This window comes from Chlorocebus sabaeus, chromosome 4 (assembly GCF_047675955.1).
Source record: "Chlorocebus sabaeus isolate Y175 chromosome 4, mChlSab1.0.hap1, whole genome shotgun sequence".
Classification (NCBI taxonomy): Eukaryota; Metazoa; Chordata; class Mammalia; order Primates; family Cercopithecidae; genus Chlorocebus; species Chlorocebus sabaeus.
Genome location: NC_132907.1, coordinates 69,514,698 through 69,586,786, shown reverse-complemented (window position 1 = coordinate 69,586,786; position 72,089 = coordinate 69,514,698).

Sequence of the window (72,089 nt, the reverse complement as noted above, 5' to 3'; positions counted from 1 at the left end):
AGATCAGATGGTGGTAGATGTGTGGCATTATTTCTGAGGTCTCTGTTCTGTTCCATTGGTCTATATATCTGTTTTGGTACCAGTATCATGCTATTTTAGTTACTGTAGCCTTTTAGTATAGTTTGAAGTCAGGTAGCGTGATGCCTCCGGCATTGTTCTTTTGGCTTAGGATCATCTTGGATATACAGGCTCTTTTTTGGTTCCATATGAAATTTAAAGTATTTTTTCTTTAATTTTGTGAAGAAAGTCAATGGTAGCTTGATGGGGGATAGCACTGCATCTACAAATTACTTTGCACACTATGGCCATTTTCACAATATTGATTCTTCCTGTCCGTGAGTATGGAATTTCCATTTATTTGTGTCCTCTCTTATTTCCTTGAGCAGTGGTTTGTAGTTCTCCTTGAAGAGGTCCTTCACATCCCTTGTAAGTTGGATTCCTAGATTCTTTATTCTCTTTGTAGCAATTGTGAATGGGAGTTCACTCATGATTTAGCTCTCTGGTTTTCTGTTATTGGTGTATGGGAATGCTTGTGATTTTTGCACATTGATTTTGAATCCTAAGACTTTGCTGAAGTTGCTTATCACCTTAAGGAGATTTGGAGCTGAGATTATGGGGTTTTCTAAATATACAATCGTGTCATCTGAAAACAGAGACAATTTGACTTCCTCTCTTCCTAGTTGAAAACTTTTATTTCTTTCTCTTGCCTAATTGCCCTGGCCAGAACTTTCAATACTATATTGAATAGGAGTAGTTAGAGAGGACATCCTTTTCTCGTGCCAATTTTCAAAGGGAATGATTCTAGCTTTTTCCCATTCAGTATGAGTTAATTTTTATATAGGTTGTCTGACTTTAGATTCTGGGTGGTTTTTTTTGTTTTTGTTTTTTTTTCTTTTTCTTTTTCTTTTTTTTTTTTTTGCTTGTGGGTATCTCACTGTTTTGGGCAAATTTGTTGAAAATGCTATCATCCTCAGTTGAATTGCTTTTGCACCTTTGTTAAAACACTGTTTAACATAGTACAAAACTATTTCTGGCATTTTTATTTTGTGCTATTGATTTAGGTGTCTATCCCTTTTTCACTACTATATTCTTTTATTTACTAGAGTTGGCCTTAATATTGGGTAGAGTGATCCCTCATACTTTTTTTCTTATTTTTCAATGTCATTATAATTATACAGATCTAGACCTTATATATAAAATTTAGAATAAACTTGCTCTTAAGAAAGAAACATTGCTTGAATTTTGATAAGAATTTTATTTATTGGCCGGGTGCAGTAGCTCACGCCTGTAATCCCAGCACTTTGGGAGGCCAAGGCGGGCAGATCACGAGTCAGGAGTTTGAGACCAGCCTGACCAACATGGCGAAACCCCGTCTCTACTAAAAATACAAAGCAAACAAACAAAAAAATTAGCCAGGCTTGGTGGCGGGCCTGTAATCTCAGCTACTCGGGAGGCTGAGGCAACAGAATTGCTTGAACCCTGGAGGCAGAGGTTGCAGTGAGCTGAGATCGTGCCACTGCACTCCAGCCTGGGCAACAGCATGAGACTCTCTCTCAAAAAAAAAAAAAAAAAAAAATTATTAAACATCAACATCTGCACCATATTCCGTCCTCCAATACATAAATGCACTATGTCTCTTCATTTATTTAACACTTCTTTAAATTGTTAGCAGCAATTTATATAATTTGCAGTATATAGATTATATTCATGTGTGGTTAAGTTTATACGTAACCTATGTATTTGATTTTATTTGGAACAATTATAAATGCTATTGAGTTTTAAATTTTGGCTTTCATATGCTCATTTTTAGTATGTAGAAATGTAATTGATTTTTGCGTATTGACCTTCACACCTGCAACCCTGTTGAACTCACTCATTGGTTCAATGAGGGATTTTAGTTGTTTTTCTTTTTAACATAGGAAATCATGACATCCTGAAATACTGAGGTTTTTTTTTTTTCCATCTTAATGCATGAAAGTTTTTTTTGTTGTTCTTCTTCTTCCTCTTTTTATAGACAATCATGACAACTTCAAAAAATGAGAGTTTTATTCCTTTTTTTTAGTTACAACATCTTTAGTTTTCATTTATTTTTCTTTCTTATTACAGTTGGTAGGACTTCCAACATTGTGCTGAATGGGAGAGTACATATTTGTCTTGTTCCAAATATTACAAGGAAAGCATTAAGTCTTTTATGCTTAAGTATGATGCTAGTTGTTGATGTTTTGTATGTCTTCTTTATCAAGTAAAGAAAGAACCCCTCTGTCCTGGTTTGCTAAGAGTGTTATAAATGAGTGTTGATTGTCAGTGCTTTTTCAGATGCATTTATATGATCATATAATATTTTTTCTTTAGTCTGTTGATGTGGTAGATTCCATTGATTGTCTTTCAAAGGAGGGACCAGATTAGTATAAATGGAATAAATATAGTAGGTCATGAAATGCAGTTCTTTTTAAACATTGCTGTATCTGATTTACTAATATTTTATTGAGGATATTTGCACACATTTTGAGTTTGCCTACTTTCACTTAGCATGATACATTTGAGATTCTTTTTTGTTATACGTGTCTGTAGTTCATTTCTTTTTGTTATTTTTATTTCCTGGGTAGATAGAATTTGTCTATTTTCTGATTTAGGGACATTTGGTTTAATTTTTGTAGCTATGAATTAATGTGTCATTTGCATAAGGTTTTGTGGAAACCTTTTTCTTCATTAAACACCAAGCAGTGGGATCCGTAGTTCATATGTTAAAAGTATAATTAAATTTTTAAGGAACTACAGAGTATTTTCCAGAGTTGATGTGCAATTTTGCTTTCTTTCGAACAATATGTGAAATTCTCAGTTGCCTTTTCATCCAGGCCAGCTTTTGATACTGTGAATTTTGTTTGTTGGTTTGCATCAATTTGATCTATTCTTGTAGGAATGTCATAAGAGATTCTATTTTGGTATTAATTTGCATTTCCCTAATTCCTAAAGTTGTTGAACATCTTTTCATGTGTTTGTCTTTTCACTGCAATTTTTTAATTGTTGTAGTATAAATCATATATTTTGGTCCCCCTTTTATTAGCTTTGTTGCTTTTTTATTACTAAATTTTGATGTTTCTTTCTATATTTTAAATACAATTATTTTAACAATGTTTTCTCCCAATCTATGACTTGCGTCTTCATTTTCTTAATTTTTTGAGCAGCAGAGGTTATTATTTCTTATGAAATCTAATTCACTGATTTGTTTTTATATAGATTATTCTTTGTTTTTTCTAAGAAGTCTTTGCTTTCCTCGAGGTTAGAAGCATTTTCTCACATACATTGTTCTAGAAGTTTTATAGTTTTATTCTTTATATTTAGGTATCTGATCCATTTTACATTAATATTTATATATATCATGTGAAATGAATTGGGGTTATTTGTGTGTGTGTCAAATTTATATTTACTTCATTCCCAAATGCATAATAAATAATGTATGTAAACATTATATATTATGTGAAAAATATAGTAAATAATAAAATTACTTATGATTTAGCCTCTCAAAAATCGCCAGCTCTTGACAGAACTGATCTGAAAGTATCCTGACAGAACCTAATACAAGGACTTTCAATCAATGTTATCTTCCATGTTGAGCGCTTCCGGGCTGTTCTTTGCTGCAACTTGACCACAATGTTTTAAAGATCTCAGGGCTCTGGCCACAAGACTTCTATTTTTTAATTATTGTTTCATAATGATCTAAGGTTGACTGTTATGTTATTAAATTTTTAAGCATTGGTTATAAACTTGATATATCTACACATTTATGTACTGTATTAAAAATTGATTAAGAGTTAAGGAAGCATGCATTTTTGTGTCCATTTTATTTTAAATTTCAAATAATTAGTATATTCAAGATGTCTCAGCCTAAGGCTTTCTCCCACCCCTAGTGGCTTGATTATGTATTCAATAATTTAAAAGACAAATCTCTTTAGAATTCTGGGGAGTGTAATACCAAGATTAAAAAAATATAATAATAAGCTTTTCTATGCAATTTAGAGATACAGGTATGGGTATGTGTGTGTAATACAACTATTTAAAATATTTAATACTCAAGTGTAAAACGAAAAGTAAAGAAAGCTTAGCACCAACAAGGCACATGTATACATATGTAACAAACCTGTACGTTGTGCACATGTACCCTAGAACTTAAAGTATAATTAAAAATAAAAAAGAAAAGAAAAGGAGAAATTCCCCATTCCTCATGTTTGGGTATGTGTTTTCAAATTTCCCATTTCTCATGATTTGTTATGTGTTTTCTTTGGAATATAAATTCACCTTTGGGGGAATTAAGTTTCGGGCCACCAATGACATATTTAAATTGTTTTTAAAGAATGTTATTTATAAAAGAATAAAAAATAAAGCCCTGAAAAAAATAAAAATAAAATAAAACATAGTTAAAGAGACAAAAGAGGCTGCTAAAAGTATCTATCTATTACAATATTCAAGTTGGACCAAAGGCTGACAACGATCAAACAAAAAAATGCTAATGAAAACTGTGTTTACACTATCATTTGCATAGGAAGGCTTCTAGGGAATAGACTTCCAATGTAACAGAAAAGAATGTAGGCATTAAGAATAAGAGCATATCGTTATTCCAAAGAAAAGCTGACAGAGGAGAAATACCAATTGTGTTATTAGCCTTTGTAAATTATGACATTCACTGAAAAGTTAATATTTTCCTCTAATTCGAAGTCCCAGTTTTACCTAATACATTTTTTCTAATACACTTTTTCTTTAATTAATAACTTGTCTTCTGCTCATTGATGTGCATATCTGTTGCTGAGCCAACATCAAAATGATTTAATTAATGAAGATTTGTAAAACTTTGATATTATTTAGGCAAATTTTACACAAAATATTTTCTACATTTTATTTTTCATCTGAATTTTAAATTTAAATTTAAGGCTTATGAGGAAATACAATATTCAATAAAATACTATATGACTAGGGAAAATAGGGAAATCTAATATTTTACCACTTATTGTTTCATTTGCAAATTATTCATTAGTCTCCATTAATGGAAATAAAATTTTAGTTTATACCTTAGATTTTTTTTTATCAATAAACCATGTTTATTTTTGTTAATTATGTGTTTATTATATAATTTTGAATGCTACTGTTAAAACTATCTTTAACTTTCTGTCTTATTATTCTGAACTTATTATTAATATTAATCCACACTATTAATTCTAAATAGTAACCTCATAGATGGACAAATGACTGTGCACTGCTATTTGTTTTCAATTGCTGATAATAAAAAAATAAAAACATCGATTTCTGTGAAAACAGTTAAAACATACAAATTTTTATATTAGTTTCTAAATAATCTATAAAAAGTGAATACTTATCCATTCAACCAAATGGATATATTTTAAGGTTGACTTAATGTACAAGTGGTCATGTATTTTTAAATATTTTATTGTTATTTTAAAATTTCATTTTTATCATGGTAATGCCAACTTTATTAATGATAGATGAGAAATTATTTTTCAACATGATGTGTAAACCACTTTATTTTATCAAAATAATTGATGAAATGTTTGTTTGCTCATTTGTTTATTTTCAATTCTCATGCTCACTTTAAGTTTTGAAAGTCTTTCTGAAATATATCTTATAATACAGGCACAATGGAGGATCCCTTTATCTCTCCACTGAGAAATAAAATCGTGAATAGGGCTCTTTTAGCTGTTCTCTGGTGTCTTATAAAAATACAAGTGCTTTACTCATTGTTTTTCACTGTTACATTTCAAATTAAACTCCTTATTATTCAAAAAGCGGATTCACCTGTGTGTTCCCATTGACAGACACATCTTCTCATGCTCCTCTTTCAGGCCACCTTTTAGGAAGTCAATGGACTAACCAAGTGGTCTTCTTCTGTCTTACTTCAACTATCACAACTATATCCACTTTCTTTCTTCATGCCCAAAATGAACATTTGCCCTAAATAATTTCTTGAATTTAAATAAAAGTACAAGTGAATTTCCTATGAAATCATTACTTTTTTCCACTATTCTAATTCTGCAAAACATTTAATAAAGGTTCAATGTAATTATAAAATGCAGTGTTCTGTCTGTGTAAACCAATTAGCAAAATCATAGAATTAAAGAAAATGTGCACTGATTTCAAAATAAATTGTCTGCATTAATTTTCCTTGAGCAATTAACTCTATGTGCCTTGAATATAGGAGAAAATAATTAACAAAATGAGTAGTAAATATATGTGTATGTATTTCTGTTTGTATACCTATTTTATACATTAATAAATCTAAATGTAACGCTAATAACAACATTTTGATGTTGTTTAGGCATTAGTGGTTGAGCTGTATCCTAAGCTGAATTTTGTTCTTTCTATATACTTGTAGATTATTTTACAATGAAAATGTTATTCACACTTATCCCATAGATCCTGATAACAAGTCAAAGATAGCAACTTACTTAATATCAAAAGAATGTTAAAACTGAAATTTTGTCATGATATGGTGCAAAGAGTTAGGAGAACGGCTAAAAAATGGTTATACGGAATGAATTAAAATAAGTTAAAAGTCATAGAGGTATCTTTATATTTTGTTTAATTTTAACAAAAATATGAAACTGTTACGGAAAGATTCTGCTCTGATGAGTACCATCTGGTCTTATTTTGTTATATAACAATTTGCATAAAATCTATTAAGTTTTCTGTATTGCATGCTTCAGGAATTTAATAACCCAGAATTATGGATGATATACTGTACTTGGCAACAAACGTTAATAAACAAATATTGTATTTCTAGCTAGAAATGCATATAGAAACTAATATGTAATTTTAGGTAAAATGAAGCTATGGCAAATTGTTTTTATTATTTTTAGTAATTAATTTGCTCCAATTAAGAAGGTGTGATTTGTATTTCTGTGATTCTAATTCTTTAGAGTACTAAAGAAAATGAAGTTTCATCATTAACTTGGTAACTTTTAATGTGTATCATATAATTCTTCTTAATCTCTCTTATTCTCTCATTCATTTTCTCTTCTTTAAAACATAATGAATCCACATGAAATTCTCTATTAAATGTAAAATAAAAGCAAGTGCTAAAAAATAAATTATACATACAAAGTATCTGCAGTGCCTTGTGTATAACAAAGTTGCTACTCCTTTTCATTCTGTTAGAAAGTTATTATTCTCTCTCTCTGAAATCTGAATAATTCCTAGATTTGGCTTCTTCTCAAGTAAAGAATACTGAAAACATATTTTCAGTGATTTTTTTTTTCTTTTTTGACAGTGTCTACCTCTGTCGCCCAGGCTGGAATGCAGTAGTATAATCTTGACTTACTGCAACTTCTGCCTTCCTGATTCAAATGATTCTCCTGCTTCAGCCTCCTGAGTAGCTGGGACTACAGGCACATGCCACCCTGCCTGGCTAATTTTTGTATTTTCAGTAGAGACAGGGTTGCACCATAGTCACCAGGCTGGTCTCGAACTCCTGACCTCAACGATCCACCCATCTCAGTCTCCCAAAATGCTGGGATTACAGGCGTGAGCCACCACGCCCGCTTATCACAGTGAACTTTTAACATAATACCTACACATCAGATACATGTATGCTGTTTTCATATCCTACTAAAGGCAAGGTTATTAAACAATGCCAATGTATTCAGCCTTTTTTATGAGATCCTCTACCTACACATTGCAAAGTTCTCTAAAATCTATGTGTGTCTACTATCAAGATGATAGTACAGTACTTAAAAACATAGGCTTTGGATTCATAGATCCCTATACCCAAGTCTGCATTTCACCTCAAGTTACCTGAGGGAACTGAGACAGTTTCTTTCTAATTGTATTTTTTTTTTTTTTTACAATATGAAAACCTAATACAAATGTGTAGATTAAGTAGAATGGAAAATATGTTGCTATGCTTGGTCCAGAGAAATAACACAAACAATACTAGCATTTTTAAAGCCATTCATTTTTGTGTCTGTTCAAAACCATGAAGTATTCTGTCTTTATAAACTATAACTTGTGGAACCAAACAAATAGAAATATTTGTAATATTCCTAAGACATATAACAAGTTTATACATTAGAATACTTTATTTGATCAAACAATGGTACAGTGAGAGGGTGTGTATGTATGAATGTGTGTGTGTTTGTACATATGCTCTCCTTTGCATCTGTCATACCCATTAGCAATAAATAAAGATACGTTACGGAACAACAATAAAGTACTTTTCATAAATTTTTGGTTTTGAATCAAGCAAATCTCATTATTTCAATCCATTTATCTTAGCTAGAATTGTTAATTTTGGAAAGTCTAAAATAATTTCGCTTTTGTTTTTAAAGTTTTCTCTTAATTCTTCATGTTTTATTCACTTTTGAACAGAAATTGAGAAAAATAGCCTCAACCAGCTAGTCAGTCAGCCAATCAACAACTCTATATTGAGTATCTGTTATGTGTCAGACACAGATGAGAACTCTTCAAGAAACAATAATGAAACACTCATGGTTTCTACCTTCAAGAACATCTAAATTTAACCAAATATGGCAAAGTAAAGAAATACGTACGGTGCAATAATATGACGTTCATATAAAAACTATGTAAAAGACATCAAGAGAACAGAGAATAAGTGACTTTAATTACTGATTTAACAGAGATGTGATAGTCAATATAGTCTTTGAAGTATGAACAGGAATTCACATGGTGGAGAAAAATATGTTGTCTTTTTGAAATAACAACAACAAAAAAATAGAATGACAAGATTAGAAACATGATGATTTCCAAATGGTAAGAAGTTCTAATATATCTATACATTTGGTATTTTTTTCAAAATAGTAATTTATTACTCCAATATTAGTATAATATTCTTTAGAATGTTTACTTTTAGAAAAAATAAATTGAGAATAGTAAACTGTATGCAATAAATATTTTATAATATTATAAAAAACTACTAAATATTGAGTATCCTCACAGGATATTTGATAAGTGTTACTACTGGTTCCCTAATTTACATGTGAACATTCTATAGTATATGAGAGTATTTTATCTGTGATTATATAACTGATAAATGGATACAGGTGTATTCAAATTAACATGTGGCTTACTAAAACAAATGCATTTTCCCTTTACAATATACATTTCCAGATCTTCTTATTTAAAATTCTTTCATTTTATTTTCAGAGAGTAACTAACTTGATGGATTGGACAGGACTATTTATCTATATGACGTTCAATTCACTCACAGCAAATGTAGTGGCTGTCTATTGTCAGTGCCATTCCCTGGTTGTGAGCGATATTGCAGAAAACTAAGCCACTCCTTCCTTTGTAAGATAGGTTAGTACACAGGTAATTACAATGTGTAACCTGTACAAATGACCGTATCCTGCCTGTAACATAATTAGACATATTTCTCCTATATCTCTAAATTAAGCTTCAAGTGTTGAAACCCATTGTCAAATCAAACATTCCACTGAACAAAGTGAAACATGCATGAGAGACTTTATTCAAGAATGTTGCAATGGGGAAAGGGAACATAACTCACTTTGAAATTAATCCACTGAAGTGTAAGGCATGAGGACTTTTAAGTGCTAGTGTGAGTTATGGAAAACATATCTCGGAACTTTAGGGAGAGGTAGATCAATGGGATATGTTAGACCTATTCATTTTTTTTGGTTTGCAAATATTTTTCTCTGTGATTAGACTTTCTGTATTTGCCAATAGGTACCCATTAAAGTTACACTTGTACCCTCCTGCAGACAGGGGAACTATTTTTTTGATGACTATATTTCTAAAGGATGACTTCCAGCTTCTTTAAAAATTATTCTTGAGTAGTAAAACTGGCAAGAGGTTTTTAAAAAGATTTACATCTCCAAAGGGCAGAGAAAAAAATGTACATATTTTCTAAAGTAAATGCTCTAAGGAAAGGGAGGTCAGGGCCGAGAGTCAGGGAGAAGCCTGTCTAAATTTTAGTCAAGCTGAGAAAATATTAAGCCCTTCTTGGTCTCAGAACATGTTAAATTGTCGGTAGGTACATTTCCAACGTGCTGTTTCTTTCACCCTATCTCCCTTGTATGACTTAAGACCCTTGGATACCTAAACCAAGCTCTGAACACTCATGTGTAGAAAAGTTTTTTTAATGCATTGTATTTAGACTATAAATTGTTGACCCATATGCTATATAAAATAAATATAGGGCACTTTTTCAATTTGAGAAATTCCATATATATTAATATTTCTGGGTGTTTTTGTTTGCTGCCCTTGAAAATTGGGAAATCTGGTTATAGTAGGCATTTGTATTTGTAACTCCTGTCTTACATAATCTTATGAAAAGTCGTTCAACAACTCCATAAGCAAGTTGTGGAAAGCCCTGGTGACTAATAGTCCATTGCTGCCATTTCTGACATTGATCCACTCCATCATGTGGTGTAGCTGCTGTGTATGAACTAGATGCCTTTAAGTGTTCTTTGGTTTTCTCTATACCCACAACAGTGTGGTTGTGCAATAAAAAATCCAGTGATAATGTCTCGCACTTCCATTAGCCACAGTGAATACATCTTTTCCAAGTAGGCATACCTGTGATCAAAACTTAGTGTATCTTTGTTATAGATAACTATATTTCAAAGTATATTTTAAGAGCCTTGTATATGAGAGGATATGATATACACCAGATCAGGTTCTTACTTGGAAGAGAGGTGCTTCTAGTTGAAAAACTGTTGAATAATGCACCACTTTTATTTTATTTTATTTTGAGACAGGATCTCACTCTCATTGCCCATGCTGGAGTGCAGGGGCAAAATCATGGCTCACTGCAGTCTCAACTTCCCAGGCTCAGGTGATCCTCCCCCTTCAGCATCCCAAGTAAGTAGACTTACAGGTGCACACCATCATTCCAGTCTAAATAGAGATGAGGTCTCACTATGTTGCCCAGGCTGGTCAGAAACTCCAGGCATGAGCCACCGTACTTGGCCATAGGCCAGTTTTTTGTTGTTGTTGTTGTTGTTTTTCTATTTTAAGGCAGGATCTGGCTCTGTCGCCCAAGCTGAAGGACGGTGGCACAGTGCAGCCTCAACCTCTTGAAATCAAGTCATCCACCTGCCTTAGCCTCCCAAATAGCAGAGATTACAGGCATGTGCCACAACACCCAGCCAATTTTTTTTTTTTTTTATTTTTTGTAAAGACGAGGTACCACTACTTTGCCGAAGCTGGTCTTCAACTCCTGGATTCAAGCTATCTGCCCGCCTCCACCTCCCAAAGTGCTGGGATTACAGGAGTGAGCCACCGTGCCCTGCTGTGTTTTAAATGGCACCATAATATGAAAGAGTTCCTCACATATTATGTTTTGTATGATATTTTATGCCATGACTTACATGAAGACAAAAAATTTGATTTTACAACCTCGGCAGAAGCTTCCAAGTTGTTCGAGATAACTAACTTTAATTATTTATATGATTGCATTGGATTAAACCTCTTTGTTAGCATCTACAGCAAGACAAGTTAATAGCTTCCAAGTTGTTTGGGATAACTAATTTGACTTATTTATATGGTTGCATTTGATTAGACCTCTTTGTTAGCATTTACAGCAAGAAAAGTTAATAGAAGCCATTGTAACATAATTTGTGGCCAGTAAGCAGTCCACATGAACAAAAAGTCTTGGAATTTTAGTTAATCTACTATGAGGTTTCGCTTCCTGAAATAGCTGATCAAACTTATTTACATTATTACCTGATAGTATTCAGAACTGATGATAAAAACAAGCAATTATTCTCTAACATTAGTGAAATTATTTCAGTGGTAGTAAGGTAAGCATGGAGGCAATCTTTTATAAATGGGATCAATTGTTTACAGTGTCCTGGAGTTATATATAATTATTAAATAGATCAATAAATAAATGAATGCAGAGGCATAATTATAAAAAGCCTCAAAAATTTATGATTCAAGAACAAAAATCATTTGATAATAAGCTTATACCTATAGAAAATATGCCTGTATTTTTAAATATATTGTCCTTAAAATAAATGAAGTATTCTCTATTTTTAAATGTATTGTCCTTAAAATAAATTAAGTGTTCTCTAGAAAATATTATTTTACATTTAAGCCTATGTTGGAGTCACAAAATAATAAAAATAAAACAAATATGCCAATATGCTGGGATAAATTGATCTGTGATCTATTACAAAGAAAATTTAAAGTCTTAATACAGCCCACTAAATTAAGCTGAGAATTCTATGATTCAAAATCATATAGATAATTCTAAATATAAATAATTTCTTAGAGTCTTCATATATAGGCAAAATTATTTCATAGTGTATATAGTAGCCAGTTTTAAAGCTGTGTATGGAGAAATCAATAAAAATAAGATTCAGAAACTTTCTGTAGTTTAATTTTAACCCAGAGCTTATAAGATTAAGCCTAATAAAATTGGGAAGACAAGAAAAAATTAAGTTTGTGAAACTGGTTCTTAAAGAGCAGAGATTTTCTGGAGCTCAGCAGGTATGTGATAGGATTATGATATTTTCATAGCTAGAAATATGATTCAAAAAATGTTTTCAACATGAAAGTGGGTATTATAATTGTCTAGAATCTCAGGATTTAAATATTATTCTAAAGTTATACTTTTTAAAGTGATATTACAATTTTGTATCTATGTGTTTGTGTTCATGTGTTTTCACACAAAATGGGACATAGAAAAGCTAACAGAAGTTAATTTAAATTAAGTAGCATGGAGAAACTAAACTCCAAACCAGGATCACAGTCATGCTGACTCTGTGGTAGGGTATGAAATAAGGGACAATCAAAAAATAAGCTTTTCTATTCACTCTCATTTCTGTGTTCATTGTGTAAATCAATCAAATGGGAATCCTCATGTTCAAAGGTTAAAATACGGGTATAGCAAGTTTGTAGAAAATCTACTAAAACGTCTATGGTCATTATCAATCTTAGTTCTTCAAAATGCAAATGACAGAAAACTCGTATTGGCTTAGGATAAAAGAGAATTTATTGGATTAAATAACTGAAATGTCCCAATATGGCTACAGATGGATATTCAAAGGATTTAATAAAAACATGTGCTTATCTCTATATATTAGCTTTGCTTTCTATTGTGCTTCCTACACTCAGACCGAGTCTTCCCACACTATGCCCTAAGCTTACTGTCTATGATTTTGACAACATCAGTAGAAGCAGATTGCTTATATTTACAACAGTTCCAACAACAGCTCTGAACTAAGTCCCATTGACCTAGGGTTGCAAACTCATCTCTATTAGTCAGACTAGATAAGGCTTGCTGCAGTCGTAAATACTCAGCAAGCTTATCGTAGTTTAACATGAGAAAGCTTTATTTGTTGCTCAAGTCATGTCTGATGCAGTCATGCCATCTTCAACTTACGACTCATGCCCTTAAATGTCTCCACAGCAGACAGGAGAGAGGAACTACAGGAAAACCACTGTTTACTGGCTTGAAAAGGTTTCAATCAATGGACCCTCCTGAGCACAGGAGAGATGGCTAAATATACTTTCACGTGTGCCAGGAAAGAGGAAAAAGAACAGGGCTTCTTCCTACCATGTCTTTACTTTCCTAATCACTTTTCACAGAGGTTTGATAGGCGAGTGAACCAGACTAGGGTAACAAATTCGCTCCTGAAGGTGGGCGGAGGAAGGAGGGTCAACGCCATCGGCATTACAGGGTGTGTGGTGATAGGGGGAATTCTCAAAACAAGAGTAGCTTATTACTACTACAGAGTAGCTTTTGTAGCTCAGTGAGGGAATGGAGGCAGAGACATGACAGAGATTGACAAACAAACTGCCCAGATATTTAAAAGTTGTCTAGAGAAATATTACCTTCTCATTTTTATCAAATGGTAACACAGTTTGTCACATTTCAGTTACTGTGTTCCTTCCATCATCTCATTTTCCCCAACCAAATATTGATAATAAAGTTGATGGCTAAATAACTAAAATATGATTATAAAGTTGACCTGATACTATACTTAATGATGCTATATTTCCGTAGGTATAATAAAAATGAATTGTCGCTAAGGAGTACTATTTATTTTCCAGAGAGATGTACCCGATGTGTATATTTGATAGATTACTATAAACTACAAGTCATTTTTGAAGTTAAGAAATAAATAAGTTTAGCTGGGAGTGGTGGCGGGTTCCTGTAGTCCCCGCTGCTTGGGAGGCTGAGGCAGGAGAATCACTGGAACCCAGAAAGTGGAGGTTGTAGTGAGCTGAGATTGTGCAACTGCACTGCACTCCAGCCTGGGTGACAGAACGAGACTCCACCTCAAAACATTAATAATAATAATGATAATAAAATAAAATTTAAAAAAGGAAGGAATAAGAGGTATCTGAGTTACTGATACATATTCAAATTTGTGAAGATAACTTTAGATATTTTCCAGAATAATATGTTCCTAGAATTTTAAAGTTAAAAATAATGTGTCTGATCCAACCCAACAGGAATCTTATGTGTGAATGCGTTGTCGCTGACTGCAAGCCACATGTATTGAATATTTGGTGATTGCAGTCGTTTTACATTTAGATTCAATCCATATACGAAAATATTAATAGCTACCACATTTTATTCATATGACTATTATCAGAGTTTAATGAAAATTGAGTTTCATCCAAAAGTTCTGAGGAAATGAATAGAATGTTCCATTGACACCTAACAAATGTGTTGTGCAGACAGAAATCAGAAGTTCTGAATAGCCTTATATGCAAAGCTAACATCACTGTTTTATTTTTGTCAGGTCTATTATCTTGCCATTTTATTTTTTAGGTACTAAGTTGAATTGATCTGCTGTCTCAAACAGGGAAAATTTCGTCTTAATGCATTATGCAAATTATTTGCTAATCCATCATAGTCTCATTTAGTTCTTTAAAATATGATACAACAAGCTTATATTATAAGCATGCACAGCTACATTCAGTCTGGATGTGCCTGATGTTATCACTTTTCCCCTGCCTCTAAAGAATTATATATAGAAATGGGCTATCTGGGATCCTAGGGAGGCAGATTGTTCAGGGCCACCCGGGAGGGGATCCTATTGCCTTTGCTGTGAGGATATGGCATGGTTGATGCTGTGCTGTGGCAGGTATAGAAGAATATAAATATTTATAACATTTACTTAAGAGAGGTGCAGAGATTAGTAGTGTAAATCTTTGAAGAAGATGCTGCAACCTGAAGTATAAAAAGATTGTGGAAAGACAAGAATGTGGCAGTGTTTCCAACTCTGACAAGACATTACCCGTAAGAAGAGTGTCCCCAGATAGAAATGGGAGGACAGGTTGGGCGCGGTGGCTCAAGCCTGTAATCCCAGCACTTTGGGTGGCCGAGACGGGCGGATCACGAGGTCAGGAGATCGAGACCATCCTGGCTAACCCGGTGAAACCCCGTCTCTACTAAAAAATACAAAAAACTAGCCGGGCGAGGTGGGGGGCGCCTGTAGTCTCAGCTACTCGGGAGGCTGAGGCAGGAGAATGGCGTGAACCCAGGAGGCGGAGCTTGCAGTGAGCTGAGATCCGGCCACTGCACTCCAACCCGGGTGACAGAGCAAGACTCTGTCTTTAAAAAAAAAAAAAGAAAAGAAAAGAAACAGGAGGACAGAAAAAACCACGCTAATGTGTATTCCATTTACTTGTGCTCTGTACGGATGATTACTACATCTTTGGTTTTAAAAAATTAAGAATGAATGTGTTTCTACTGTCTCCCCACCAATCATATTATATTTGAAAATTGTCAAGGGATATTCATTGACTTTTCATTTCTTTTAAAGCTTACTCCTGCAAGGTAGTACACTTAATACCCTTTCTTGCCTTGTCTGAAAACTCATAGTGACCTCATCAGAGCTTCCCGAGCCTCTAAATCTAACTTTACATTCACCAAAAACTTAGGCAATGACACCACGAGGATGAAATAATACAAATTCAGAAAGTGAGAAATTCTGAAGAATAAATGAGCCCATTTAAAAAGTGAATGAATAAATAAAAGGCATGAACCAGATTAAATGAAGAAGAAGCTGTAATAAATGAAATGATGGACCCCATTTGGATCTGGATTATATAAAAATGCATTTTTAATATTTCAAAAAGATGAACATGGACTTACTACAGAATATGAATGGACTATGTTTAATCTTTTAGGTTTGATAACGATACTATTATAGTGAAATCCTTATGTATTTGTATAATAGATGTATAATAGATACATAATAGATATAATAGATATATAACAGATATATAATATATTTATTGAGAAAAAGAGTGATTCAATGATGCTCATTGTTTTGTTCATGATAATGTCATTCCTCAGTGACAAAAGCCATGTGTAGTAGTACTTAACTGGGAAAAAATAAAATTATTCTTGATTATATCAGGCAATGTCACCACTGTGACAATCAGAAGTGTTTGACAGGTTCAGTTACATGCACCAGTTGTTGCTATATTTCATTTCTATGAATAAAATATGTAAATATATACATGTGGATGTATTGACACATATGCATACAGAGACATACATATTTATTACTTAAGTTCATTCCTTTTCATTTTGACTATTTCTTGAACATTGAAAAGAAACAGAAATTATTTGAATTGGCTACCTAAGAAATGCTGCTACAAAGTCTACAGGAAGAAACTGAACTTTAAAGTTTTGTCCCTGTTTAGAAAATTTTAATCCCATAAGGCTTGGGAGGATGTAGGCCACATTAGAAAAGCACAAAGAAAGAACAGAAAGTGGAATTTTTGCAACTTTTAAGATTCCTCCAAATTTTAATAGCAAGATGCATAAATCATATTGGAGGTCTATTTGTAATGCAATTATTTACATATTAATCCCATTAAAATCCTTGAATATTTGTAAATAAATAACTAACATATTTGATACTTTAATATGAAGTTCAAAAAACACCCAGTATGTAGGTACTTTTAAAACCCTAAAAAAGCTTTAAATAAATGTTTAGACATTATGGGCAAGACTGTACCAAATGCTATGATTAATGTTACTAAACACTTTCTATTACAAACTTCTGTTTTCAGAACCTGACATTATTCTGAAAAAGTCTCGGTTTGCACGAAAGTGTCGCATGTTTTGCTTTTTTCACAAGGTGATTTTTTTCTCACATGTGGGAGGAAAATCTGTTCCTCTTTTCCAACAAGTGAGAATGGGGAAAAATATAATTTTTCATTGTAAAAATAATTTGCTACCTATTTTTATTGAAAGTAGTTCAAATGACGTGCTTATATAACTATTATAAATAATTTTGCACTTTTCATTTTGATTTTAAAAATTATACATAATCATTGTAAAACTATTTAGAAACAGAGAATCATTTACAGAAATACAAAAACCCACACATAGAAATCACCATATTTCATATTTTTTTCTAGTTCTTTTCAGTCTTTAAAGATATATACATATATACTGAATATTTTAAGTATTGGAATACATAAATATATAGCAGCAAGACATGTTTTAAAATATTCTAAATTGTAAGTTTTAATGATTCCATAATTTGTTAATATAAGAGCTATAATTATTTAATTAATAATCAACAGTAGAACAAGTATTTTGTTTCCAAGTTCCCATTATAAAAATTAAAATGTATCATCATCTACACCTATATTTGTGAGACTCAGTGTTTTTGCAGAAACTATTTTGAATTGAAAGACTGCTAGCTGCCAAATGATATATATTCTCTTATTTATTGATAATAAATCTAGTTTATTTTTCCCATCCTCCTTTACAATTAGGAATGGCCATGTGGTTAATTTATATTCAATCACAGGTTAGAGGAATTGATGGGTACCCCTTCCAGATCTTGTTCATAAATTCTCCCATGTATGATACTCCATGTTCTTTTTCCATCTCAAATGACTGGCCTGGTAACAATCAAAGTGACCTTGGAGGCATCTGTTGAATTTCATAGCCGTTGTGGGCTTAACTTTTGGATGACAAGGTGGAAAAGTATTCTGCTGGCCTATATACCTACCTAGAACTTTTACTTAAGAAAAAATCCTCCTGTTTTAAGCTACTAAATTTTGGGGTATCTTTATTGAATTACATATTTTAACCAATTTATTATGACAGGATAGACATTTTAAAAGCTGTGGTATTTAATGTCCCCATCTCAATGAGTTTTGGGGTAAGAATATGTCCATGAAACCATCAGTGCCATCAAAGTCATAAACATATCTATCTCCTCGAAACGTTTCTCTCACCCTCTTTATTACTATTTTCTGTTTGTTTGTTTCACTTTGTTTCTTTGTTGTTTTTTTTTTATTTTTTAACAGATCACCTAATATAAGATCTACCTTCTTAGCAAATTTGACATAAACAACATAGTATTGTTAGTGATAAGCACTATGTTCTATAGATTCCCAGAATTTATTTATCTTGCATAATGAAACTTTACACTCTTTAATCACTACCTCCCCATTTTCTCTACCTCAGCCCCTTACAGCCAGCATACTACAATCTGCTTCTATGAGTTTGATTCCTCAAGATTCCGTACATAAGTGAGTTAATGTGGAGTGTATTTTTGTGTGTCTGGCTTATTTTATGTAAGATAATCTATATGATCTGAAAAGGCAAAGTTTTATTTTTTTAAGGCTGAATAATATTCTATAGTATGTATTTATCACAATTTCCATATCCATTCATCCATCTATGGACTTTTATTTCATTTCCATACCTTTGCTATTAATGAATAATGCTGCAATGAACATCAAAGGGCAGACCTCTCTTCAAGATCCGGATTTCTATGGCCAGAAATGGAATTTCTGTATTACATGGTAATACCGTTTTTTAAGTTTTAAGGAATCTCCATACGCTTTTCTGCGATGTGTACATCAATTTTCCAACATTGTACAAGAATTCCTTTCCTCCAAATCTTTGCCAATACTTCTTGTCTTCTTTTTTTTTTTTTTTAATAGGCATTCTAATAGGCGTGAGGTGATAGTTCATTATGATTTTGATATGCATTTTCCTAATGATTAGTGATGTTGAGCACATTTTCGTATACCTGTTGGCCATTTGTATGCTTTCTTTGGAAAAATGTCTTTTCGGATACTTTACCCATTTACTAACAGGTTTATTGGTGGATTTTTGCTATTTAGTTGTATAATTTCACTGTGTATTTTGGATACTAACCCTCATCACATATATGATTTGAAAATATTTTCTGTTGTTTACTAGGTTGCCATTTCATTTTGTTAAAAACTTTCTGTGTAGAAAGTTTTTACTTTGATTTAATCTCACTTGTTTACTTTTGCTTTTGTTGCCTGTTCTGTTTGTGATATATTAAAAAAAAAAAAAATCATTGCCAAGACCAATGTCAAGGTGCTTCTCGCCTGTTTTCTTTGAGGAGTTTTATTGCTTCAAGTCGTGTATATATAAGTCTTTAAATAATTTTAGTTGATTTTAGTGTATGTTATTTTATTTGTTTGTATGCAGATATTCAGTTTTCTCAACACCATTTATTAAAGAGACTGTCCAATATCCATTATATATTCTTGTCATTCTTGTCTTAATTAGCTGGCTGTATATGCACGTATTTATCTCTGACTCTCTGTGCTAGTGCATTGATCTAATTTTCTGTTTTATTCAGTACTATACAGTTTTTGATTAGTATGGCTTTGTAATGTAATTTGAATTCAGTAAGTATGATGCCTCCAGCTTTGCTCTTCTTGCTCAAAATTGGTTTGGCTATTCTGCATTTTTGATGGTTACTTCCATATAAATGTTTCTATTTCTCTGAAAAATGCAATTTGAATTTTTATAGGATTGCATATATTGTGTATATTATTTTAAGTAGTATGGACATTTTAACAACACCAAAGAAACACAAAATGTCACAAGAGACTACTGAGAAAAATTATATGCCAATAAATTGAATAATTTAGAAACATTGTTTAATTTCTAGGAACATATAGCCAACCAAGATTGAATCATGAAAAATTAGAAAATCCGAACAGATTAGTAATAGGTAAAAAGATTATATATAAGTAATCAAAAATCTCTAAACAAAAAGAAGAGCTCAAAGTAGATAACTTCAAGGCTAAGTTCTACAAAACATTTGAAGAATTAACATAAATCATTTTTAAACTCTGCCAAAAAATATAGAGGAGGAAACATGCCAAACTTATTTGAACAAGGCCAGTATCACCATGATATCAAAACCAGAGAAGGAAATTGCAATAAAAGAAAATTTTATTCCAATATACCTGATACACAAAATGCCAAAATTCTCAACCAAATGCTAGCAAAACAAATTTAATAACACATTAAAAGCATTAAACATAACATAATCAGGTGGACTTTAATCCTGGTATGCCAGGATGCTTCAACATAGGCAAAACAAAAAATGGAATATACCACATTAACATAATGAAAGACAAAAATCATTAGATCTTCTCAGTAGATGCAGAAAAAGCATTTAATAATTTAAACACCTTTTCATGATCAAAACTCTCAATAAATTAGACATAGAAGAAATGTACCTTAAGATAATGTGGGCTGTATATGGCAAGCCCATGGCTAACATGATACACAATGGTGAAATTCCTAAAATTTTTTCTCTAACTTCAGAAACAAAACGCTCTCACTAATTCTATTTAACAAAGTACTGTAAGTCCTAGCCAGAATGATTAGACAAGATAATGAAATAAAAGGCATTCATGCCCTACGTCCACCAGCACCCATATGTGAATGTAGGCCCAGTTGTCACTGCCCCAGTGAAGTGCTTTTGCCAGTACTCACCATCAGATTGTTGTCGTCAGGGACAGGAACACCTAGGCCATTCCAGTGCAGCAGATGCTTAACTTTGAAAGGAGAGAGAACAAAGTCATGGTGTAATCCCAGGCCCCACTCACCCGCCTAGGTTACAATAGGCAGCCCAGGGGCACTGAGTTGATTCTTGGCCCCCTTTGCCCAGACACAGAGCCATCCAACCAAACCAAACTTATGCTACAGAAATCCTCTAAGGCATCAAAGAAAATAAAAGCAAAAAGCACCATTCGAATGACAGCAACTTCAAAAATTAAAGGAACAACAGCCCATACAGATGAGAAAGAACCAGCACAAGAACTCTGGCAACTCTAAAAGACAGATAATCTTTTTGTTTGTTTATTTTTGAGACAGGAACTCGCTCTTTTGCCCAGACTGGAGTGCACAATCTCAGCTCACCATAGCCATGACCTCCTGGGCTCAGGTGATCCTCCCACCTTAGCCTCCAGAGTAGCTAAGACTATAGGCACACACTGTCACACCCAACTAATTTTTGTATGTTTGGTACAGACAAGATTTTGTCATGTTGCCAAGGCTGGTTTTGAACTTCTGAGCTCAAAAGATCCTCCCACCTTGGCATCCCCAAGTGCTAGGATTATAGGCGTGAACCACCATGCCCAGCCCAAAGTGTCTTCTTATCTCCAAAGACCACACTATTTCTCCGGCAATCGTTCTTAACTAGTTTGAAATGGCTGAAATGACAAAATTTTGAAGCTGGATGGCAATAAACATTATCAAGTTACAAGAGAAAGTGGAAGAAATTAAGGAATTCAGTAAAATGATTCGAGAACTGAAAGACGGGCTGGGTGCAGTGGCTCAGGTCTGTAATCCCAGCACTTTGGGAGCCCAAGGCAGCTGAATCGCCTGAGGTCAGGAGTTCCAGACAAGCCTGACCAACATGGTGAAACCCCATCTCTACTAACAATACAAAAATTAGCTAGGTGTGGTGGCCGGCCCCTGTAATCTCAGCTACTTGGGAGGCTGAGGCAGGAGAATTGCTTGAATCCAGGAGGCGGAGGTTTCAGTGAGCCAAAATCATGCCATTGTACACCAGCCTGGGTGACAAGAGCAAAACTCAGTCAAAAAAAAAAAAAAAAAAGGAAGAACTGAAAGACAAAATAGCCATTTTAAGATGAACCAAACTTAACAGATAGAGCTGAAAAGCTCACTAAAATAATTTTATAATACAATTGTATTAACAGCAAAATAGACAAACCTAACAAAATAATCTCAAGTTCAAAGACCACTTTATTCAATCAACTCCGTCAGAAAAACAAAATTAAAAAAAGAATTAAAAAATAAACAAAACCTCTGACAAATATGAAATTATGTACAAAGATCAGACATATGACTCATTGGTGTCCCTGAAAGACAGGGAGAGAGTTCGAGCAACTTGGAAAACAAATTTGAGGATATTGTCTACAAATATTGCCCCAAACTGACTAGAGGAGTCCATATTTAAATTCAGGAATTTCAGGAAAATACTGAGATACTATTCATGATGGCCATCCCAAAGACACATAGTCATTGGATTCACCAAGGTGAACACGAAAAAATATTGAAGACAGCTAGAGAGAAGAGGCAGGTCACCTACAAATCAAACCCCATCAGGCTAACAGTAGGTCTTTCAGCAGAAACTTTACAAGCCAGAAGAGATTGAGGGCCTATATTCAGCATCCTTAAAGAAAAGAAATTCCGACCAAGTATATCCAGTCAAACTAAGATTCATAAGTGAAGGAGAAATAAAATCCTTTATTTGACAAGCAAATGCCAAGGGAAATTGTTACCACCAGACCTGCCTTATAAGAGGTCCTTAAGTGAGTGCTAAACATGGGAAAGAACAAGTATTATCAGCCACCGTGAAGATACACTTAAGTGCATATATAAAGCAACTAAAAATCAAGTGTACTTAAAAAAATTAACAACACAATGACAGGACCAAATCCATACATAGAAATATTAACCTTAAATGTTAATGGACTAAACAGCATCTTAAAAGACACAGAATGGCAAGTTGCATAAAGAAGAAAAACCTAACTCTCTTGTGTCTATAACAGACAGGTCTCATGTGCAGTACACCCATGGGCTCAAAGTAATGGGATGGAGAAAGATCTTTCAAGCAAAAAAAAAGCAAAGAATAGCAAGTGTTGCTATTCTTATTTCAAACAAAACAGACTCAAAGGAACAACGATTGGAAAGGACAAAAAAGGGTATTACATAATGGTGAAAAGTTCAATTCAACAAAAAGACTTATCTTAAATATATATGCACCCAACAATGGAGCACCTAGATTCATAAGAGAAGTTGTGAAAGATCTATGAAGAGACTTAGTGGGAGACTTCAACACACCACTGATAGTATTAGACTATCAAGGCAGAAAACTAACAATGATATTAAGAAGCTAAAATTCACATTGACCAAATGAATCCAACAGACATCTATAGAACATTCCACCCAAGAACAGAATGTACATGGCATATACTCTCTATGCAACATGACCATCTCAAAGACACGTAGTCATCAAATTCACTAAGATAAACACACACACAAAAATATTAAAGACAGCTAGAGAGAAGAGACGGGTCACCTACAAAGCAAACCCCATCAGGCTAACAGCAGGCCTTTCAGCAGAAAACCTACAAGCCAGAAGAGATTGGCGACCTATATTCAGCATCCTTAAAGAAAAGGAATTCCAACCAATAATTTTGTAACCAGCTAAACTAAGCTTCATAAATGAAGAAGAAATAAAATCCTTTTTTTTCTCCTTCTCAACTACACGTGGCACATACACTAAAATCTAGCACATGACCATAAAGCAATTGTCAACAAATTTTTAAAAAATGAAATCAAACCAAGAACACTTTCAGATCACACTACAATATAAATAGAAGTTAATGCTAAGAGGATTTCTCAAAACTATACAATTCCATGGAAATTAAACAATCTGCTCCTGAATGACTTGTGGGAAATAATAGAATGAACGCAGAAATCAAGATGTTTTTTGGCCGGGCGCGGTGCCTCATGACTGTAATCCCAGCACTTTGGGAGGCTGAGACGGGCAGATCACGAGGTCAGGAGATCGAGACCATCCTGGCTAATATGGTAAAACCCCGTCTGTACTAAAAATACAAAAAATTAGCCGGGCGTGGTGGCGGGCGCCTGCAGTCCAAGCTACACGGGAGGCTGAGGCAAGAGAATGGCGTGAACCCGGGAGGCAGAGCTTGCAGTGAGATCGCGCCACTGCACTCCAGCCTGGGCGACAGAGCGAGACTCCATCTTAAAAAAAAAAAAAAAGAAAAAAGAAAAAAGAAATCAAGATGTTTTTCGAAACTACTGAAAACAAAGATACAACATACTAGAATATCTGGGACACAAATAAATCAGTGTTAAGAGGCAAGTTTATAGCACTAAATGCCCACATCTTAAAGTTAGAAAGATCTTAAATTAATAACCTAACATCACACCAAGAGGAACTAGAAAAACAAGAGCAAACCAATCTTAAAGCTACAGAAGATAACAAATGACCAAGATGAGGCTGAACTGAAGAAAACTGAGGTAGAAAAATCATTAAAAAGATGAAGAAAACAAATTTTGGTTATTTGAAAGAATAAATAAGACACATAGACCACTAGCTACACTAATAAAGAAGAAAGAGAAGATCCAAATAAACTCAATCCAGAAATGACAAAGGCAAGAATACCACTGATCCCACAGACATACAAAAAACTCTCAGATACTATTACGAACACCTCTGATGCAAACTCGAAAACCTAGAAAAAAAGATGGATGAATTCCTGGAAACATACAACCTTCTAAGATTGAACAAGGAAGAAATTGAAACACCAAACAGATCAAAACAAGTTCTGAAATTGACTCAGTAATTAAAAACTTACTATCCAGAAAAAATTCTGGTCCAGGCCATTTCGCAAATGAATTCTACCAAATACATAAAGAAGATGTGGTACCAATCCTCCTGAAATTATTCCAAAAACTCAAGGAGGAAGCATGCCTCCCTAACTTATTCTATTACACCAGCATCTTTCTGATACTAAATCCTAACAGAGCCCCAGTGAAAAAAGAAAACTTCAAACCAATATCCTTGCTGAACATAGGTACAGAAATCTTCAAGAATATGCAACCAAACCAAATCCAGCAGCACATCAAAAAGCGATTTCACCATGATTAAGTGGACTTTCATTCTGGGATAAAGGGGGATTTAACCATATGCAAATCAATAAATGTCTTTCACCACATAGACAGGACTAAAAACAAAAACCACATGATCATCTCAGTAAGTGCAGAAAAGTTTTTGACAAAATTCAACCTCACTTGATGTTAAAAAACCCCAGCAAACTAGACATTGAAGAATGTACCTCAAAATAACAAAAGCCATCTATGACAAACCTGCAGCCAACATCATACTAAACGAGCAAAAGTTGAATGGATTCTGCTTGGAACCAGATCAAAAACAAGGATGCCCACTCTCATCACGTCTGTTGAATACATTACTAGAATTCCTAGCCAGAGCAATTATTCAATAGAAAAAATAAATAAATTGCATTCAAACAGAAAGAGAGGAAGTCAAGCTATCTCTCTTTGCAGACAATATGATTCTATTCCCAGAGTACCCCATTGTATCTGCCCAAAGGCTCCTAAGTATGATAAAAAACTACAGCAAAGTTTCAGGATACAAATAAATGTACAGAAATCAATAGCATTTTGATATACCAATAACATCCAAACTGAGAGCCAAATCAAGACGAAAACCCCATTAATGATAGCCACAAATGAATAAAAATACCTAGGAATACAGCTAACCAACCAGAGAGGTGAAAGATCTCTACATTGAGTATTACAAAACACTCCTAAAAGAAAGCTAAGATGACACAAGCAAATAGAAAAGATTCTATGCTCATTGATAGGAAGAATCAAAATATTAGGTTGGTGAAAAAGTAACTGTGGTTTTTGCTATTACTTGCAATGAAAAAAAGACACAATTACTTTTGCATCAACCTAATAGTTAAAATGATCATAATGCCCAAAGCAATTTATAGATTAAATACTATTCCTATCAAATTACCAACAGCATTTTTTTTCACAGAATTAGTAAAAACGATTCTAAAATCCTCATGGAACCAAAACAGGACCTAAATAGCCAAAGCAATCCTAGGGAAAAAAAAAGAAAAGGAAGCTGGGGGCATTATGTTACCTGACTTCAAACAACAATAGAAGGCCAGTGTAGTGAAAAGAGCATGTCACTGGCACAACAACAGACAAATAGATCAATGGAATAGAATAGAGAACTGAGAAATAAAGCCACACAACTTAAACCATTTGATTTTCGACAAAGTTAACAATCACCAGCAAGCGAGAAAGGACATCCTATTCAATAAATAGTGCTAGTGTAAGTGGCTAACCTCATGCAGAAGATTGAAACTAGACACCTTACTTTCACAATATATAAAAAAAATCAACCCAGGATGGATTAAAGACTTATATGGAAGACCTAAATCTATAAAAACCTTAGAAGGAAACCTAGAAAATACCACTCTGGACATAGGCCGTGCAAAGGTTTAACAGTGAAGACTCCAAAAGCAGTTGCCACAAAAACAAAAATTGACAAATGAGATATAATTAAACTAAAGAACTTCTATACAGCAACAGACACTATAAACAGAGTCAACTGAGAACTTATAGAATGGGAGAACATTTTTGCAAACTATTCATCTGACAAAGGTCTAATATCTAGAATCTATAAGGAATTTAAACAAATCAACAAGCAAAAAACAAACAACTCCATTAAAAAATGCGCAAAATACATGAACAGACACTTCACAAAAGAAGAGACACAAGTGGTTAACAAGCATATGAAAAAATGCTCAACATCACTAATCATTAGAGGAATGCAAATCAAAACCATAAGACACCATCTCATACTAGTCAGAATGGCTATTATTAAAAGGTCAAAAAGTAACAGATGCTAGCTAGGTTGCAGAGAAAAGAAAATGTTCATACACTGTTGGTGAGAATGTAAATTACTTTAGCCATTTTGGAAAACAGTTTGAGGACTTCTCAAACAACTCAAAACAGAACTTAAGCAATCACCTTAAAACAACTTAAAAACAAATAACTTAAAAGTATTTTATTCGACCCAGCAATCCCATTAGTGTGTATATACCAAAAGGAATATAAATTGTACTACCATAAAGACACATGCGTGTGTATGTTCATCACAGCGCTATTCACAATAGCAAAGACACAGGACAATCTATATAACAATCCCATAACAGTGGACTTGATAAAGAAATTGTATCTATACACCATGGAATACTATGTAGCCATGACAAAGAACAAAACAATGTCCTTTACACCAACATGGATGCAGCTAGAGACCATTGTCATAAGTAAATTAACACAGGAACAGAAAACCAAATACCATGTATTCTCACTTATTTGTTGGGGCTAAGCTTTGAGTACAGATGGACATAAAGAAGTGAATAACACTAGGCCTACTTGAGGATGGAGGCTGGGAGAAACATGAGGATGGAAAAACTACCTATCAGGTACAATGCTTATTACTTGGGTGGTGAAATTTTGTATATGAAACCCCAGTAAAACAAAATTTACTCATATAATAAACCTGCACATGTGTCTCTTGAATCTAACATGAAAGTTGGAAGGAAAAAGAAATATTTAACTCTACAAAGAAAAGAAACACTTCCAATAAAAGCACGACATTATGCCTTTAAAAAAAGAAGTAAAAAACATGCAACTCAATCCAAATCAGAAAGGAAACAGTAAAATTTGTGTTTGCAGATGACATGATCTTATATGTCAGTCTTGAAAGTTTCCACAAAAATAGTGATAAAACTAATACAGGATACAAAATTGTGAACAAAAATATCGACATACAAAAATCAGTAATGATTCTATACGTTAATAATATACTATCTAAACAAAAAATTAAGAAAATAATCCCATTTACAATAGCACCAGAAGGAATAAAACACTTAAGCATGCGTTTAACCATGGAAGTGAAAGACCTGTACAAAGAAAACTATAAAACATTGGTTAAAGAAATTGAAGAAGACACACAATAAATTGAGAAATAATCCACGTTAATAGAGTGAAAGAATTAATACTTTATTATCACAGTTTAGCCTAGCCTTACTAATACTTTTAACTGAATGCAAATGATCAAACTGCCCTCTGAAAGCTGTGTAGTAATTTATAACTAATGCAGTAAGTTGTAATATTACCAAATCAACATTCTTCCAAATATTGTGTAGCTCATCGATCAGAACTCGGGGAGAATAAAGGGAATACAGAAAGATTACATAAGAATACTTTGCTCTGAGTTTATTAACTAGGAAACTACTAGAGATAGAATACTAGGGAGAGTAATACTTGTGCTCTACTACCACCTGAGGTCTGGAAAGACAAACGAGGGAGACTCTTGTGATCTGTGACAGAGAAAACTATGTTGACTAACTGTTTAATAGAAAGTCAGAAAGCAGAAAGAGCCAATTTTGATTTCGTTCATATTCCTCAGATTGGAAGGACACAGAAAAGAAGGTTAACAAGTGGATCTAAAGAGATACTCAGCAATACAGTCCTTTTGCCCACTGCACATACATGTTCTTTTGGTTAAGAAATACATAAAATCTCCTCAACCTCTCCATTGTCCAGTGGTGGTGACATTTGGATCACAATTAATAAGTAACCTAAGAGGTAATTCACTATTTTTTTCATAGAAAATAGTGTACCGCAAAGAAAACATAAGCAAAGAAAATAAGACAAGGCTACTTCTATAACTAGCCTTTCCTACCCATTGGGTTCGCAGTGTGTCTGGTTGGGGGTCCTTTACCTAGCTGGGTGAACCTCAATGCTGTGGTTCTGTGTTGAGTTCTTGGTAATCATTCCTCTAGTATTTACTGGATTACTGCAGTTTTACATTGACCAGAATTTAACAAGACAGTAATAAATGACACTCCAATTTCCTGGTTTCTGAACATAGTCGTCATTGCTCTGATTTTGTAGCAGTATTCCAGTCTGTCGGGTGATTTACTCTGGCCTACAGGGGAATCCAAATGTCTGACTATTGGTTAATCTGCACTCTGAATTAAGCTGGCCAAGAGAAAGTCTCTCTTCTGCAACACAGGAGCTGGGGGGAATGAAAACTTAAACCTCACTCTTTTCTCTTGCTTTAAACCTCAGTCAATTCCCCACGCTTGCCCATGAGGTAGAAACCAGAGAGCAAATGTATCCTCTGATAAAGGCCTAACAGATTAGTATTTGTGGACAAGGAAGAGTGAGGTGCGAAATATAGATCAGAAGGAACAAAATAATGATAGAGTTGGCAATACTATTTTTAATATTCAATTTTAAATGATACTGCATTCCTTATTTAATGTGCATTTCTTCAATTTTCAAGTCACAAAACTATTTTTCATTCATTTGTGAATCATTTTTCTTGGCATCTTTTAAAAATATTATTTTTGCAGTAAGTTCACGCTAAGGGACTTTCAATTTTGAAGCATTCCCTGATTATCTGGTCCATAGTGTCCAATATTTCATGAAATCAGAGGTAAATATTTTTCATACTCAAATCTACTTGTTTACCATTGTGGTTTTATTGTTTTGATGAATGACTGCAATCTAGTAGATGTGTTTTCCTTGATTTTCAGAAATAATCCTAGACATCTCTTGGAAGTACCATAGGCATTCATCTGAATCTAAAATTAATATATGAATGGCTATTTTCAATAACATGAGAGTACCTGCATTTAAGGGCTGAAGACTTTTCTCAGCTTAATGAACTGTTCCTTCATTATATCTCTCATTTGCTTCTTTTCTATTTCTATATAGCAGATTAAATATCATATTGTAAACTTGCCTGTCAGTCAATTGAGGAAGGAATTATTAGGCAGGTGCAAAAGTAATTGTGGTGCTTGATAATTTATTGTTGAATTATTAAATTAATTTGTAATTAATCGTAAGATGGACATAAACATGACTATGTTTTAATCAAACATTTGTAGAGTTGGTTCATGGATTCTAGAAAAAACAGCATCAATTTTTTAGAATATGTGAGTCTGTTTCCAGCAATATGGAGTGCTCTAATTTTAAGAACACAATCTGCCTGTCTAGAGAAAAATGCAATTCAAGTAGAAAGATATTATTCACTCTCTGTCAATAGTTTGATGGAAAAATGTCCTAAAAGATCTCGCTCTAGACCTACTTACTAATCTAATTTGTAGTTTCAGCTTCTGACATACAGAGAGAGCTTTAAACCAATGATTGGCAAAACTTGGCAGTTGACATATATCAGTCATCTTAAATTGCTAAACTGGCATTTTGGTTTATGTGTTGGCCTCTTTTAAGTTTGATTAGTATTATTGTAAATGTTTTAACCTCATTACTTCTTGTTTAATGAGAGAACTTGAAGGCAGAATTAAGTCCCTCAAAATAAATCGCCAAATTAACGAAGTAAATAGCATCTTCCCTAGACACAAAATTCTCCTAGAAACCTGGGACCACTTATTTTCATATCTTTCTTTGTATCTTTTTCTTTATCCTTTTGATCTTACCTTTTCTCATTATTCTTATACCTAATACTCTTAGGATGCCAAAAATCAAATAAAATTCATTTTAGATAGTAAGATAATAAAATGTTCTGATTTTTTTTTTCTTGATCTTTTTGGATTTCCAAAGGGAAGACATGTCATTCTTAACAACTCAAATTTTACACTAACACAAGCTTCAAAGAAAGGTAACTTATCCATCTAAGGTAGACTCATGGAACCATTAAGACTTTCTTGGTCAAGTCTGGAAAATGTCTGCAGAGTATGTTCTGTTCTTTCTCTGAATGCTTTTAGCTTAGTTGTTGTTGTCAAATGCATCCATTACCCAGAATTTAAAAACTCTCTGGACAGCAAAAAGTTCAATAAACGATTCAAAAATAAAAACAGAGTGAAATGATGTTGATCAACTTTCAAACTAAATATAGGATCTCTACAAATGAACATTATCTTCATGGAGAATCAACACAGAGTTGAATATCTGGACAACTGATGATGGCTTCCCCCACATAATAACTAAGAAAGAAAAAGGAAATCCTGCTTTTTAGAAAAGACTGAGTATTATTTGTCTACAGTATTGAGCAATCATAAAAACCATTTTATAACCCATTACAATTCTATTAGTCAGCTGAAGCTGCTATAACCGAGTACCACAAAAGCTGCAACAAATATTTATTTTCTTACAGTTCTGGAAGCCAGATATCCAAGATCAAGGTGCCAGCATGATTCGATTCTGGGGAAGCCTCTCTCCTTGACTTGCTGACCACTAAATTATCTCTGTGTTCTAAAATAGCTTTCATTACCTTGTTTCTTATTTATATAGAGTGGCTAAAAATTAAGAAAATGCTTGCAGTCCTTTGGATGATGTTGAGTATATATTTGTTTTGCCACCTTGAAATCTGTAGACATAATATGACGTGTGTGCTCATACACAGGCAGGAGAAAAATAACTACATAGTTTTAAGTTTTCTGTCTTCTTGTTTTCTGTTCATCTGGAGAAAATCAATTATGGTTACTTTATATAAAGGTGTTAATGAACAGAGATTATTGAGACTATGTAAAGTACAATAATTAAAATGAATATAAAATATGCTCATAATAAACTTTCATATCTTTTGGGAGAACTTGAAGTTCATTAAGACATCATATTCAATAATATATGTTTGTATTATTTTATTTATTTGACATACTGATTATATTAGTTTTTTTTTCAATTAAGGTACTGAAAAGTTACTGTCTGCTTTCAAGTTACTGTGTGCTTTGATAGTTATAATTATTTACATTACACTGTTTCATATTACATTATTTTTCATTATAATAATTTATAAAACAAATACAACATATATCTTAGTTTAAATACATATACATAAGATTTATATGGAGAATCTTGAAAGTAGTCTTAAAAATTTATAAATGTAAAATTAGAAGTAATATTTTATAAAATGATGAAACTTTAAGATTACTTCATTTGGGACTTTAGGCCATAATTTAATTAAATAATTTAAAGTTCCTTATATTTAGAAAATAAATATTATTTTTACAGTTATTGATGTGCTTCCTGGTTTTAAAAATATTGCCTGTAACAATTTCTTATATATCAATATTTATTATTTATGTTCATATCATATCCTTTCTTAAAATTAGTTTTTAAATTTTGCCTTTCACAGATTAGATCTTCAAATTCAGATTAATAAGTTTGTTTGTATAGTAAGATAAGTAAAACTGCTAAGATTCTATGGCCACAGGAAAAGCAAGCATTTACTTCTTTTCTACATGTATGTGTGTGTGTGTGTGTGTATATACCTACATACATTACACACATCTATATATATCCATTATATGGATGTGTGTACATACATACACAATATGAACCAAGTAAATAGCACCTGCCCCAGATACAAAATTCATATAATAGGGATACTATTTGTTTTTTTTTTAACATTCTTTAGAATTTAATTATTTCATATTGATTGTGAGAGCCATTTTGTTAACTAAGACAAAGATTAGAGAAAATAGATATTCCAAAGAGAAGTGAAATCATTCTAGGTTAATTACATATAATTAAAACATCTTAATATAGCTATGTTTGATGTCTGTGTATTTCTCAGGTTAAAAGAAGCAGACTCTGGTTTTAGGCATGGTCTGGCATGATGACTGTCAACAGATCAACTGTTATACTAAAAAAAAACTGAGAAATACCTTTTTCAATCATTGACATCCATAATATATTTCACAAGATAAATTAAGGCCTCTGGAGATTTGTGAATGTCCTCTGTCACTTTCTCTCACATATCACTATCCAACACTGTTAACACTCTGAACCCAGTGACTCCTTTAGGGAAATATTTATGCATAGTACAGATCTTAGAAGAATTTTTTTGGATAACCCTGACTTCATGTTTTATGTCGATGATTCATACCAACTGGTTGTCAAGAAGACTGTAAAATCATAGTTTAAATTCACTGTTTAACATTCAAACATCTTCCAGAAATTAAATCAATTCATTTGAATAAATTGTTCATCCTTACCTAAACTTTCCACTTAACAAAAGATAAAAATGCAAATATTTGTACAGATGGTAGGTATGCTTTTGGGTTGGGTCTTGATTATTTTCTTTGATTATTATTATACTTGAAGTTCTGGGATACTTGTGCAGAATGTGCAGGTTTGTTACATAGGTAGCATACATGTGCTATGGTGGTTTGCTGCACCTATCAAACCATCATCTACATTAGATATTTCTCCTAATGCTATCCCTCCCCTGGCCCCACACCCCCTGACAGGCCCCAGTGTGTGATGTTCCCCTCCCTGTGTCCATATGTTCTCATCGTTCAACTCCCACTTATGAGTGAGAACGTGTGGTGTTTGGTTTTCTGTTCCTGTGTAAGTTTGCTGAGAACGATGGTTTCCCACTTCATCCATGTCCCTGCAAAGGACATGTATTCATCCTTTTTTTACGGCTACTTAGTATTTCATGGTATATATGTGCCACAGTTTCTTTATCCAGTCTATAAATGCCCACTGGTGGGCATTTGGGTTGGTTCCAAGTCTTTGCTATTGTGAATAGTGCTGCAATAAACATACATGTGCATGTGACTTTATAGTAGAATACTTTATAATCCTTCGCTTATATACCCAGTAATGTGATTGCTGGGTCAAATGGTATTTCTGGTTCTAGATCTTTGAGGAATCTCCACACTGTCTTCTACAATGGCTGAACTAATTTACACTCCCACCAACAGTGTAAAAGTGTTGCTATTTCTCCACATCCTCTGCAGCATCTGTTGTTTCCTGACTTTTTAATGATCATCATTCTAACTGGCATGAGATGGTATCTCACTGTGATTTTGATTTGCATTTCTCTAATGGCCAGTGATGATGAGCTTTTTTCACATGTTTGTTGGCTGCATAAATGTCTTACTTTGAAAAGTGTCTGTTCATATCCTTCACCCACATTTGACAGGATTTTTTTTTTTTTAATTTATTTAAGTTCCTTGTAGATTCTGGATATTAGCCCTTTGTCAGATGGATAGATTGCAAAAATTTTCTCCCATTCTGTAGGTTGCCTTTTCACTCTGATTGTAGTTTCTTTTGCTGTGCAGAAGCTCTTTAGTTTAGACTGCATTTGTCAATGTTGATTTTTCATGCAATTGCTTTTGGCATTTTAGTCATGAAGTCTTTGCCCATGCCTATGTCCTGAATGGTATTCCGTAGGTTTTCTTCTAGACTCTTGATCATTTTTAATGCTTTGACAAAAGAGGCTTCCTAACCCTATAGGATCACCAACAAAATAGGACAAACAAATTAAAATACATTTTAGATGACTTGCTGTTGCATAAGCAGCCATAGTGAAAGTGGAATGTCATTCAAAGCATACTGGCTTAGAATCCCAGTATCCTCTAGCTGATGGCCCTTAAAAAGGAGTATTAAACAAACCAGTCACCTTCAGATATGCACCATAATTATGAACTGATTTGTTAGCTTATTGTCAGTATGGGCTGAGGTTTTTCTTTGCCGAGGGGTTATTATTTTAACCATAGTCAAACCCAAAACTTATTCATTTATTTTTTTCTAACCCAGGGAATTTCAAGCTAACTTTCCAGTGTCAAGGATACAAATGTCACTGGGACTATTACTGAATAACTTTGCATAGCCTTGCTTTGACTCAAAGTATCTATCTTCCATATCACACTCAATCCACACAGATTAAGGATACCAGGAAAACTCTAAAAAAAGACAAGCGTGCGCTTAGAACAGCTCCCTTGAAGAATTTTCCTACTCTTCATGCAAGCTGAATGAGCTGCAATTCCAATTGTGGAATAATGCAACTAACAAAAGGATCAACATTTTGTTTCTGACAATTATTTTTTGTCAAAAATGAGCATAGGCCTGCCCAAGAGGCTCAAATGAGCAGTTTACATCCATTACTCCATGTGGTTTTAGACAATCTCTTGGACCCTGATTTTTCCTTGGCTTGAGAATACCTTCTGTTGAACCTCCTGAAAAACCAATGATCAGGTAAAACAATTTATGAATAGTTTTATGAAAATGACCATGTGCCCCTGGAACAGGCCTAGATATTTTTTGAGATATGCTTTCCTGATCTATGTTTGTTAATTTATGTCTCTGCCTTCAGAGTCTATTATTAGGACTCATAATTATTTTGCATCTGGAGATTGCTTGTATTGCTTTGTTACAGAAGATGATTGAACAACACATCCTACTGTCAAAAAAAAAAAAAAAAAAAAAGATAGAGACACATTCCAGGGCAGCTTCTCATCTACATAATTCTGAACATGTATGGGATTAGACCATGTAAAATAAATTATGAGTTTTCTCAACCCTGGCCACCAACAGCAAGCAGCTGGGTTATTACTAACAATACTCAGAGAATGCACACAAAGATCAACAAGGCCCCTTTGTGACCACTTTGTGACCATCTCTGAAATAAAATAGATATAAAGACTCTACATATTCAAAACAATGACCAGTCTTCATCTTCTGACTACTTCTCTTATACTGACATTAGTCAAGCTTCTTCTTGCTTTCTACATTAAAAAATATCAAGATAACCGATAACCTCATTGTCTCTGCTTCTGGCCAGCACTCAATCAAGAATATGCTTGGTTTCCTTAAACCTTCCCTGTAAACACACAGCCCAATTCTGAATCCTATAAATAATCTCTCTAAACCTCCTCTTCTCAAGAGTGTCCTGGTATACTCTGGGAAATAAAACAAATTTTTTCCTCATTCATTATGAGGTTCATGGCTGAGAACCCTAAAACAAAAGACAGATGAACAAGACAAAAATATACACATTGATTGAATATACATTTTAGGTGACATGCGGGCTTTAGGAAAGGAAGAACCATGTATTATTGTGGATAGTCATGCGGAGGAAGTATGACTGGAGGACAAAAGGGTATTATGTAACAGTAATAAACTGGGAAAAACTCATCAACTCCTATTCGTTCAGATTCTTTTCTGTGTCTCTGTGTGACATTTCTTCCCATCCTGTATAGGGCAGAACACCTGTAATATGAGGTTCTTCAGGAAAGAAGAAAGGGAGGTTGTCAGAGAATGACCTTCCTACATTTTATAGTCTGTTTCAGGGAGAAGGGGCGAAGAAAATTCCGGGTTTTCTGTTTGTTTGTTTTAGTTTTTTTTTTGTTTGTTTATTTGCTCTTTTCAGGAGAGGGGGAACAGGAGAAGCTCAGAGAGACCTTTCTGCTTCTGTAGTTTTCTCAGCTTCCTTCAGCTTAAAATACTTAGAATGCTAAGGTGCTATATCTGGGTGGTACCTTGTTCTGAGCTCCAACTTACTTATACTGCTTTTGCTGCTGAAACCTAACTAGGTCTAACTTTAAATATAGTAGTGTTCTTGGTGATCTTTGGCTGTTGGACTTCTATATTTCTTAGGGCCTTTAAATGTTTTCTTTAAAAAATTATATTTTATTTACTATTTTAAAAATATAAAACAAATAATACATCACTAAAGACACGAAATCATTGTGCTCTTCGTTGTGGTAAATATGAACGTCAAGAATCAACCTTGGCCACCAATTGATAATTTTCTCAGGTCCAATAATGTAAGCTCATTTTCCATGTCTGTTCAGATCTGTAATGCTTGCAGGTCCTCAAGTTTTACTCCTCTCTCCAATATCACCCTCTTCTGTAATCAGTGCGTTTCTTTACTCTTTACTCAGTTTTGTCAAAGTCCTCTGAGTTCAAGGACATGCATATTGAGGTGAGCTGTGGAGGTCATTTCAACCATAGGGAGCACAGAAAGTTATTTACAAAAGAATGATGTTCATGTGTAATCTTTGTTAAAAGGCAAAATACATTCTTTTTATTTTACTTAATATGTAAACATCTTTCCTATAAAGGTGTAGAAACATTTCACTTTTCTTTAGACAAATGTATCTAAAGAATGGTGTTAAATGGTGAAAAATACCATGCAACTTGAATGCATTCCATGACTATGAAATATACTCAGCTACACAATTTTGGAGTATGTTCCCCATATTGCTAGCTATGCTTGTCATTTCTTTTCTGATTGCAATGTCTTTTCTCCATCCTCCCTTGAGTCTGATGGCTAATTTGCTACACTGTCTTTGGCTCATGTGCTATCTCCTCCAGATATATATCCCTGACCTCTTTAGACTGAATTAGTCTGCTCTTTCCTGCGATTCCACGATACTCAGTACAAATCTATCACCCCTTATACTTGCATTATTTGTTTTTCCTGAGTCTGATCTTCCCATGGTTAATGGGCTTCTTGAGAGAAATCTTATTCATTTTTGTATCTGCAACACCTAACTCAGTGATTGCAAAATAATCTCCCAGTAAAGGCGTAAAAAATAAAAGAGTGGTATAAGCTCTTCCTATTTAAGAAGTAAAATTTAGTAGAGACAACCAGGTGCTTCTTATTTAAAACACATCATTTTAGAAACCTGACAAATACTCCCATATTTGCTATTATGACTGATTAAGTGTTCCCTACAGCATATAATGATATTACTTTCTTTGTATTGAAAATGATTCTGTTGCACTATTGAAAAAGTATCAATTAGATACTAATTAGTCTTGCTCTCTGCTTGTGGAGGGCTTGAGGTAAATGGGTGTGGAAGAGAACGGGAGCAATAATTAAGTAAACATTTAGGCAGTTCAAACCTTGTGCTCCGTGCAGATAAAAATGCAAATCGGGTTTGGAATATAACCTCCATACAGACAACCAGGGCAGATGCTAATGAATCTAGCATGTTTGTCATGAGTAGTTCAGTTTTAAAACCATTGATTTCTTTACAAAGAGAAGCAGTGAAACATAAACTAAAGTTGCCATGCTGTACCCAACCTGAAAAATTAAACGCTGCTAATGGTCCTTTGTAATACATTGTGAGAATAATGATTATGAAAAAGCTCAGCAGTTTTGATGAATCACTCTCATCTGCAAGAGGTCTTGACTTATTTGACAGAAGGTGTCTTGCATAGATCATTATAGAGAAGTGAGAGATAACAGCTATTGTGTTACATAATAGTGTAATAATATAACATTTACAGCATTTTAAAGTGCAAGGGAGAAATAATAAAAGTGAAGAATTTCTCAGTTAAGGAGAAAACATACCAGTCTGCCCTTTAGCACAAAGTCACAACCCACAATTAAGGGACTCATGATTCAGGGTAAATAGTGTGGCTGCTTGTTCAAAGAAACGGTCTGCACCAATTATTCAAGTCTTATAATATTTCTTTTGTTTTCTTTTACAGTTAGAAATATGTAGTCTTTATGATGCCAGGATAACAACCCTCCTTAAAGCTTGTGATTTTATTTTTCATTAAAAAAAAAAAACATGTCGGAAAACAATCACCAATCTTGTGAAATGTAAGCATTCTGGCTCAGCTGTCTTGTATATTCAAATCTAAGATGCCCCATTTCTCCATGTTTGTTTCCCTCTCCTCTCCAATTGCACCCTCTACTGGAATTATTATCTCCTTGGTTTGCAAAAGTCCTTAAGAGCTTTTATTTGCATGAGTCCGTCTCTCCTTGGAGTTCCTTCTCTATTTCCTATGTTTAACTAATTCATAATATATTTTCAAGTCCATCTCAAGTCTTATAAGAATAGCATTTTTTTTAAACTGAATGCTGGTTATGTGCCAAAATGGTCTGAGAAGTTGATGTACAGTATATTATTTAATCCTCACAATATCCTTGAAGAGGTTATAATAATTACACCATTTCACAGATGAGGAAACTCAGAAAGAAGTTACATAATTTCCTCTAGGTCTAATGTCTGGCAAACAGCATGCTTTAAACTCCACTTTGATGGACCAACTACAAATATTCCCCTATGTCTTCCTTATGAAATTGTTAACATAGACTGGGAATTTAGCTTTTAATTATCTTATTACTATTTTCAAATAAATTAATTATATATCCAAGAGCAGACTACAAAATGGAAGAAATCATAATTTTATCTTTCTGAATTTCCAGAATATTAAAAATGTTTACTAAGACATGTTGAACTAAAAGGAAAAAGTTGCAGCATAAAATATTATTTTAAGGAGTTTACTTGAGACAAAGTGAGAACAGATGCTCAGGACACATTTCCAAATTGCCTAGGGAAGTGATCTGTATTTTCACCTTTGCTCCAAGCAGATTTTTAAAGGCAAAGGAGGACAAAGAGCAGGTTGATACAAAGTTGATTGAAAGGAGTTCTCATTGGTTTACAGAAAAAAGGATGATTAGTGATTGGGTATACATTGTTGAACTGTAGGGCCTGAGTTATGAGGTCCAGTGCATGACATTTTACGGCTACTTAGCACTTCTTAGTCTGGAGCCCATATAGCAAGTAGCTTCAAGAGGTAATTATTTAGCTCAGGGTAGAGGCAGATGTGACTACTCATATTTTAAATGCTTCTACAAATCTGATAATTTAAAAGGGATTAAATTCGTCAGATTTAAAAAAAAAAAAAAAAAGCTTCCTTTTTTTCTCATTTTTCTTCCTCAAGTTTCTTTTGATCAAAATCTTTCTTCTCGAAAGCATTGATGATCAAAGTTCAAGTGTTAAATTGTCCTTCATTGCTGGAAAGGCTCACTGCTGGATAATCCTGTCCCACATCAAGGAAGAAGAGAAGCTATCTCAATTAGGTATTTTTCTAGTGTACCTTGAAGCTGAATTGAGATGGTGTCACAGATTGACAAAAATGAGACTCACTCAAGTCATTGATTTATATAGCTGCTGTCACTTGAATTATCTTTAGTGTTTGGAATACCATGATTTTAGTTTTCTTGGAAGAAGTAATACAATGAGTTATCCATAGCATCAATAATTTGAATAGTAGAAATATAATGCACGCATGAATTGCAATTGAAAAGAGACTTTGTAGGCGAGAACAAACCAAGAACTTATCCATTAGGGAGCCAACTAAAAATAACATGAAGAAAATTCAATTTTGGTTCTTCTTTAGAGACTTGTAACCAAAGGGCTTCTCTTACATTTTTTCCAGATGAATTTCTGCTTCATAAGAAGTATTTATGTATACACAGCAAGTATTGCCCCCCATACGTATGCCTCCTTGTTTAGCTAATATATAATCTAAGGCAATGTGATTTTCTAGAACAACGTTAGCCAGCTAATCAATAAATATTCGTTGAGCTGCAGTGGAGGCAGCAGTTTCATCAGCAATATTTCCCGAGGTTACAAAAATGTTTCTAAATATTGTTCACAGGAGAAACAACACCCCACCAAGGAAAAACCGTTCTCCCAGTAAAATTCATGGAGCTATATTTTCTTGATCATCAGGCAGATAATTAGCAGATTTTCCTCCAAATAGAATCTCTGTCTAAAGTACATTGGTGGTCATGCCTACAGAAAAGTTCGAGGAAACCAGTACAGTGTTGAGTTTCTTCAAAGCTATACATACAGAGAGTGGTGATCAAATATCCTAAGAGACAGTGCTACTTATAATTCCATGCCCTTACACACTTACAGATCCATGGATGGTGATCTCCTCCACGGGTGAAAATAAGTCCTAATGGAGGACAGATGAGCGTATTTTATTTAAATACATATTTGGGGGCATTATTAAACCATGGGTTAGAAACATTAGAGCAAGGTTAGATCGAATCCTCATAGCACAAGGGATTGTTTTTCTTTTAATTTTTAAAAACATTATGATTTTTTTTTCACTGTCATTTCTGAGTAAGAACACAATCATTTGAAAACAAGATACGGATAAGTTAAACTGAAACATAGGACAAGCGGATTGGGATGAGTCAGCCAGATTCAATAAACAGGTGCTGCTTTGTATGGCTTCTAAGTCGTGATATGAATACAATGAGTAATACTGGTGAAATTTAGAGTAGGACATACCAATGTGTTACTGTGGTTAAAAGTGGTTTATGGTTTATGGTAGCAAACCCAGCATCTTGTCAAAGTTCCAGAAGTTGCGATAGTTTCTAACAATTATTCCTCCATGATGTAGTCAAATTTATTAGGGAAAGAAAACACTGAAACCTGATTATAGGCATGTGCCTGTGTATGTACACACAAACCATTAATAGGCATTTGTATGTGTACATATAACATAAATGTGATTGTAGGCACTTGCATGTGTGTATATACCATATGTGTATATACACATATATATCATATGATATCCTAGTGTATATACACACAAACCATTGCCATAATAAAAGTATAGTATATATTAAAAGAACTATATATGAGAAAATTTAAACAAAACCCCCAAGAGAGGATAACCATAGTATGAACGAGATGCAAAAGCATAAATAATTCAAAAATAGGACACCAAATATTTCAGTTGTGGTAGGCATTAAAATTGTGAAGAATTGGTTATACAATCCTGATCCAGTATCTTGGGCAGAGGCAGTTTAATGTAGATGTCAGCTGCTTGCTATTCTGGTCAGGAAGACTTCAGGTCAGCTTCAGTTGAAGATCTCCGGGGATGGCAGATGTCCACTCTGGTACGATTGCCTTTTTTAAAATAAGAAACACGAATCCATGAGTCAATTCCCTTAAGTTCAGTGACACAGAAATTGGCTGACAATACTTGATATCGTCCTTCCAATGGGATTGAAGAGAATCTTATTTGATGTCATTGCTAGTAAACAAAATCTCCAGGTTGTAGGACATGATTTTTGTAATGGCTTTTTCTTCATGGAGCTAGCTGTTCAAGAAATCTCTTATTCATTTGGAGTTCTTAGTGAGAAGTTTTGTGAGACTTTAGCAATAAAGAAGGGATCACCTTTAAAGAACATGGGTCCATAAGCTTCTTTATCTAGAGATATGGGCCTTCCTATTATTCTTTTAAAGAGAGAGAGCTGGTGTTTTCCAAATGGGGTGTGTATTAGTCTGTTCTCATGCTGCTAATAAAGACATACCCAAGACTGGATAATTTATAAAGGAAAGAGGTTTAATTGACTTACAGTTCTGTATGGTTGGGGAGGCCTCACAATCACGATTGAAGGTGAATGAGGAGCAAAGTCACATCTTACGTGGCAGCAGGCAAGAGAGTTTGTATAGGGGAACTCCCCTTTATAAAGCCACCAGATCTCATGAGACTTATTCACTATCATGAGAATAGCATGGGAAAAACCCACTCCATGATTCAATTACTTCCCACCCATTCCCTCCCATGACACGAGGGAATTATGGGAGCTACAATTCAAGATGAGCGTTGGGGAAGGACATGGTCAAATCATATCAGGATCAATCACAGGTTGAAGAGATCCAATGGGATAAACTTTGGCCAGGATAGGTTAATGACTGCTGTTATTTCACTAATTGAATTTTTTGAGTGTTTATTACACCATTGGTGTTTTCCCCAACTCCAGAGGGTTAGCAGTGATAGGCATAATGGAAATGTTGAAATATAGGCTAAATGTTGTAAATGGATCAAATTACTTGACCAGTAAATTGTGTGTTCCTTGGTCACTATGGAACTCAAATGGGATACCTCATGAAAGAATTGTTTCCTAATAACAGTGTACCAGCTGCTTGGGTCATGGCTCATCGGCATGGGAATGCTTCAACCCAAAGAGAGAACATACAAATTAGCACCTGAACACATTTGTAACACTGAGATACAGGCAGCTGGATAAAGTTCAACTGCCCTATCACAAAGGATTCTAAAAGTAAAGGAAATGTTTCTATGAAGCATGAAGGGATTTTCCAGGATTATGTTTAGGACAAGCAGTACAGCAAGAATTAACCTTTGAGAAACAGTAGGGCATTGTTTCTAATGATATTGTTTTCCCTATGCTATCATTCTGTCTGTTTTCTAATAAGTCAGCTAGCAAACATACTGTAAAAGGGATAACTGTTTAATTTCTTTGTAGATTCTGGATATTAGCCCTTTGTCAGATGGATAGGTTGCAAAAATTTTCTCCCAGTCTGTAGGTTGCCTGTTCACTCTGATGATAGCTTCTTTTGCTGTGCAGAAGCTCTTTAGTTTTAATAGATCCCATTTGTCAATGCTGGCTTTTGTTGCCATTGCTTTTGGTGTTTTAGTCATGAAGTCTTTGCCCATGCCTATGTCCTGTGGTATTTCCTAAGTTTTCTTCTAGGGTTTTTATGGTTTTAGGTCTTACATTTAAGTCTTTAATCCATCTTGAGCTAATTTTGGAACCAACTCAAATGGCCATGAATGATAGACTAGACAAAGAAAATGTGGCACATATACAACATGAAATACTATGCAGCCATAAAAAATAATGAGTTCATGTCCATTGCAGGGACATGGATGAAGCTGGAAACCATCATTCTCAGCAAACTAACACAGAAACAGAAAAATCAAACACCACATGTTTTCACTCATAAGTGGGAGTTGAACAATGAGAACACATGGACACAGGTAGGGGGGGGTTCATCACACAACAAGGCCTGTGAGGGGTTGGGGGACTAGGAGAGGAATAGCATTAAGAGAAATACCTAAGGTAGACAACGGGTTGATGGGTGCAGCAAACCACCATGGCACGTGTATAAACAAACTTGCATGTTCCGCATATGTATCCCAGAACTTAAACTATAACTCTTTTTTTTTTTAAAGTGTAATTTAAGCCTTCAAGGAAGAATTGTTCTATCATAAGGTCCATAAAGTAAGCCTGTTTCTGGAGAAAACTTCCCTCCTTTATCTTTTCAGAGGTCTATTTCCTTCTTTAGAGCTCCTGCTTATGCTTCTTTTAATAACATTTTAAATGAATAATAAGTCTGTAAGGACATTTCAAGACATCTGTTTTCTTATGTAACCTTCAAGGCTGCATCGTTAGCTACAATGTCACCAAAATGATTACCCTTGTTCTCTGGAGTATCAAGTTTTAAATTACCAGGAATTTTGATGATAGACAGAGATCTTTGTTTTTGGATTGTGTTTGAGTTCATTTGTGTTGCTATAAAGTAATATCTGTATTTCAATGACTTATGTATTTTAAAAAACAGTTTATTTGGCTCACAATTCTGCTGGCTTGAAGATTGGACATCTAATGAATGCTACAGGCTACTTCTATTCATGGCAGAAGGTAAACAGGAACTGGCATGTGAGAGGTTACACGGTAACAGAGGAAGAAAAAGAGTGGGGGAGGGGCCAAGTTGCTGCTGCTGCTGTTGTTTGTTTGTTTGTTTCTTAAACAACTAGCTCTTCTGGGAACTAATAAGAGCAATAACTTACTTATTACTCCAAAGATGTTATCAAGCCATTCTTGAGGGATTCATGCCCATGACACAAACACTTCCCATTAGTTCTTACCTATACTATTGGGGATCTAATTTAAACATGAGGTTTGGAGAACAAACATCCAACCTGTAGAAGAGTACTTTCAAGAGGTCAGAGACTTGTTTACCAGTTCTGATGGTTTTACCTGAAGTGGTCAGAAATCCCTCTTGCACTCAAGCATCCCCAAATCATAGCATGTCTGAAGGCATGCTGCTGTCAGTATAAATATTAGTTATGTTATCTTTTGTCAATTAATAGGCATGAGTTAGTGTGATCAATTCTTTCTGTTGAGATAATTTTATATCTGGAAAGTATAACATATAGAGTATAATCTATAACCTCAGTTAGAAGCACTATGGTCTACTCAGCCCAATAATTTTCAGATTCATCTTTCAAATAAATCATCAGTGAACCAAATTACAAATTACATCACCATTATCTATATTTTTAGGCCCTGTCTATGATTGATAGTTTTGTCAATTAAGGTGATGTAGTCATGATGTGGCATCTCATTAATAGGTAAAGAGTAAAGAATGGTTAGAACCATTGATATTCTTTACAAAATTAAAACAAAAACATTTTAAAATTTATATGGAACCAAAAAGGATCCTGAAGAGTCAAGAGAATCCTAATAAACAAACAAAACAACAACAACAACAACAGAAAAAACATTCACGCCATCCAACTTCAAATTATGCTGTAAAATGACAGTAGCCAATATAGCATGGTACTGGTACAAGAACATAGGGGTAAACAAACAAACAAAACAAAACAAAACAAACAAACAAAATCCATGCCACCCAACTTCAAACTATGCTATAAGGTTACAGTAAGCAATACAGCATGATACTGGTACAAGAACAGACACTTAGACCAAGGGAACAGAATAGAGAATCCAGAAATAAGACTGCACACCTACAACCATCTGATCTTCGACAAACCTGACAAAAACAGCAATGGGGAAAGGAATCGCTGTTTAATAAATGGTGCTGGGAGAACTGGCTAGTCATATTCAAAAAAATTAAAACTGGACCACTTCCTTACACCATATATAAAAATCAACTCAAGATGGATTAAAGGTTTAAATGTAAAACCCAAAACTATGAAAACCCCAGAAGAAAATCTACCCAATACCATTGACAACATAGGCATGGGCAAAGATTTCATGACAAAGACACCAAAAGCAATTGCAACAAAAGCAAAAATTGACGAATGGGATCTAATTAAACTAAAGAGCTTCTGCACGGCAAAAGAAACTATCATCAGAGTGGACAGAAAACCAACAAAATAGGAGAAAATTTTTGCAATCTATTCATCTGACAAAGGTCTAACATCCAATATCTATAAGAAACTTAAACAAATTGACAAGAAAAAAACAAACAACCCCATTAAAGAGCAGGCAAAGGACATGAACAGACACTTCTCAAAAGAAGACATATATGGAGCCAACATATATATGGAACAAAGCTCAACATCACTGATCATTAGAGAAATGCAAATCCAACCACCATGAGACACCATCTCGTGTCAGTCAGAGTGGTGACTATTAAAAAGTCAAGAAACAACAGATGCTGGCAAGGTTGTGGAGAAAATGGGATTCCTATACACTGTTGGTGGGAGTGTAAATTTGTTAACCGTTGTGATAGAAAGTGTAGTGATTCATCAAAGACCTAGACCAGAAATACCATTTTACCCAGCAATCCCATTACTGGGTATATACCCAATGGAATATAAATAATTCTACTATAAAGAAACATGCATATATATGTTCACTGAAGCAATTTTTGCAATAACCAAGACATGGAATCAACCTAAATGCCCATCAATGATAGACTGGATGAAGAATATGTGGAAAATATATACCATGAAACACTATGTACCCATAAAAAGGAATAAGATCATGTCCTTTTCAGGGACATAGATGAAGCTGGAAGCCATTATCCTCCACAAACTAATGTAGGAACAGAAAACCAAACACTGCATGTTCTCACTTATAAGTGGGAGATGAACCGTGAGAACACATGGGCACATGGTGGGGAATAACACACACTATGGTCTGTTGGAGGGTTGGGGGTGGGAGGAGGAAGAGCATCATGAAAAATAAATAATGGATGCTAGACTTAATACCAAGGTGATGGGTTGACATTTGCTAAACCACCATGGAGTACATTTACCCATGTAACAAACCTGCAAATCCTGCATGTGTACCCCTGAACTTAAGAGTTGATAATAAAAGCAAAGATTAAGATCATTACGTGGGAAAATAGTTATGTTAAGGTGAGGAATGAAGAATTTCATGGAGGCCGGGCGCGGTGGCTCACGCCTGTAATCCCAGCACTTTGGGAGGCCGAGGCGGACAGATCACGAGGTCAGGAAATCAAGACCATTCTGGCTAATAAGGTGGAATCCCGTCTCTACTAAAAATACAAAAAATTAGCCGGGCTAAGCGGCGGGCGCCTGTAGTCCCAGCTACTCTGGAGGCTGAGGCAGGAGAATGGCATGAACCTGGGAGGTGGAGTCTGTAGTGAGCCGAGATCGCGCCATTGCACTCCAGCCTGGGTGACAGAATGAGACTCTGTCTCAAAAAACAAAACAAACAACAACCAAAAACAAAACAACAACAACAAAAACAACCTTAATGGAAAGTGAGTCTATTAACAGAGTAATGTTGGGTATAGTGTGAGTTCAGAATGGTTTTCGTTGAGTGGGAAACGGATGTGAGATAAGATTTCAAAACTATTTCCTCAACAGTTTTAAAGTGAGGTGGTAGCAGAGATCACTCTTAAGCAAGGTGGTGGCATTTCTCTAGCAATTACCTCAGCTTATTGGCTATAATATCTAGAAGGTCGATTTCCCAAAGCGTTTCTCTGATCTTCATAAAAGAACAGGTAAAACAGAAAGCTGTAATTGGGATTCCTTAAGGCAGGGGCAGTTGTAAGACTATCCTTGATAATTCGTGTAGTTTTCAGTCTTTCTGGAATTCAAAAAAGAGGTTCAAGCTGATCCAGTTTCAGGAGGGTGATTAAAGGCTGTATTATTAAAAATTTGGTATCCAGTTATGGCAGTATCCAGTCAATCCAGATATCCTTTAAATTGCTTTATTGTTGAGGGTTTAGGGAAGGCTAGAATGCCTTTAATTCTATCTGGGTTTATGAACAATCCTTCCTTAGAAATCAAATGTCCTAATTATTTTATCCGAGTCTGGCAAAATTAGAGTTTCTCTCCAGAAACGCTATGTCTCTTATATGACAATTGTTTGAAGAGATCATGTTTTCATTCTTACAGGCTTGCGTATTCAGGGAACAAGGGAGAAGATCATACATATACTGGATGAACATATATCTCCCTAAGAAATGTACTTCAGCCAAGTCGGATTTCAATACTTGAGAAAAACAGGTAGGGCTCTCAGTGCAACCTTGTGGCACGGTCTAGAGGTACCAGTGGTCATCCCAAGTAAAAGCAAACAAGTATTAGCTCTCTGAGTCTGCTGGAAAACTTAAGATAATACTGTATAAACCAATCACAGTAAATATCTCACTGTCAGTAAGAATTGCTGTCAATAGAATATAGAGGTTTTATGCCACCAGATGCATTGGGCATCCAGTCAGTATCATCAATGTTGTTTATAGGTCTGAAATCTTGTACAAAGTTTCAATCCTCCCATTCTGAGGGAAGGATCCAGGTATCACATGAGTGCAAAGTATAATTATATCCTTTTTTATATAATATTTTATTATGGGTTTGGTTCATTCAATTGCTTCAGGCCTTAACAAGTATTGACTGATATTGGATAAATGTTTATTTAAGTTTGCTTCCACTTTAACGAGGTTTGCTGAATCTATTGTACCAATATCAGTGAAAGATAAGGATCATAAGTGGTCTTGTGAATTTTTAGTAAGTCATCAGTGTAATTTGTTAGTCCAAGTTTAGGAAAAGAAATTCTTGGATATGTGTTTATATCCAACAATTTTGCTGGTGCAAAAGTAATTGCTGCTGTTTTTGCATTGTTGAAATTTGCCGTTTGCTGTTGGAATACATTTTTTAAATAAACCTGTTATGTTGTACATCATTTTAATGAGCATTTCTTGCTTTAAGTTTTTTTGCTAATAATTTATTGCTTGTATATTTTATATTTATTTTAGACTATGGAAATGATGTTAGACAAAAAGCAAATTTGAGTGATTTTCTTGTTTGAGTTCAAACTGGGTCTTAAAGCAATGGAGACAACTTGCAGCATCAACAATGCATTTGTCCCAGGAACTGCTAACAAACATACAGTGCAGTGGTGGTTCAAGAAGTTCTGCAAAGGAGATGAGAGCCTTGAAGATGAGAGGTGTAGTGGCTGGCCATCAGAAGTTGACAATGACCAATTGAGAGTGATCATCAAAATTGATCCTCTTACAATTAGAAGAGATATTGCTGAAGAACTCAACATTGACCATTTTATGGTCCTTTGGCATTTGAAGCAAATTGGAAAGGTGGAAAAGCTCCATAAGTCAATGCCACATGAGCTGAGTGAAAATTAAAAAAAAAAAAAAATTATCGTTTTGAAGTGTCATCTTCTCTTACTCTACACAACAACAATGAACCATTTCTTGATCGAATTGTGATGTCCAACAAAAAGTGGATTTTATACGATGACCAGTGATGATCAGCTCAGTGCCTGGACCAATAATAAGCTCCAAAGCACTTCCTAAGGCCAAATTTGCACCAAAAAATGTCATGGTCACTGTTTGGTAATCTGCTGCTGGTCTGATCCACTACAGCTTTCTGAATCCCAGCAAAACTATTATATCTGAGAAGTATCCTCAGCAAATGGATGATATGCTCTGAAAACTGGAATGCCTACAGCTGGCATTGGCCAACAGAAGGGGCCCAATTATTCTCCATGACAATGCCTGACCACACACTGCACAACCAACGCCTAAAAGTGAGCTTGGAAGTTTTGCCTCATCCACCGTATTCACCTGACCTCTTGCCAACCAACTAGCACTTCTTTAGGCATCTCAACAACTTTTTGCATGGAAAACACTTCCACAACCAGCAGGATGCAGAATATGCTTTCCAAGAGTTCATCGAATCCTGAAGCATGGATTTTTACAGTACAGGAATAAACGAACTTATTTCTTGTTGGCAAAAATGTGTTGATTGTAATGGTTCCTATTTGTATTAATAAAGATGTATTTGAGCCTAGTTATAATGATTTAAAATGCACAGTCCAAAACAGCAATTATTTTTGCACCAACCTAACATTTCAGTTTTATTATCATTTTGTAGTAGTTTTGTTTGCTCCTTCCGTTCCAATTTGAATACATTTCCCTCATTGGGGGGTCAAAAATGTATGCATGGTAAAGTTCCAAAAATTCCTTTCCTAAAAGTATATGGGAGCTGAGGGAATAAGCAGAAAGAAATCAAGGTCACTAAGTGAGCCTACCTGGGATTCTAAGGATTTGGATTTATGTGAAGTCACAGGTTGATTAGATAGCCCTACCATTTGTTTTGTTTTGTTTTAAACTTTAGTTTCTAGAGACAGAGCTGGAACCCAGTGGCAGGATCATGGCTCACTGCAGACTTGAACTATCGGACTCAAGAGATCCTACTATCTCAGCCTCCTACATCACTGGAACTACAGGAGCGTGCCATCATGCCTCACTATTTTTTGTTGGTCAGGCTGATCTCAAACTCCTATCTTCAAATGATCCTCCTGCCTGAGCCTCCCAAACCACTGAAATTATAGATGTGAGCCACTATGCCTGACACCCCTACCATTTGTATAATCTTTTTACTTCATGAAAGGGAACAGTTTAAATGATAGGGTTAAGAACAGAAAGGCTAGCTCCAGTGTCCATAAGGGTGTGTGTCTGCTCTTTATTTGTTAAAAATGTCTATTTCCCCTTGGATATTAGTCAGAAGAAACAGGTCCTTGGAACAACCCTCTTCACTTGCAGGATCCTGTCTTTGTGTTTTTTCTGCATTCAATTAATTGTTCTACAACAGTTTTGGAAATGGCAAGGTTTTTGGCAATAGAAGTAAACATCTCTTTTATCATTAAAAAGGAGGCACCTTTCTTTTCTTAAAAGGTCTGGTTTGACTGTTGTGGTTTCAAACACATAATCTTTGAGGACTTACTTTTTTCTTCTTTCTGAATAGTTTTAGAAAGTTTATCTGCCAAGATTACAAATTCATGGGTTTATATAGTTACCCAATCAAGCTGATGTCTTTAAAAAAGATAAGCAAGTCCTCAAGTAAGCCATTGAAGAAAGTAAAATTTATAAGGAAATAATTCAGATAATCTTTGAGGCTAGCATCAGTGCCATTCTGGAATATCATTTAAAGGATTTTTCAAACCATTTAAAATAATCAAGCACATAATCGCCTGGTCTTTGAGTACATTGTTGAATTTTCCTCTAATGTATATTTTTAGGAAAAACCTGGGGAACAGCATCATGAAGAGATATGGCTGAAGTGTAAATCCTTTCATAGTCTGCTTCATTCTATTTTTTTTAACCCTATTAAGGATTATTTCAGTTAGACTTTTTTAGCCATTTAGTGCCCCTGCTTTCTGATATCAGCATATGAACTATTTAATAAAGGTCAGAACAAGTCCAGACAATTAAATCAAATATTTCGGAAATACTATGGATCTTGAAATGATATATTTTAGTTCAATTTTTTTCCAGGAGTTATACAAAATAGGAAGCTCACCTCTTCCTGTGGGTTTTACCTTGAATGAGGCTGCCAAAACAGAAGTTTCAGGGAAGTAGCAAGATACTTTGGGGGCTTCCTCTGATAGTGATTACAGGAAAGGCAAATCAAGACAAGGGAGTTTAGATAAAAGAGAGTATAAAAGCACAGAGGTAGAAGGAGGAGCAGTTGCAGGTGGAAGAGAGAAGGCCTTTAGTATCATAAAATTCAGAAATAGATTCAGGTATCATTGTTTGTCTCTTGAATAAGCAATTTTCTCAGAAAATTTTTAGAAGCTTCTAGGTGCCATTAGAAGTAAGGGTCTTACTCAATTTGTCTGGCAATAAAGCCAGCTCTTTATAATTGTGTACATAAATAAATTATTTCAGGCATTTGAAAAGACCCTCATTTTCACCATTTCTGCCTATGATTACCCTGGGTCATGTGCGTCTATTTTCCTAGATATTTATAAGAGGATGCTCCAAAGTGTTGTACATAAAGCCAACTGTTGTTTCTAAAGGAGGGTGTACCTTATAAGGCCACTCACATTTTGAAACTGGATTTTCAAAATAATTTAGGAGCTTTTCGGTCGTGACCACGTCCTGGAGTCTGTTTTGAGTGGAAGTGTACTGCCTCTGAGCGTCACTCTTTTGGTGTCAGCCAAGAGTCAGGAATCATTCTCTGACATGTCTCAGACTGCCTCTAATTGCCAGAGGGAAGAGGTGTTGCCTAAGCTAGGAGGGCCAAATCCTTACATTATACACACCTGAATGAGAAAATAAAAGAAAGCATCCCTTAAAAAAATGTTCTGGTGAGGCATGTCCTATGATGTCACATCATATCCTGGAAAACACCCTTGACAACTCTGAAAAGTCCCTAAGTCACTTAAATAAACCAACTGGGTTAGGGGAAGCTATTGTCTCTTTCCTTTGAGGTGAGAGAACTTACCCTTACACATTTTTCAGTTTGGAATTAATAGAAACTGGTCACAAATAAGAACCTAAGTCCCAATTTCATGCAATGGAAACAGTTGCAATTTTAAAAGCCTGCTATATAAAGTTAAACCACCAATTTGCCAGTACCTTGACCCAGTACCTTGACCACTTCAATGTAGGCAGAAACTGTAAAAGTCAGGTTTCTTTCCTTTTTTTTTTTAAAATTTCCCTGAAACTCAAATGTCCTGCCCATTAGGCAAAGGTGGAAATCCTCCATTTTAGGAGCAGAGATTTGAAAAGAATAGCTCAAGCAAAGTCTCAACTTTCAACTAAAGAGCAGGACTCATCCCTTACATTCAACTATTTCTTTCAAGCTGTGAGAACACAAGGGGTTTGCAGCCGGTTAGGTGCCGAATCTGGAAGGAATGTCTGATGGTTTGTGGCAGAGGGTGGGGGAGATGACTTTGAATCCTTCTTGCTGTTTCAGAAATGTCAACCAAAAAGAAATAAGCTGAGACACAAAATATAATTGTAAACCGTTTACCTGAAAGAAGTAAAGAGAGCTACTAGGTACATACTTTTAAAGTTGCTTATTTGGCCGTTATTATAAGCAGGTTTTCAATGCAAAAGAGGATAGGAAGTGGGCTGATACAAAGTTCTTTGAGAGGAACTCTCATTGGTTTAAGATAAATAACAGTGATTAGTGGTTGGCTATACATATTTGTACTACAGTGTATGAGTCATGATTTCCAGTACACGGCATTTTATGGCTACTTGGCATCAGTTCAGAGCCCACATAGGAAGTGGCTTCAAGAAGTAATTATTGTGTTCAAGGTGAGAGGGAGATGTGACTGCTGTCACATTATAAATATCTTTTTGGGCCTTTTAATTTAAGTGACTTACGTAAAATGTCTTCCCCCCACCTACCTCAGGCACTTATTTCTTAGTATGCAGTTATAGGGAAACATACAGGAAAAAGTGATCAATTCTGGTTTTAAAGGAAATATTATCACTTTGAAACATAGTATATTTATTAAATAGGAAAACTAATGATCAGTTTGAAAATGACCATAATTTTAAAAACACAATGAAGTTATATTACCAAATGCTTTTTCAAAAAAGAAACAACAACATGAAAGAGTTTTATTGAATGTCTACAATGAAATTCCATATTGAGCTGGGGGCTGTAAAATCCCCAATGTGCTTAGAGTTTATAAGGAGAGGCAGATCAGTACGCCAGTGAGTAAAGTGCAGAATAACAAGGGCTATGAGAAACATGGGCATCCAGAGGTACCGACACAAAAGCGATGTGTAGCCTTCATAGGAAAGACTTCCTGGATGCTTGAATGCCTGAGATGATACGGGTTCGCTGAGTGTTAGCCAGGGAAATGAAGTTGAGAAAAACATTTCAGGCAGAAGTAAAAGAGATAAAATAAGCACTGAGGAGGAGAGGTCAATGAACATTAATGGAAATGCAAATGACTTAATGAGACTGGACCAAGAAGTGCAAAGGTAGCAGTGACTAGTGAGAAAGCCAAGCAAGGAGGACCCGTTCTGTGTCCTTGATTGTCTTTTCTGCCCCACTAAAAGTGTTTTAACTCTTCCCAAGGACTTTGGCAACTCAATAGAATATTTTACCAAAAAAGGTATGCGATTAAATCTCTAATTTGTAGAATTATTCTGTAGAAATGCTGCAGGTGATTAGAGGGGTTGAAGAGTGAATTCTGCAACAAGATGTTACAAATCAAGAAGGAAATAACAAAGCAGCAGGGAAGGATATTCAAAAACTACTTAGCAACCAGAAGCAATGGAACTTGGTGAAGGATTGCATTGAGAGAGTAAAAAAGAGCAAATCACAAGGAAAGAAATCCAGTATGTTAACTTAAGAAACCGGATAGATGTGAACAACTGGCTGAGATTGCAGAACAAACATACTGATGGCACACTGTGAAGATGATAAGATCAATTTGAATATTTATATTTGTAATGCCAAGAGGAGATTTTTAGCTGACAGTCTTGACCTCATAGTGGGATTTGACATGAGTTAAAGATATGGGGAGTATTCAGTATTTAGGCAGGAGAGTGATTTCTGTCACCCAGGGAGTGTGTGCATAGCACAAAGAAAAGTAAGCCAGTAATTGATCCCTGAGGAAAGCAAACATTCAGAGGATAAGCAATAAAAGAGAAGGCAGAATAAAAAGTGGGCCAACACATGGAAGAATAATAAAGTAGAAATAGGGAGAGGAAAGCTGGCAGTCAAAGCTTTTTCTAGAAAACAGAACTACTCTGTGTATTTCAAATAGATGATTTTTAAAACAGAATTGATTGCAAATTTGTCACAAGAACTGGGAAAGCAAAAATAAAAAATTGAGGTTATTCAGAGATTAATACATTCAATAAACCCCTACCATCCTTAGGCTAAAAGATCCAGACTGCCTAATTGCTCTGCTGCTGAAGCAGGAAGACATTCTACAGCTGTCTTGGCTGCTTGGGAAGAACTCTACAACTCTCTACCATACCACCACTGCCTTCCAAAAATCTAAAGGCCCACACAATTTTTCATACCGTAATAGTGTGTAAATATTTAAAGTAACTGAATGATGAGCAACATTACTAGCCTCCAGTGAAATAATGCTACTAAGGCTACATTGATTCACACTCAGAAGGTAAAAGAGAGGGCCACAGGACTTCCTTTTTCCCATTTCCCAGACTCCTAGTACCTTCCACTGGGGGCATCTATTAAGAAACAAAGGTTTGAGGCTTCCAACAGAGCAGACGAAAATAAAAGTAGAATATAGACAAACAGACAAATGCCAGGTACACAGATTTTTAAGGATGGATGTTCAATATAAGAGACTTGACTGAAGAATTTTAGTTTGATTGCAGACTGCCAGCAAAATTGCTTTCTGAAATGATGCATTAAGTTTTTTCTCTTACTATACGTGTACAAGCTTGCTTTTACATGTTTGTCAATACTGAATATTATCAACTCTTTTGTCTTTGTAAACACAATAGATGAAAATAGATATCCAAGTGTCACTTTCATTTGCATTGCAACAGTTAGAAGCAGCTGCTAGTTGTTTTTCTTAAAATACCTGAGCACATTTCTGTACCATTTCAGTACCAATTCCGCTACATCCTTCTAAGGAAGACATGACCTCATGTATCTGCTGATCTTAGGCAGTAAAATCATGGAATCGTGGTCATGGCAATAATTCCGTTTTCCAGCTAAGCCTTATTCCTCTCAATATTTAGTGTCCCTCAAAGGTAGATCCTGACACAATGATTTGGGTGTAAGTATTTTATTTAGTGAATGAACTCAAGAAATATCATATGTACAAGGAGGAATATGCTTCAAACTTAGGTGGTTTACAAAAGTACTTCATGGTGTTTCCTTGCCCGGAATTAACATAGTAAAAGAGTGAGAAAGTGAGAAAAAGAAGGGAAAGTTAGTAAAGAATGTTAATAAATTGGTCATTGCTTTAAGAACTTGACACTAAATCCCACAGGTGTCCCTTTAAAAAGTACTGAGCTCACAATGGCTCCCAAAATCTAAGGAAACTAGATTTTTTTTTTCAATTTCTAATCCTTATTTGTTGAGAGTAAACAATGGGGAGTTGACATGCTGATACTTCTGTGTATCAGTTGAACACACTTCTATGAACAGCGAACACTTTCAGTCATAAAAAGCTAGGAAGCCATTGAAATATATTTAACTGTTTTTGAGTAAAAAGGAACCAAGGTAAAATGGGTGTACCTCTGCTCAATTACTCCCATTTCAACACACCCAAATTGAGTTCACTCTTCCCAGTTAGTGACTCTTCAGGACTGCAACTATTGTAAACACAATAGATGAAAATAGATATCCAAGTGTCACTTCCATTTGCATTGCAACAGTTAGAAGCAGCTGCTAATTGTTTTTCTTAAAATACCTGGCACATTTCTGTACCATTTCAGTACCAATTCCACTACATCCTTCTAAGGAAGACATGACCTCACGTATCATGGAGAAATTTTGCCTCCAAAAAACCTTCAACTAGAAATTTGTGATCCCCATGCTTCAGCTATTCATAAAAGCATAACTAATTGTCTTCATTTTATTCCTCTACCACAACTCTAGATTAACTTTCACGCTTATCCAGTATTTCTGCTGATCTAGGTTGCTTCTGCAGTTAAGTGACTGAGGCTTTCATTTCTGAGGGATTTGAGCCTTGATTATTTTTTGTGTGACAGTCCTTGATTGTCACAACCATTAACAGTCTTATGTCTATGTGTGGAAGCATCAACAGCCACCCCAGTAAGTCCTCTACATTACAGAATTTCTTCTCATTTTCTCATTATATAGCACTAACACCTGCTCCCCATGAAGATCAAGAAAATTATCCCAGTTGGTAGAGTAACTATTTCCTTTATCCTTACCAGAAAAATGAGCAGACAGCAAACATGTCTTTAGCTTCCATGGAATTCTTATTGTGTCCCTGACCTTATTGTTCCTTCTGTCCTTGTGGAAAAGGTCTACCGTTCCATGGGTCTTCTTCAAACCACTTTCTCTTTCATGTTCTAATCTTTCTCATTCCAGGAACCTGAACATTCACCCAGGTCCTTCCACACTTCCTGAAATTTTAAATGTATTGTTACTTCTGGCTACAGTCTTGTTAAATGGGACGCTGTCTCTTTATCATTAGGTAGGCTACACTAATTTTAGCAGGCCCAACCAATATATCAAAGTAATCTACCCACTTTTTTCTCTTTGTCCATTAACTAGTCATAGGAATTTGCTAAACGTATATCAACAAAGCCATATGTATGATGTGAGAAAGGGAGAGTTCAGTGAAACCAGTGTTGTTTGTTTGCTAAGAGCATCATAATGAAGGACAATGTACTGGGTGGTCTAAACAACAGAAATATACTGTCTCAAAGCTATGGAGGTTGGAGGTCCAAGATTGAGGTGTTGGACAATTTTATTTTATTTTTTTTTCTTTTTTGAAATGGAATCTTGCTCTGTTGCCCAGGCTGGAGTGCCCTTGCGAGATCTCGGCAAGCTCCGCCTCCCAGGTTTACACCATTCTCCTGCCTCAGCCTCCCAAGTAGCTGGGACTACAGGCTTCCACCACCACACCCAGTTAATGTTTTGTATTTTTAGTAGAGACAGGGTTTCACCATGATAGCCAGGATAGTCTTGATCCCCTGCCTTGACCTCCCAAAGTGCTGGGATTACAGGAGTGAACCACTGTGCCTGATCCCAATTTTGATTTCTTTAGAGTGGTGAGGGAGAATTTGTTCCATGCTTCTTCTCTAGCATCTAGTTATTTATTGGCATTCTATACCTTTCTTTGGATTGTAGATCTTTGACTTCATCTTCACATGGCATTCTCCTTGTGTGAATATCTATGTGCAAATATTCTCTTTTTCTAATGACACCAGTAATGTTAAATTAGAAGCCCATCTTACTCCAGCATGACCTCATCTTAACTAGTTTTATATGCCACAATCCTATTTCCAACAAGTCACATTTTTGAGACATTGTGGGAAGGGAGGTTTAGGATTTCAATGTAAAATCTTTCCAGGGCACAATCCAATCCATAATACCCTCAGTAGATACATAAAGTCTACCTTCTCTTTTTGTGGATATGTTTGTGTGTGTGTGTGTGTATAAATGTATGCTCCCTACACTTGAGTAAGTCCACTCCTAAATGTATACATTATTGCACCGAATCAATGCCTTGGTGGTTCATCTAGCTAACGATGGGTAGTTCTGGTCAAATCATTTCTTTATAAAAACAAGAGTAGGTGCAGTGGCCTGTCAGGCATTGCTTTTTTGAATGGGCAGAAGAAATACGCTGCAGATGGTCTTGTTTGAGGATGCTAGGGATCTGCAGAAGGTCTCTCCTGTTAGAGCTTGCCAGAGACACCATATGCCATTTCTATCTACCACAGATATCGGGACTTCAGAGTCTACTGGGTTTTGTTATTGAATGCAGTGCAGCTTGTATCAAAACCTGAGCCTGCTGTAGAACTTTTTCTTTCACTGGCTGTTACCCAAATATGGCAATCTTCTAAGTCACTGGTTAAAGCCGCATTCCCAGTTTCACTATGTGCTGTCTGAAAAATTCAAGGTGATCTATCTTCATGTACTGTGTCTCTTCACGGTGGGAATTGAAACATTCAACAACTTGTTTTATATCTGGGATAGGATGACTCCAAACCATTAGATATTAAAAATGTCACTAATATGGCAGAGCCTTAAGGTTTTGTAGGCTTTATCTCTCAGTCTTTCCAGGGTTTGCAGAATACTTGTTACTTTTAACTTTGAGGGTGACATTAATCTCTCCTATACTATCTAATATATTTTTGCTTTTTAAATTGACTCTTTGACTAAAGAAGGATCAGTTTCTGGGTCTTCAGCTTCATCTTCTTTTGATCATAATCTTACTACATAAGTCATGAAACTACCATGAGAATTATGATCATTGCTATAAATATTATTTTATATTATTTAATGAAAGACCAGGGGAAAGGTCACATGGTAGGTCCAGGGAACCACTGGATGCATTGTGAGAGGGACTGTGTACAAGAATCCTTTCGTAACATTCATTTATCCCACTATAACAGAGGAGCTGTGCTTGTGTTTTGGATCCTCTGTTATCAGTGCAAACTCACCTTCTAATCAATTGCTCCTGTAAGATCTGAATAGTCTCTTTACTTAATGTATAGTATTTCTCGTAAATAACTGTAGATCTTTTTGGTGAAAAATTAGATTAAAAAATTCATGCCTGTATCAAAGCATCTCATATATAATTACTACATACAAAAATTAGAAAGAAGTATATTAAAAAGATAGGTTTTTCTGAAACAATTCACTTTCTATCCCAAATGGCATAGGACTTTCTCATTCAATCTTGCTCTGAGAATTGGCTCAGTTTTAAAGACTGGGTGAGAGATGATAACCCTTCATGAAGTCAATGACCTTAGCCCTCTGATTGACAACTCTTGATTTTTGTCGTTGTTGTTGTATAAGCAAAGTCGTATCCACATTGGCCATCCATCTGTCTTTCACTGGGAACACTATGTTCTGTTATTCATTGCCACTGGTCCTGCATGCCAAGGCCAGCTGGTTTCATTCACTCTTGCAGCCCATTATGACAGTTTTTAGCCATCTTGCCTTTGACAGTTAAATGCTGCCACCTGGTTCAACTCTTCTAGAACCTTATAACTATTGAAAGTAGCAAACTGTTTCATAGAAATTTAGTTAACTCTTGTGCTTGAGTCAGCTACTGCTATATGTACACTACATAATATACAACTTCAAAACTCAATGTCTTGCAAAACTATCATTTATTTTTCTCCCTCACTGGTGTACAGTTTAGTTGGGATGGCTCCACTACACATTGGAGGTTGTTGGTTAATAGACTTTTAACTGGATCATCTCTCTTTAATGTTTACCTACATTTTTTTCTTGGACTAGCATCTACTTGGGACATAATTTCATGGTAATCTTGGAACACAGTGAGTAGACAGAAAAATATGTCTTCAGATATTGAATCAATACTGGCTCACTGTAATGTTTGCCCTCATTTTAGTTGCTGAACACGAATGTGTTTGCATCTTTCCATCTGGTGCATGTCACAATCACATGTAAGAGGGAATAATGTGAAGAATCTAGAATAATATTCCACACTATGTCTTGGTAACAATTATTTACTTTTCTTACAGAAATCAATTAAACTCATTTCCTCCACAGGATACTAAAAAGTCACATTGTATCAGGCTTGAGGCCTAGGGTCTCATAATTTTAGTCAGGTCTGGATAAGAATTATTCTGATCCAATACCTGTGAAATAAAAATAAAAATTATCTATTCCCCACATACCCAATTTACAATGGTGAAGAAAAGGGATATCATCACAATGGTAACCACATAATATTTACTGGTCCATAACAATTCTGAAAATCCATGGGTTAATGTGAGGTTCTGCTACCTTGAGCTCTGGATTATTTATCTTTATTGACCCAGATTTATTCCCTGAGAGTATTCCCTGGACCTTTATTTTTCATGACTGTTGATTTTGCTTCTGGAAAACTCTTCAGTTTCCATAATTCTCCTTGGGCACAGGACAGTGGGCATTAGAGAACAGACTCTCCCTGGTGACTGAACATTTCAGTCAGCATGCTTTCTGTAGAGAATAAAATCAAGACCTAAAAATATTCTTACTTTCAAACAGCTACAGTATCTTTTAATTCAAGCTGCTGGAACTTTTTTCATATCGCCTTGGATTGCCACCAGTGAGATGTTGTTTTTTACAGTAGAAGAAAATAGATTTTTGGCATGGTGCGGTGGCTCACGCCTGTAATCCCAGCACTTTGGTAGGCCGAGGCAGGCGGATCACCAGTTCAGGAGATCAAGACCATCCTGGCTAACACGGTGAAACCCTGACTCTACTAAAAATACAACAAATTAGCTGGGCGCGATGGCATGCACCTATAGTCCCAGCTACTCGGGAGGCTGAGGCAGGAGAATCACTTGAACCAGGAAGGCAGAAGTTGCAGTGAGCTGAGATTGTGCCACTGCACTCCAGCCTGGGTGGCACAGCAAGACTCCATCCAAAAGAGAGAGAGAGAGAGAGAGAGAGAGAGAGAGAGAGAGAGAGAGAGAGAGAGAGAAAGAAAGAAAGAAAGAAAGAAAGAAAGAAAGAAAGAAAGAAAGAAAGAAAGAAAGAAAGAAAGAAAGAAAGAGAAGAAAATGGATTTTTACCAGACAGAGAGAGAGAAGAAAAATAAATAAATAAAAGTAGCAGCGTCAGGTTAATATTTGCCAACAGGAACCAGGAGACTATGTGAGTGTGACTTTGAGAATGTTGGGTTTGCAGGATTGCAGAGAGTCAGGGGGTCAGGGGGTCTTTGTGAGGCTGGGAGCTTCCGCTTCATCACAGGGATTTAAGGTTAAGTCTGTCTCAGTCTCATGTGTCTCTCAACCTCCTGGGACCAGCAGGCTTTCTTCCACATGCTCTTCTCATGATGATGGCAGAGGGACAAGAAAGCCAGCAGCACCACAAGAGGTCTTTAACTGCCAAGGCTCAGGAGTGGCCCATTGCCATATCCATCAGCACTCAGAGGGTCCAAACTTGTCTGGGAGTGAGTGAGACACTCATCTGGGGGACAAAATTTAAGGGGCTGCCAACAAACGTAGTAAGCAGTATTAAAAAAAAAATTCAGTGCATTTTTAAGGCAAAAAGTTCTTATATGAACAAAATATCAAAGTTGTAAATAAAGACAGGATCTCATCTTGAATTTTCACAGTCCTATGTTACCCGCCTTACTCTAACCTCACCCTTCAAGTCATTCAGTCAAGCCAAAGCGGCAGGATGAGAAATATAATCCCTCTATTGAGAGGGGATTTAAGGAATAGAATATTTTTGAACAACACTCTAACTAAAGTTACTAAAAAATAAACAATGCTTCTAAATATTTTAATGAGGAAATTATGTCTGAGGGAAATGTGAGTGATAAAATGATAATTCTAGTAATGAGAATCTGTTGGTAAGAGGAGGGAGACATGCTTGTATGAATAATGACATGAATAAAACTCCATATGAAGATTTCAAGATGTATTTTCAGATAAAGTGACTTAACTAGTTTTAAATTAAATGTTACTTTAGCTTTTATTTGAAAGGCATTTTATTTTTGGAAGGAGCTGACAAAAATTCTATTCAAACTGTTTCAGTTAAAAAATACTCATTAGTATAAATAACAGAATTGCAAGACTACAGTAAAACTTTCTAGACACCAAATGGGACTTAAGAATTCAAACTAGATGACAGGGCTGTTCTGTTTTAGCCTGTGGAGGGAGAAGTTATAGCTAGCAGCCCTGAAATTATATTCATCTAGATCCCTGATACAAAAGATCACTCTCTTCTCTCAGCCACACATCAAGCACTTCTAGAAAACCTCTCTCATTGGGTAGAGAAGTTAGAGGTGGTAATTTTTATGCAATACAGAAGCATAATGAATATAGTAGAGATTCCTACACAATAATTTGCTTGGGATAGAACACCTTGTAAAATCAGGCACCTGTCACAGTGTCTAACTTTCAGAGCAATGTTTGAGCCTGTGCATGTGAAAAAAGAAATTCTAAACTTGAAGTTTAAGCGTGAGCCATCACTACGGGCCAGCACATCCATCATGCCAGCAATGTTCATCTTTTTCATGGATTCTAACAAGTTTCATTTTCAAATAAGGCGTTTTGAGGATTTGAGATGAGCCAGGAAGCAGGTAAGCCAATTAAATAATTCAGGGTTTTTTTCCCACCAATTGTTTGGAATTAGAACTCACCCCATGGACCAAGCATGCTCCCACAGTTCTTAAAAATCTGTAGCAATTTTACCCTCAAGTAATGTGCAAGAATGAAGTGTGAGAATAATTTCTATTAGTTCTGTAAGCAGGTACAGTATGATTTACTGGTATTACCTGTAATACTTTATGGAGTAAACCTCTAGATCAAACCTCTACATATCAAGTCTCTCTAGCTTACCCCCTTATACTTTAAACACTTAAGTGTTTAAACACTTAAACACTTAAGAGATTTAGTAGCTCTTGTGTCTTGTATTGACTCTATGTACACTATTAAGTACTTATGTTAGTCACAAGTAACATAAGAGATTTTTAGGAAGTCGCTTTGTTGGTAAATGATGAAGTTGGTATTGCACCTAGGCAGTGTGAACCTATATGCTGCAATCCTAACTACGGGTCCCTAATTGCCACCATGTGCCTGTTGGTATTACGGGTTTGGGATCAACAGACTCCCAACATATTTACCCATGTTTATGAGGGACCATCTCTTTTTTCTCCAACTTTTATTTTCAGTTTTTGAGGTGCACATACAGGTTTGATACATGAGTAAACTGCAGGTTGCTGGGATTTGGTGTACAAATTATTTTGTCACCCATGCTATGAGCATAGTACCCACATTTTAAAATATTCATCTTTTACCCACCTTCCCCCCTCAAGTAGGCCCTGGTGTCTATTGTTCTCCTCTTTGTGTTCATATTTAGTCTATGTTTAACTCCCACTTACAAGCGAAAATATGCAGTATTCAGTTTTCTGTCCCTGCATTAAGTTACTTAGGAATGTCCTTCAACTGCATCCATGTTGTGCAAAAGACATAATTGTGTGTGTTTTTTTTTAATGGATGCGTAGTATATCATGGTATTTGTGCCACATTTTCTTCATTGAATCCCCTGTTGATGAGTATCCAGGTTGATCCTGTGTCTGTGCTCTTGTTAATAGTGCTCCAATGAACATGTGTATGCTTGTGTCTTTATGGTAGAATGATTTATATGCCTTTTGGTATATGCACAGGAATGGAATGGTTTGAATGGTAGCTCTGTTTTAAGTTATTGGAGAAATCTTTGAACTCTTTTCCATAGTGGCTAAACTAATTTACATTCCCACAAAAAGATATGTGTTTCATTTTCTCTGGCTTTTTAGTAATAGCCATTCTGACTGGTGTGAGATAGCATCTCACTGTGATTTTGATTTGCATTCTCCTATGATTAGTGACGTTGAGTGTTTTTGCATGCTTGTTGGCTGCACGCATGTCTTTTTTGAGAATGTCTGTTCATGTCTTTTAACCATTTTTAATGGGGTTCTTTGTTTTCGCTTGGTGATGAGTTTCAGTTTCTTATACATTCTGGATATTAGACCTTTGCTGGATGCATAGTTTGCAAATATTGTCTCCCATTCAGCAGACTTTCATTTTACTCAGTTGATAGTTTATCTTGATGTACAGCAGCTCTTTAGTTTAATAACGTCCCACGTTTCTATTTTTTTGTTGTTGTTGCAATTGCTTTTGGACCCTTTACTATGACATCTTTGCCAAATCCTATGTCCAGAATGGTATTTCCTAGGTTTTCTTCTACAGTTTTTATAGTTTTAGGTCTTACATTTAAGTCTTGAATTCATCTTGAGTTAATTTTTGTGTATGATGAAAAGAAGGAGTCTGGTTTTAATCTTCTGCATATGGCTAGCCAGCTATCCCCGCACCATTTATTGAATGAGCCATTTTTCTATTGCTTGTTATTGTTGACTTTGTTGAGGATCGGACAGTTGTATGTGTGCAGCTTTTTTGGGTTTTCTAATTTTTTCTAATGATGTAGGTGTGAGTTTTTGTACCGGTGCCATGCTTTCATTTTTTTTTTTTTTTTTTTTAATTACTGTAGCTTTGTGGTATAGAGTTGGGTAGTGCAATGTTTCTGGCTTTGTTCTTTTTTTCTTGAGATTGTTTTGCTACTGGCTCCTTTTACATTCATATTGGAGAATATAAGGACTAGCATGTCTTGGGGATAATCATCTTGCATAGAATCTTTCTTGGATTTTCTTAAATTCCTAAATTTCATGTCAACCTCCCTAGTGAGGCTGTGGAAATTTTTGTGGACAGTGTCCTATTCTCAAATATGTTTTTCCAAGTTGCTTGTTCTCTTCCCCTCTTTCTAAGATACCAATTAGTGACAGATTTGGTCCCTTTACAGAATTCCTCATTTCTCAGATATTTTGTTCATTTTAAAGTTCTTTTTTCTTTAGTTTTGTCTGACTGAGTTGATTTGAAGAACCAGTCCTTGAGCTCTGAGACCCTTTCCTCACCTTGGCATATTCTTGTGATATTGCATTATGAAATGCTTGTGGTGAGTTTTTCAGCTCTAGAAAATCAGTCTCAGGATGGCTATTTCATCATTCAACTCTTGTATCTTTTTATTGAATTCTTTGGATTAAGTTTCAATTTTCTTCTGAAACTTGATAATCTTTGTTGCCATTCAGCTTCTGAATTCTACGTCTGTCATTTTGGCCATTTCAGTCTGGTTAAGAACCATTGCTGGGAAGATCGTGTGGTCATCTGGAGGTAAGAAGAACCTCTGGACTTTAGGGTTCTGGAATCAGAGTTCTTGTTGATTCTTTTTCATCTGTGTGGGCTGGTGTTCCTTTAATGTTTGAAGTTTCTATCCTTTAAACGGGACTTTTTACTTTTGTATTTTGTAATGTCCTTGAGGATTCGACTGTGGTATAAGTTGAATTTAGTCAATTGACTTCATTTCTGAATGATTTCAGGAGGCCAATCTCAGTTCAGTTCAGCACTCCTGGGCTGAATGTTGTAACCCTGGGGTGCTGGTTCTAAGCCTGTAGCTTTTTTCTGTGGCCCTTCGAGGTTAAGCACATGCTACACTGGAGGGGCCAATGTGTTTCCCGTCTGCTAACAATAACACTCCAATGACGGGTGCCAGCAAATGTACTTCGGCAGGGTTTCAGCATGGCAACAGTGGGTCCCATGTGCCTGCGCATGCTGGCAGTATGGTGGTGTTGGGGTAGTATGCACATGTACTCCAGCAAAGCACGAGGGAGGCTACAGGCAAATGAGTGGTGGTGAAGCAACAGTGAGTGGGTTGCAGGCTTGTGTGAGCTGGCGGGAGCCTCCCTGCAGAAGCCCTCTGACTGTTAGACAGGGTCTGCCAGTGAAAGTAATGGAGATGGCTGCTGGCAAGTGCTTCAACTGGGCAGACCCTGTCTAACAGCTTGAGGTTTTCACCAGAAACATATACTGACGTCATGTTTCTTGTACAGCCTACAGAACCATGATCCAAATAAAACTCTTTTTTTTATAAATCACATAGCCTCAAATATTCCTTCATAGCAACACAAATATACTAAGATATCTATCTGTTAGTGTTCTGAGTTCATTGATTCTTTTATCTTTTACCTTACTTCTGTATATAATCCCATAGCTATCTATTCCCTTCAAAATCGGATTAAATTCTAAGGCCTTTCATTTGAATCATTCTCCAGTATGAGTGCTCTGCTTGTGGTGGGGAAAAAAATAAAACTAGGTTATATTTACCATCTACTTTCTCTGTGAACTCTTCAGGTTACTGAGCATCACTCAGAGAAATCTCAAAATCAAACATATTGCTACATGCCAATCCACGCTTATAAAGTATAATGTATCTTCAATACTGCATGGAAAGGACATCATTAATTCCTCATTATCCCTTAAAGCTCAAATGGTAAACACTCATGCCAGTCTCAGTTTATGACCTCTCTTCCAAATATGATGAGATATCAGAAGCCATCAGACGTAAAATCAGGAAGATTCTGGTTTGAACCCATATGTTTCTTCCCTCACTTCATTTCAGTGCAGGCTTTTGCCTTTATCATACAATATCATTCCACTTTTATCCTTAGGATGCTTTCTGAAATGAAGGAGTATAAGACTATAAGTAGAAAGAAAAATAGGACTGGGGACGACGGCTGGGTGCTTCTGAATGCCCACATTTATTCATATGCCTATTTATTCAAAATCAAGTTAACGAGATTTTAGTGGGAGCTTATGACAGTGCTAAATGCTGGGGATACAGGAGTCAGCAAAAGCAATATTTATGACACAAATAAATGTATACATTGTTAAGGAAAACAGATAATTCACAAGATAGAATCATAACAAAAATACATTCTTGTAATAGATGATAAAAGGGCACATATTGGAAGCATTCAGTTATTCTTGTCAGAGAATTATACAGGAAACCCAACAACATAAAGATCTAATCAACATGTAAAACTCCTGAAGAATAAAAAATAAAACAGGAAGAGAAGAATACACAAAGCTACAAATAGAGGATAGTGCTTGCTGCATTTGAAGAAAAGAATATAAACTAAAGTAAAATGAACAAGCAAACATAACACTAAATGTTTGGAGCAGAGAGAAGAGAAGCAAGATCTGTCAAATGAGTTGGGAAAAGTCAGGGTCTAACCTACATCTTAGGTGCAAAATAGAAAAATGTAAATATGTTTCAAAGGCAAATAGGATATATTGAAAGATGTGATGTTAATCCAAGGAATCAGATGATCCTAGTGATATTTTCTTTTTTTTATTTTTGGAAGATTTTTCAGAATCTTATTTTGTTTCACTTTTTCAACTTTTATGTAAGCCTCTAAATTTGCTACTGCAAATGCACTTATTTTATGGAGAAAAAATAGACATTAAAAGGTTTATATAACTGTATGTATCTGTATTAATACAGATATACAAAAATACATTCACAGAGTTGGAAAAATTAGATGCAAGTACATCAAATTACTCTCAGTGGTTGTTTCTGTTTGGTGAGTTAGATATGATTTTCACTTTAACTTTCTTGTTTTCTTTTTCATCTTAATTGAGGTACAATTAACCTCAATATATAAAATATATAAAACAAAATTTATATATATTTAAAGTGAACAATTTGATATTTTGATATGTACAAACATTGGAACACGATGAACACAATCCTGTTAATTAACATATCCATCACCTCCCATAGCAACCATTTTCAAGTATACAACATATTATTATTAAATATAGCCATGAGGCTGCAGCTCAGATCTCCCGAATTTATCTTTTAACAGAAAGTTTATATCCTTTGATCAACATCTTCCCATTTAGCCCCACCCTCCTCCAGCATCTCCTCATTTCTCTCATTCTGGATTCATGGTAACTACCTTTGTATTCTGTTTCTGTGAATTTTCATTTTTTGGATTCCACATGTAAGTGAGATCATGTATTATTTGTCTTTCTGTGTCTGGATTATTTCAGTTAACATAATGTCCTCCAGTTTTATTCATATTATTGCAAATGACTATATTTTTTTCATTTAGGCTAAAAAGTATTCCATTGTATCTATGTCTATCAATGCCTATAAAATACTGTCTTTATTCATCTGTTGATGAACTTTACATTGTTTCCATACCTTGGTTATTGTGAACGATGCTGCAATAAATGTGGAAATGTAGATATTATTTTAAGGTTTTGATTTCAATTCCCCTAGATATATACACAAAAGTGAGATTGCTGTATCATATGGTAGTCCTATTTATTTTTTGAGGAAACTTCATTTTTTTTAAATAATATTTTACCAGTTCACATTTCACCACCAACGTATGAGGATTCCTTTTTCTCTATGTCCTCTCCAACACTTGTTAACTTTTCAATTTTTGATGATGGCCATCTTAGCAGATATGAGGTGATATTGTAGACTTAAATTACATTTTCCTAATGATTAGTATTATTAAGCACTTTCCATATATGAATTTGTGTGTCTTCTTTTGAAAAATGTCTATTCAGATCCTTGGTCCCTTTCTAAATTATTTGGATTTTTTTTCTATTTTAGTTATGAAACCAAAAGCATAGGTATAAAACACAAAAATAAACAAATGACACTATAGAAAAGTAAAAAGTTACTGCATAGCAAATGAAATAATAAAAAAAATGAAAGGCAATCTTTAGAATGGGAGAAAGTATTTCAAACCATATATTCAACAAGGGGTTAATATTATTCAAACTATATAAATAATTCATACAATCTAAATGGTATTTTTAAAAGATCACTATGGCTCCAGTGTGGAAAAGTATTACGAAAAAAAAAAGCAAAACAGGAGGAGAATGAGCAAGACATGCCTTGTATATTGCAATAGCAATTACAGAGAGCATGGTAGCTGATATTGAGGAGTTTTCTTTGAAAAATAAATTGTTGTAAGAACATTTAACATGAGATGTACTCTTTTAACGAATTTGTAAATGAATAATATAGTATTATTAACTACATGCACATTGTTGTACAGATGATCTCTTGAAATTATTTATCGTGAAATACTGAAGATTCACCCACTAAAGAGCAACACTCCATTTCTCTCTGCGCCGTCCCCTGGCAACCACCATTTTACTCTGTTACTATGATTTGATTCTTTTAAATACTTCCTATAAGTGGAATGACGCAGTGTTTGTCCTGTGACTGGCTTATTTTACTTAGTAAAATGGCCTCCAGGATTATTCATGCTATTGCGTGTGGCAAAATCTTCTTCTTTTAAAAAAAATAATTAATATTCCATTGTATTTATATACTAATGTCTTAACAGCAGATATGCTGACATATATGGAAAATTAATGTATGTTCAATTACAGGGCACAGGAGATATAAGTAGAACTATGAGGAGGTTGTGGCAGTAACGTACAAAGTTTGAACCATGGTTTACCAGAGGAATCAGACTAATCTGTATTTGATGTCTGAAAAATATATGAGGTTAATATAGACAGCATTGTGATAGATTAGGAATGGATTTGAGTAAAAAGAAGTAGTATTATTTATTGACTCAAGTTTTGGACTTGTAAATCTGTGTAGGTGATGGTGTCCTTCAGGAGAATGCAAACAATAGAGAAGGCAAATCTTAGATGGAAGACAAACTCATTAATTTTTGGTGCAGTCTGTGTCCTTGCATGTCAAAATGTATATTTTTGACATCCAAGATGGAAGTTCTGATAAACTGCTTATGATAAATTTCTAGGGTTGATACAGAATACAATAAAAATTAAATTTTAATCTTCTATAATTGTAATTTCATGGTTTTTAAACTACCATGTAACACTGTCTCTTTTCAGTATTTCCATTGTTATTTTTGAGATTATTTTAATTTTAACATTATTTACAAGGCAATTGCTATCACTGGTATAAACTTTGAAAATGTCTAGAAATGAATCAATAGTGTTCAGAAATCAAGTCTGTATTTTATCAGCATTGATATCAAAGTCAAAATTTTTTGATGCTTTCCTCCGTTTTTATTTTCAAGTTATCTTTATTTCACCAACAAACATTTGGAACAGAGTTAAGTGTTGCACTGTTATTTATCTTATGTAGAAAGACACATATTATCATGTGATGATTTTACACATATGTGTGTGTGTATTATATGTACACAAAGTTATATATTTATATGTGTGTTTGTGAATGTGTGTACATATGCATATATATAAAGAATTCATTGTTAAATTTGAAACTGAGGTTCTTGTTCCTGAGAGCAGCTTTTTGGTATCTCCTGAGCAAAACTGTCAATTTTATCCTAGATTTTGCTAACTGATTTTTTGAGATATATTATCTGCTCCTATCTTTTAATTTTTAAAATATTATAAAGAGTTTTTATTTTTATATTTTAAATTATGAATGGATTGAAGTTGTTAATAGGTATTTGATTTTGAATAATTATTCAAATATGAAAATTAGTTCAACATCTGGGCAAAAGATAAAAGATGATAACCTGACTGTAACTTCGTAGAAGAAACAACATAAAGAAGAGACAAAGATTCTCTGGAATGATTTCTGTGCAATTTCCAGAAATAGCAAAGAATGTTATTTAGAAATAGTGAAGATTTTCTTTGTGAAACTATACAATTATTTTAATAAATTATGTAATAAAGAGGTTTTTGTTAAAATTGTGATGATTAATTCATTAAAAAATTATATAATAAAGAGGTTTTTGTTAAATTAGTTGTTTTGAAAAAGACACACTGGTACACTTTTTAATTTATCTTCAGTGGATATTCTGAAGAACGTTCAACACTGATGATGCTGTTCCTCGTTACTAGCAACTTATCAGTTATGTATTGGTATTTTAAATATTTTTTTTTCCTAAATGTATGATATGATGATTATAAATTATATTGTATATAAATCCAAATTTTGCTTCTGTTTTAACAGCAAGATATTTCAGTCATTCAGAAAAATTGGAAAGTATCAAAAATATGTAAAAATAACTAATTATAATGTGTAAACACAAAAGTAAAATAAATATTTGTTTTTATTGTAAAGTCTTGATATCTCTTATGATTTTCAACACGTTTTATTTTCTTCTTATAAAACTGAGATATATAAATAATTAAAATATTTTGAGAAATGATAGTGCTTGAGATATGGATAACATTGTTGATCTACATTAAAATTTTAGATTTTTTAAACATGTATTTTTTTCAGTTAAAGTTTTGCATGTCAGAAATTTTCCTACATTTAAGTTTTTTGAGGAAATTGTACAAATATAATATTTTTTCCATTTGAAACAATATAAGTTCACTGTGGTCATCTGCCTAACTATACTTTTAGATGTTTTTCAGGGAATATTAGTTGATTTATATGCTTAATGACATTTCAGACCAACAATTAAAAACAAAACAAAAATAATCTGGTATTTTTAGGGAGAATATTTATTGTCATTTAAAACACAAATAATATATTCATAAGACATTTTGTACATATTTTACATTTTTCACTCGATCCCAATTGCCAAGCTTTGTTTTTATGTGGAATACGCAAATAAATTTCTTATGATATTCTGTAATTTTCATAACAGTAATATTGTATATTAAACATAAAATGGTTTCTTATAAAATATATTATCTTGTTGGTTTTGCTTACTGCCCATGTTCTGTAATATAGTCCTTTCCTGGAATATGTTTAACATGTGTATAGTAACATATTTATCTATAAAACCTTTAGCTAACTGAAAGTATGAAAGGGCAATTTAAAATTAATATTCAGTAGAAGCTTTATCAAGTTGTTATTAAAATAGTTTAGCTTTATTGGTCAGAGTTGTCATTTATATGCAAAAGTGCTGCATAGGATGACAGCATTTATTATGTTGAAGAATAACTTTTAAATAGCTGACACAATTTTCTTGCAATAAATCAAAATGGAAAAATGGACCTTCCATTTATAAACTTTAAAAAAGACATTTTACAATGTCCTAACACTATTTTTAGCCCATATACATGTTGTTTGGCAACGTTTAAGGAATTAGTCTGCTTGGACAGGGATATTATAAAATTTTATTGCAGTTTAATGTTTAAAATGAGTACAGTTGAATGCTGATGATACATTTTGTAAAGTCATGTGCTTCATCTTTAATAATTAATGTTCCTTTTCAATAAAATAAAAATTGCATATTGAGATTTCCTTATATAAGTATTTTTCTATTTATCAAATGGCTTTCTTATTTACTTTTAAAAAGTCAGTTATATCATAACTTTAAAATTTATATGGCAAAAAGTATCTGCTAAGATACATCGATACTAAAGTAGAAACTTTAAAATTAATTAAAATCAGTTTTAATAGGAGCTAAAAACACTAAAAGCAATTCATCAAAATGGAACATAAATTGTTACATTGAAATAAAAGAAAAACACATATATTTCTCTCATTTTATATTCCATAGTATCTAATAAATAAAGCATTTAGCTATATTCAGTAGATTTTTAGATATTTTGATTTAATAATATTAATCAATCGGTAATTGTTTATGTTTACCCAATATTTTTGACATTTCTCTGCTCTTAAATGATTGCATGCTTTTTTCTTTTAATAGTTAATGATATTTTTCCTCTTTTCCTTTTTTTTTTTTTTTTCTCCTCCATCATCATATATCTGAACATCTTCTCACCTGGTCATGGTAAATTTTCATGCTCAGTTCTAAATAAACCTATCAACTTCAAATCTTTCTCTAAAATTAAATTAGCACAAATCACTGCACTCTAGCCTGGGTGAC